Genomic DNA, 60,948 nt, shown 5'->3' with positions numbered 1-60,948 from the left:
GAAAAAGGCACCCCCGGGACTTCTGCAGCACTACTGCGCACGTGCACGGAGAACACGTAATGCCAACGAGGAATCTGCCATGCGAGTGTTTGCCGAGAAGAGGGGGCTGGCTGAAAAGCTGGCATGCAGCTTCAGTAAGTTTGAGGCCAATGTCGTCGTCGTGCTAGGCCGCCGCGGCATCAAATGAAAATAAAATTTTTGTCGGGCGATGTGAACAAATACTGCATGTTTTTTTCCCCTTTCATCGCAGTCTCTCTGAGTTCCGTTTTCGACAGGTAAGTGGGCGATCTCACGCTATTTCAGTTAAACAGTACTACCGTTTAGTACATACTTTTTCCGAGCTCCGGCCAACTACGGTTTAACGAGGTTTCACTGTACTACAGAAAGCAGATTGTGCCCCATGTTAGGTGGGGTATCAAGTCGTAAGAAAGGAAAAAAAAAAAAAAAAACATGGGGTCAAAGGTGTGCGGGAAGATTCCCTACTACATGCATGAAAATGAAGACACACACACACACTGAACTAAACCACTTGCTGCTGTTCAGAAAGCAGCTGTTGCATTGAATACTGAATCAAAACTTACGCACTATGCATTTCTGCCCCACAGTACTATCAGTGAGGCAAGCTCATATCAATGCTATGTTGCAATGGGCTAAGTTCTGCTTAGATAAAAATAAAAGTTTATTTAACTGCACAGCAAACAGCATTTAATGTAAAGAGGGTAAAAACACCAGGACAGCAGTGTTAGAACATGTACAAACGGCAATACACTGCTAGAGCATGGAATGTGACTGGATCACTGGGATGCAAACATATTAAAAATGGACGGATGCAATGGAATGTCACGCACATGGCCACATGGCACTTCATAATACGGCGGTGTATGTCCACAGTCGAGCCTTGCTCCAGCATCACATGCTATATACTGAATATTGCTCGAAGTGGTGTAGCATCACAACACACAGCCACATGCAAGAGTTATTTCCACTAAGAATGCCAAAAGTTTATTAAGACATTGTAGTACCGATCAATTTGCAAGAACTTTTTTGTGTTGCGTTATCTAAGGCAGTGGATGGCTTTTCTGTGTTTTTTTAGTTCGTTTCTGGCTGTCTAAGACTGCTGCTTCTCTCGATGTACTGCTTCTCTGTCAATGCTTATAGCGTTCTAGAGACTGAATAACAATACTCCTACGCTTCTTTCTAATGTCACATTTCTGTGTGAATTGTGTATGCACTGTCGCATGCTCATGTTACAGACCCCATCGCATTTCTCAAATCACAATAGAGCATCACTTGATGGAAAAATCGCCATTAATTCTTGTTTAGGGCATTTGTCACATACTTGAAACAGTGACATTTTTGGTATAGTTGATGCATAAAATTTAAACCAGATAGCGGGAGGAGGAAGGGTCCATTACCTTTGCTCACGAGCATACTTCATTGAATATAGTGAGATTTTGCTTTGGCGTTACCCTCTCATATTTCCACCTCAATTCCAGCTTGCTATTTTCATGTTCCCATCTCTTCTTTGCTATACCTTCTTTCCATTCAGGCAAACAGACATTGTACACCTTCCAAAGACAGTTGCTAGCCAGTCTTCAAATAGTATTTTGTCAATGTTCGCACTAAATAATTATAACCACAGCAACCAGAGTGCATCAGTCAGCAGCCAATAAGTTCATTACCAAACTTTAAGCTTGAGATTCCCTAATTAACAGCTTAATTATTAACCTCAAGGCATGCATTGCAACTGATGAATTGATGACAGATTTTACAGTTATGTGATACATATAGGTGGAACACAGAAGCATCGCTACATATTCCATGGACGGATATTTTTGCACTGTCGCTAGTGCTGTGATTTTTTGTAACTGAATGCGCTTTGAGCATTGGCTCACACTGATTCAACAACTGCAATATGTGCCCAAGGATAAACGAACGGTTCTTCAGCTAAGTTTACAAAATTACTTTCTTTGCAACCATCACATGCTATTTAACGTTCACTGCCCTGAACATAGCACTGTTAAAAAAACTGCCTATCTGGACTTTGTCTACAGAAAATTTAAAGAATCTTTGCAGAAACAACTCATGTCAAGTGAACATTACAAAACTTTCACCTCATGAGCACAGGCAGTTCAAATATGATATACCTTTCATAACACCACCAAAGCTTCTGTATCATACAGTGTACACAATAATCCACCCTTGAACAATGCACTCATATGTGCACAAAAGTAAATATGAGATTCCACTTAAAGTTGGGACTGATCATGGGTTTTGAAAAACACTTCGATCATGCATGGTGAACCAAACATATTGTACACAAGACAAACATACTGTACAGATGTGTAAATACACAAATGCATTAAAAGAAACCTCTATTATATTTAAATTCTAGTAGAAGGTGGAGAAATGCAATGTGGTAACAAAAAAGAAAAATGTAAACAAAGAGAACACATGTACACAATTATTACTATGATCTCAACAGCAAGCAGGGTTAGCAGTTTCAATGCTAACCGGTATGTCACAATCATCAATACTGCAGCCACACATGAAGGTACTATTACAACGTCGATAATAATAATCTGACAGCCATGTTCATGGTCCCAATGATAAGAGACTGCTGCATTCAGCACTACATTTAGACCTCAATATAACAAAGTCAGTATATTCGGTAACTTAAGTTGTTACACCGAACTTCCGTGACATTCAAATTCAATCTTTTATGCAATAAGCAAAGTCGCCGACAGATTTTTCCTTCACCGAAGGGGCAGTAAAATATTTGGAATTATCGGGTAATAGAAAAAAAAAATGAATTTCAATGAGAAAAAACAATTATTTCATTAATTTGAGAGTCAGCGACTAAAGATATGTTTTCATGCCTTGTCGATGATATCTTTGCATAGGCAGTACAAAGCGAAGCCTTCGGGTCAACTCCGCTGTCGCAACTGATAGTGTTGCCCACAGGGGGTTGACAATATCACGAAGAGTGCAGGCAGAGTTGAGCCGATGCCTCATCTGTCTCTTGGTAAAATGCGTCTCCGGAATTTGAGATTAGGTGACTTCCAGCTTTAAATGCACAGGAAGACAGAGCACATTATGACACGCCCATCTTGGCTCGTCCAATCTTTGCACCCACTGCAAATTGTCTCCAACATAAGGTGTGCTGGCCTCCCAGTCTCCCTTAGCAATCGCTTGAATCAAGTTTCCCCCCCTTGCCTTTATCCCGCCATCTGCTTGCACGGGAAGATGGCACGCATCAAGCCACCATCCTTTTCGGTTCGCCCCCGCACCTACAACATACGGCGCATGGGATGCGATAGGATCTTATTGCTCGTGGACTTTATACAGAAGATCGAGCGAGAGGGTCCCACTGCTATGCTGCTCCACTTTGGCAACTGCTCTGTCACGCGGCATACAATTTGAGAGGTGCGTTCACCAGAAGCCGCTTGTAGTTCAACCATTTGAACATCTGTGTCCACAGCAGTTTCCATATATTGCCTCGGTATTCCTTCACAGTGGCACTGAAACCTTATTATATTGAATCAGTGTTTGAACACTTCATTATGCTGAAGTTCAAAATACATGGTGTTCTATGGACAAGAAGCTAAAAATAGTTGAATACTTTGTTATATCAATAATTTTGTTATATTGAGGTTTAACTGTATTAATAACCAGTAGAAGCAGTCATCTAAACACTAAAAAAAGAATTTGAATGTAATATACCATCAGATCAGAAAGAAGTATACAGCATGTGGACAGAATTAAACCCATAAATACTTTGTCACTACTCACATGCCTGATGCAACACCAGCCCTGTAGTGCACTGAAGTTTCCCAGTTATTAGAGCAGACAGTTGGGCTAGCTGATGCTCATTCTAGGAGACATCGCAACTAGTATAATGCGCTTGATCAGGATCAGAGTGAGATGAACGCAGGACAAAATTTGGCGGCACTGCAATGGCTTTGCTAGGATGATGACAGAGAGGCAGAGGAAGCGTCCCGCATTCAAAGAGCAGGCCCAGCTATCCTTTGCCTTTTGCCTGCCTAGCTAGAAAAAGAAGTCTGCATGTCAACATAGAGTGATGGCTTGGTGCCTTGAAATAAAACAAAATGTCACTCTGCATGTTTATTCAGCTTATCCCATGCCTTGCATGTTCTCAGCAAGATAGACAATGATATGAAGTCTATTGCTGTGTCCTGCAAACCTCCCCTTATGGTCCTGCACCTTTGCTTTTTGCGCTGCACTTGATGTCAAGCCAAAATGCCAGTGACAACACAGTAAATAAAAACAACCCCTTAAGCAGCTTGTTTTTGTCAGCATGCTCTTTTGATAGTTGCCGTTTCTGCAATGGCCATTATCACCAGGGCCATTAATTATCTGCTGCAACGGAGGAATACGAAGGAGCTATTACATAGTTCAACAAAACAAGTGTCATGCATTGCCTCTGAGATTTCAAAAAGAAAAGGGAGAGAGAAATAACAAGAACATGTATCAAAAAGACCTGCACTGTAAGCTAGCCACATGATAAAAAACAATGGACGGTGGTGTAAAAAGCCACAAGCATCTCAGTTTCTACATTGTTGCCTTGTTAAGCAACTGGAATGTTTTGTCAATAGATGTAACACTAACACTTGTTCTCACACACCTTGCTTAGTGGAAAACAAGCACCTGTTAGTTCCCCATATCACAAACTGTGGCCAATGGAGAGTTTTGTAAGCAATTATAACAGTGTCAACATATTGCATGTTTGTTTTAGCATTACCCAAACTTAACTTAGTTGTTAGTAATCCTGACACTCAAGTCAGTTTAGTCTGAGGCCCTCTGTATGGAATACTACACAAGAGATTGTTGATTAAAACTTCTTGTGCTGGACTACAACTATATTTGACGTTTTGTAGTCCAGCTATAAGTGCTCAAATGCGAACTCACGTCGCTATGAAGATAACTACTCTTGCAGAGATGGCAAAAAAAATAATAATAAAGATCAAGCTTACTCAACTAGTCCCACTTATTTCACCCCACTGCCACCATGGTACAGGCTGCTCGTAGTCGTAATTTCCGTGGACTGAATGATTTGATTGATGATATTTTGATTGACAATATGATTGATTTATGTGGGTTTATACAACAAGGAAGTACTTGGGCTAGTACATAAACAGCAGCAGTCAGAATTATGTCAACATGAGACTCGATAGTGTACACTAGGTGCCCAGATGCTTTTACTTTCCCTACCAACAAAATGTAGCTGCCCATGGATACATAACAAGCTTATGACTTTATGCTCAGTGGCAGCAGCCGTAGCCAACTGAACGAACGATTTTAATGACAGATTTTTCAGGTTCTCCGTCATAAAGCCGAAACTGGAAAATGGGGGATCCTATCGTAAATGGTTGCAGAGTAAATTTAGACTACTTGAAGTTCTGTAATAACCACCAAGGGCCTGCTACACGGTTGCAGGTTCGTTGGCAATTTCAGGAAATCTATTTCTACTTCTCTTTGAACATTAATGTGCGAGAACGGAGAGGAAGTGACCTCCTTACACTCGTTGACAACCTAAGAATTCAGTGCAAGCCGTGCCCACAGAATCACGCTGCACCTGCTTTCTTTGTCTTCGTGCTCGAAAACTTACTGTATCATGTAAGGCCAGCCCTGGTGTAAGGCCTGCAGCCCCACTTTGGAGTGCTTAAATTTGGAGAAAGAAAGAGTTTGACTAAGCGTCACGCACATACTTATTACTATATAACTACATTTGGAGAAGTGTCTGCTCTTAGCTTCTTTTGTAAATGCAAAATGTCCCTTTGTTATCGCTCATGTTGTTCTGATATGTCAAATGTGCTTTGTGCAAGACATGTGTATCTACTGAAAACCACAGGCATGTCAAGGCATGGCTTCCGGCACGTGCTGGTTATTTCTGCAAACTACTACTAGATGGCACCGGACGCTGTCCTGGTGACGATAGATCGTTATCACCATATCCCTGCTTCAGCGGTACAGTATCAAAAGTATTGGCTCTGTTGGGGCACGCTGTTTGGTAGGCTTAGCTGCAGCATTATGCTTTCGGGCAAACTAAGCGGGCACCATTACCAGAAGTGTGTGCTCCTATTCAAGACTACCGTCCAAAGTTTTGTGGTGACAGAAATCCCAATTATAGTAATGGACAGCACAGAGGACAACCACCTTCAGGAGAGCACCAATGAGGCTAGCTTGTCAAACGAGGACAACAAAAGCGGCGAGGACGAGTGAATAAAATTGATCATAGTTGGCTAATAGTGGCTGCCTTATTCTGCACAGCAGTTTGAGCACAGTTCTAGGCTTCAGTGAGCAGGCCGCCTCGTGTAAGACCTGCAGTCTGTGAAAAATCTGCAAAAAGTGCGGGCCTTGTGTGAGTAAATACGGTAGTTGCCAAGAGATACTGATGTTGAGAAATGCTCAGCTCCAGCGTGACGTCATGCAGATAAGCAAACAAACGTGCCTGATGCAATCATACAATTTCTCCTTGTGTTGGATGGCAATGTATTGACCACTGCATTCTTAGGTTGTCACTGACTATAGACACGTCATAGTTAAGTCCCAAGAACACCGTTTAAATCACATTGTGGCTAGCTTTAAGGCTCAAGGATGCTTTGCACCTAAACAGCACAAGGTGAAAGAAACTAGCTGGCACTGCAGCACTGAGACCATATGCATGCCCTGATACTTTGCGGAGATGAAACATTTAAAACTATCCCAGGTGGTAAACTCAACTCAAACTAAATTTCTACCTCCTCTCAATGCAAGTACAAACAGATCACCTCCAACACGCCAGCCACAGGTGTTTAGGGCCCTTTGCATGTGCACGGGACAGACAACATACTGCATGCACGACATGGACATATCTTACAGTCTTAAGTCTTGAGCCTCTTCAGATCCGCAGCATACAGTCCTTGCTCTATCAGCTGCTTCGCAGTCACAACAAGGAGCGCAAACATACCAGAAGCATAAGGTATACGAACGATATGTGGCTCGTGAGACTAGTTGCCGAGCCCATCAGAATTGCCGCCTGCTCGGCAATCTGCTGATACGGATTGGAGCCGTCATCGAAGTACATCGGACAGTCATCATCTGAAATGGAAAGACAGCAAAATAAGTACACTCGACTCGTGTTAGTTGGCCGAGACTCATACTTAAAGTAAATTTTGACCACCTATAGTTTTTTTTCAACATGTACATAACTGATAAACGAAAACGAACATTTTCGTATTCTTCCCCGACTGCAATGCTGCTAGGAATTGAAACTGCAACCTCATGCTTAGTAACAGGGCACTATAACCATGAAGCCATTGTGGCATTTCAACTGCATCCTACGCGAATGACATGCACCAGTGCCTGCTGCAGTCCCCATAGACCATGTCGCAATCATAACGTCAAAAGCCAAGTACACTGGAAACATGACAGAGGCAGAACTGAAAAAAAAAAAAGGTGAAAGGAATGCTCCAACACTCCCAGCAAAATGCAGAGTTGAGGGCAGTAGAAGGGCCAATCCGCTCACACGTGCCCAGCTTTCAGCAACATGGTTGTCATGTGGCCTTCGACTGCTCAACCGGGCTAAATGGTACACAAATCGCTGGCCGTCATACATTGTGAAAACCACAACACTGATTTCTGTGATGCCTGCAGCTTACATCACACTCGAAGCCAAGCTGTACATGGCGTGAACTCTGAATTGGTTTCAAGATTATGTAGCTAGCAATTTTACATATTCTCGAGGAATTGATGCTTCATGTCTTAGCTGCAGTCAAAAGTTATACCTAATAAAACAAGGAAATAAGACTTTCCAGTAAGTGATCTTTTAAAACACACTGACCCCCAACAAGACAAGGAAGTAATTTGTGCACATCATTTATTCAGGTGCTTCGAGAGACGCTGCATCCAGTGAGAAAACTGCCAAGAGTAACATGTTAGGACCGCAGTCATATACAGCTTGCCGTTAAATTGGGAAGTTCGTAAAATCAAGAAAGGAATTTTTCGGTCCTTCAAAATAAAAAAAAATCGTAACGTAGTGACACGCAAAGGCTACTGCAGCATTGTATTTGCCATTAATCCAGCCATCTGTTGTATAAACCATTAAATAATCAAAGCAACCAGCGCCACTCCTACCGAGGTGGTGTTGAGCTGGCTGTTCCGTGCATGGGTGCGGCGTGCAGCCTTGTCACAATAAACCTAGGGATGTGATCATGGCACGTAGATGTTTTACGTGATAGCTTTAGAGCACATGCTCAAAGAACCCGTCTGTGTCAACATTAGAAAGTAATTGCCACTTTTTCGCTCATTTACTTCAAAAAAGACTTCACTACATCGACTTTGGCCAAGTTTGTTACATTAATTTGAGCTGATGATAACATTGAGCCCTGTGGGCACCTGCTGGGGAACGTAAATTTCTTCGTTAGATTGGGAACTTCATAAAATCGGGTTTCGTTGCATCGAGCTTTAACTGTGTTATAGAAAGTGAAACACAGAGGAGCAGAGTGTCTATAAAGTTACTTACGTTCACGCTCATATTCGACCATGTCCAGGGCGACTTCGGCGCCTTCGGTGTAGTTGTTGGAGGTGACATCTTGCAGGACATGGCAAAAGGCCCCCACAGACTGGGACATGAGGACACGGTTTAGGTCTGCTCGTTGGTACACCTGCAAATCAAAGTTCCAAGGTTACCATTACAGTCCAAGCCAGGCCATCAACTAAAATACGAAACACACTCTAGTGTTAAGATGAATGCATGAGCCAAGCACTCTCACGAGCTTAGCGAGAAGCAGAATAAACTGCTGCTACCATCCAAATGAAATGAAGTGACGGAGCACGCATCCTTGCAATCACCGCTCAGAGAGAAAGGAATCAACAGCAGGGGTGCTTTCTGCTTATCTATTATTGCATTCTGCACCACACATGGCACTGCACCAGACACAAGCCTAGGGAGCTTTGTGGTCACTATTGCTGCAAGAATGAAAGTCCCTGTAATAGTTACAACAGCAGTTGGCTGCTGCAAGCAGTCGTTTTATTCTCATTTAGCACGAGGTGTGCAAACTGACAAATTGCAAAACTATTCGGGGATGAAAAACAATTCTACTGCTGGCATCAAGCTAACCGGATACATAAAAATAGATGATCAGCTACTGGCTAGCTCGCTGGTATGTGCACACGGTAGCGGAAAACACATCCATTTATACAAAGACACACCTGTCCTGCACCACTGCCACATTACAAAGAAGTTACCCAGCCCTCGCTCGGCCTGGCAAGCACTTATCATTGTCATGAGATGACAAAGAGTGCAGTTTCTGCACTGCCTTTGCAAGAAATTGAGATTATGGTAATGCATTCCTTCAGTAAATAAAGGCGTGCTGAAGCAGTAAAGACAATTGGTTTTCTTGGTCCCTCCAATAAACTCAGACATACATTTTTTTACACTTATTCCAGCTTCATGAAACCTGAATCAACAGGATTCGAACATACACACGGGCATCTATTGTGATTTTGGTGCAAATTAAGTTTTGGGAAACCTGTGCAATCAAAATTACTCCACAAATCTTTACTGCCTCCTCTCTCGTAGCCCAGCTGTCAGTTTCAAACACCAAACTACACTAACTTTCTATTCAGGCCTGAAACTTGTGCTCAGACACAAGACAGCACTGCTTCTAGTCACCGTGGCTTCGAAAGTGTACAGAGGAACGGCCACAACAATGTAGACATGGAACTACAAGGCAACCTTACCCAGCACCGATATTTGCTGTAAGCATCCTCCTCGTTGTAGGTGATGAGGTATGACCGTAAGTTTTCTTTCCAGAAGGCAATGCACTTCAGCTCGTAGTCAGGTTCACCTGGGCGGAGGAAATACAGCATCCACATTAATTAACGTGAACTTAGACAGCCTTAACGCTTCTGCTCAAAGTATCCATGAAACTCCTTAATGCGCAACTGTAATTACAAGATCATTTTACAGTTGACTTCCATGAATTTGACCCTCATGGGACTGACGAAACAGACTCAATTATCCAGCAAGTCGAATTAAAGATGGAGGAAAAATGCCAAAATAGAATGTTGATTCGTTTGGCAGTATTTGATAAGTTTCTAACATGCTTCCAAATCAAATGTGTGCCTGCTTTCCATGTGCTCAAAGTAGAAAAGCAATGTAAAAATGACATTAAAACTCGTGAACAATGTACATGCACACCTGATATACAGTCAAGATATAACGAAGTAGGTAAAATTGGCAAATTGCTTCGTTGCATCAAAATTTTGTTCTATTGAAATTCAACCTTTTATGCAAATAAGTAGTCACCAATCAGTTTATCTTGCATGGAAAGGGGATGCAGAAATTTTCAAACTATCGGGCAATCAAACAAAGCAAATTTGAATGAGAAAACAAGTCATTTGATGAATTTGGGAGTCGGCGACGAAAGATACGGTTTCGTGCCATGCCGATGATATCTTCACATCGGCGGTGTGAAGTAAACGAGACGTCAGCCACGCTTTTGCGTGCACTCCGCCCCCGTGGCTGATAGCGTCGCTCGCACTGCAATGACGCTATCATGAAAAGTGCTGGCAGCGGGGAGCAAATGTTTCATCTGCCGCTCGCTCCAACATGTCGCGGAAACTTGAGATTACAGAACCTTCAATACTAAACGTGCAGGAAGGCAGCTTACATGATGCCACACTGTCTCGGTGCGCTCACTCTTTACACATGTGGCAGATTGCCTCTAAAGCAGGATGCGCATCTTTCTTGCCTCACCCTCGCACACTTTCCCTCGCATCTAAAGCACAATGCGCACGGGGTACAATAGGATCTGAGCGCACTTGGACTTCATACAGAAGGTGATGCGGCTCCACTTTGGCAGTTGTTCTTATTTGTGCGCGTTTGCAAGCCGTCACTTGTAATTCAATCATGACCATCTGTGTCCATGGAAGTTCCCATTTATTGTGTCGGCATTCCTTTGCGGCATAAGCGAAATTTCGTTATACTGTATTGAAATTGCATAGAAACACACTTTGTTATATTGAGGTTCTAAATACATGGTGTTCTATAGACAGGAGGTTCTCAAAAGCTAAATACATCATTATATTGAAGTTCCTTAAATCGAAGTTTAACTGTATTGGCAAGAAAAATAGACACCGGTGTCGCACTATGATGACCAGTTTCCTAAAGTCAGCTTCGCTGAAATACATTCATGTTGGGCAGTAGCTGAGGAACGCCATGAAGGTGGTTCTGGTTTCGTATCCGACTGCAATGCCCAGGCAATAATCGGCCAAATTCTCCAGAAAACAAAAAAGTGTACATTAGAATCGGGTGAATACCGTAATCAGGGAATGTGAGCTATAGTATTGCTAGAAAATCTTCCCAGAGCAGGCCGGAAACAGGCGTCTTTAATGGGAGATTACCCAGCAAAGGTCAAGTTTAGGATTGAAATAACGAAAGTTTGAGCTCATAGAAAAGCATAGGCGCTGGCTGGGACTTTCCTTCAGGATCAAATTAATGGAAGTTTACTGTATTGCCAGACATCGAATCATGAAAGGACAGTTCTGAACTTCGCTTACATCAGTGTTAATTCAGAGTCACATATTGTGGCATCAGAATGACATGCTAGATTGTAACTCTGAAAGGATTCCCAGCTCACACACTCATAGGTATAGCTAGTGGACTCACAGCTGTTAAAATAAAGTACGAATTTAGTCCAACTCGCCTTAATTTTACAGGATGCCAGCAGTGAAATCAAAATAAAAATTCATAAAATCTCAGAGGAATTTGCAATAACAGCACTAAATGAAAAAAAAAAGCAGTAATTCATATAATTACATTTCATGCTGACCCAACAAAGTTGTGAAGTAGTGTGCCAACCCTAAGTCAACATTAGTCAAGAAATTTCGAAGCATTGAGTGAAGTTGGAGGGACTTTCTTCACTTCAAGCTCATTACCATTTTTCCACAGCGCTCAACAAGTGAATGGTGCACTTCATGTTACATTACCTCAATGACAATGCCTGAGCAATAAAAGGATGCATTGTTATTTTAAGTGACCTCACTTCCAGAGGATAGTCACCGTGAAATACTCGTGACAACAGATAGGCAGACACATGAAGAACGAGAATTTAAAACAAAGTGCTTATGGCAGGAGGAAAGTGAAAAAAGTCTAATGTACAGGAATATGATCGTCAGAACAAGCCGGACATCAAGATTTTCAGGGTCTAAACATTTTACAATAATTAAGCTTTATAACAAGCTTGTTCTAGTTACACATCACCTTGCTTTACTGGCTGCCGTGTGAAAAATACAAAGCAACTAAATATTAAGCAATATTTTATAGCAAACAGGTACTAAGGGCTCGTTGCTCGGGTTTTAGACAGCCTTCTTAAGCATGGCCAACACCACTACCTTAGGGATCAGCCAATGCCAGTGAGAAAGTAAAGGATGCAAAGATGTTATATTACAGGTGCATATTGTCGGCAAAATTATTTTCCAAATTTCTTGCACTTTAAACCAATTGCGAATGCTGAAAAAAAAAAAAAAACTTCACCAATGGTAGGCAAGCAAATGAAGAGGATACAGTTGTCTTATATTACATAGCATGGTGGAGCATGATGGCTTCAGCTCCTTGCACGAATGCATAAAATTTTGAAAGCTTTTGCAAAATAATGCACGTTCCTGCTGGAGATTTTCCTGCACTGCAACAATCTGAACCAACTGATTCAAACAGCTTTACGAGTGCTTAATGTATGGAACCCTGTTCTAAGACTGTGCCACGCTGTTGCGACATTCCTTCTTGTGCTTCCCAAATGCATTCAAATGAGAAACACAATGCAATACAGCAGGCACAAGATGAAGAACAGGAAAGGAAGAAAATGAACACTCTGTCTGTTTTTCAATTTTTCCTTTCATGCACATTGTGTCACACAGCCCATCTGAATGATAGTCAGGGCATGGTGATGAAAGCACCTTACTATCCATTTGCACCAAGTGCTGCACACGAACAGACAGCCAAAGAAACCGAAGCTAACTTGCTAAATGGTCAAACGCGAAATGATGCCTTCGTAGTAACTCACTGTAGATGTCCACAGGCCGGCCGTAGTAGTCAACAGAAATGCAGTAGTTGGCATCGATGAGGATGATCTTCTGATCCTTGTCACACACGGAGAAATCAGAGATGTTCTCCTTGCAGTATACATTGGGCCGCGGAATCTGGGTGACACCTCCGCGGATTCGCGTCTCGAAAGGTATGTCGCCCGTCTGGTCAAACCGGAACTTTCCTGCCACCGGGCACTTGATGGAGACAGGCTCTCTCGCTGCAAACAGAAGCACCTCGAACATTCAAAAGGTTGCGAGAACTGAATGATTCATTGATTCGTTCATGAAGTGTAACTCCGAAAGCACCAATGGAGGGCTATGGAAGGCACCGAAGTAAAGACCTCCAGACCAATTTTGGTCAACTGGAGGATCTTAGCGTGCACTTAAATCTACCTACATGAGCACTTTTGCATTTCACCCCCATCAAAATGTGGCTGCTGAGGCCCGAAACAGAATCCATCATTAGCAGAAGAATGCCATAGTTACTACAGCAGGTTGTAATGACAGAGGTAGAACAGAATGATGCAGATCAAAAAATCATTCTATGGTCGTCCTAAAGGTTGCTGGAATTTACTCAAATCTAGATAAAGAAATTGGGCTAGCCAAGGGAACAAGGTGTATGCCAAGAATGTCACACTACTTCTCCAAAACGTAGCTCACACTGACCTCGTGAAAGCATGAAAATACATAAACTTTCTTGCAATACCATTATATTAGCAAACGCTATTACCACTCTGATCATCGAGTGCAGTGGCATAGCAACGGGGGGGGGGGGTGGGGGGGGTTGCTTTGGGCCCCGGGTGCAAGGGGCCAGTGGGGGGGGGGGAGGGGGGTGACAGAAGACCTATGCACCCCGGCTGCCAGATGACCTAGCTACGCCACTGATTGAGTGCCAGATTTTTGAAAAACTTCATATATTACTACAGCTGCTTAGTAATAAGTAAGAATTCACTATTATATCCTGAAAATTTGAAACAGTTGTTCTTGAAGGCACACTAAATGTGGCAAGAAAAGCAAAGGCATTTTTAGCCTTCTACTTTGCAACACCAGGAACTGACTCAATCCTTGCATCTGTCACACTGATTATTCACGATCACACGTATTACCAAACTCTCTACAACTGCTTCATATGATTGGCTTTCTGATATCTTACAGTCGTACAGTTTCTTTAACACAATTTTTTCCTCCATAGCTCTAGATATATTTATTATCTTTGCTTGCTGTCTTACGCTGCACAAGCTTCACCTATTCACTCAATGTTAGATTGTCATGCTACATACAGCACAGAAAGTGTTCATGCAGCCCAGATAATGGCACCGTGGTGTAAATACTAGGGGCGTGTGAACATTAAAAAGTTTCAAATAACGAATCAAATAAGCCATATTAGATTTGGTAACTGAATCAAATAATCCCTATATATAAATACAAAGACATTTCGAATAGTTTTCGAATATTTCAAATCGCCAAACATGTGCGGTAAAGCATAATATTGCAGCAAGAATATGCAGTAAATTCATCCTTGTGGCCAATGTAGATATGAAACACAGAAAGTTTTGTAGCAGAGCACGCGAGGTTGCTCAGGAAGCCAGACTTTTCCGGAAAAAGCCCTAAAAAAAAGCATTCATCAATGAGTCCGAACTATGCAAATAAACTCCACAGTTTATCATAATGCTCCATTTATGCTTTTAATAAACAACGCTCCATAATGTGAAATGTGATGACCGAAAATTCAATGTGATGACTCTCACACATCTTTATACTTGCTCTGGCTGTGAATGCTCTGGCCCGAAAATTTCTGGCAACATACGGCACGTATCACAAGGAATAAGCAATTTGGCATCCAGCTGATTAAAGCTTGGAGCTAGAAGAGCAGTTTATTATTAGGAAGTTACTCTATTAGTTGAGCAGTTCATCATGTGAGGGCATGTTAACAACTCAAAGCACATGGACATTGGTTAATGAAATCTGCAGAAATACTGCAGAAGCCCCCAGCACAGAGCAAGAGGTTCATGGAAAGGAAAGGTTTACATCCACCTGAAAGCAGCCCGAAGCTACAATCTATCCTGAGAATTTCCGCATGACTAAATCTAGAGTTGCTGTTCTAGAATCTAGAACACCTGTGTATACTAGAATTACTAGGGGTATGCGAATAATCAAAACTTTCGAATAGTGAATCGAATAGTGTCCTATTCGATTCGATCTTCGAACTGAATAGTCACGGTTCGTAAATGTGAATATTTTTCAAATTGTTTTCTAATATTTCTAAGCATCAACTGCCCCCAAATAAACATAAAACTGGAGTAAATGTACAGTAAATGGTCACCTATGCAGGCATAGTACAGACATAATGCAATGAGAATTTGTGTAATGGAGCAGGCTACGTCACTTCTGTAGCCATACTTTACAGGCTTTAGAGTGATCGTTTGCACTCTCCAAAGAGCCCTGTGAAGAAACTACTTGTTTGCTCCTTATGCTCAGTTTGTTCTTTTAATAAACAATGCATCATACTGCACTATGTAATTAAGAAAACTGAAATGGGAATATTGTTTTATATTAATTTTAATAACGGTTACTCATTATTCAAAAACTATTAGAAAAGTATTTTATATCTGATTTGCTTCTGGCACTATTCGATTCGTATTTGATCCAATCTCAGAAATTACCATTTGCACACCACTAACAGTTACTTAGTAACTTTCCAATTAGAATCTCACTAAGTTAATTAATTGCAAAGAAAGAGCTAACCAGTGATATTTCTTGTTTTCAGTGGAGATTTTGCATGCAAATGCATACATGAAGTGCAACTGAGGTGCCTAGTACCTGCTCAAGAGCTACGAAATCAACTTGAAATTATATGCACACTTTCTGTCACATCCATCCAGCATAAAACCTGGGAATGCACGAAAAGAATGTGTGATTGCGATTTCATGGTCAGAAGGAAAAAAGAAAATGGTGGCTCACAGATTAGGATATCATAGCGCCATTGCTGTTTGTCAGGGAACATGGTCCAAGAGCAGACAGTTGAGAACTCATCTGTGATCATTTCCTTGCCTGTTGTAGTAAACAATGAAGCAAAGTGTTAAGTACTTTGTAAAGTAAGGTGAAGGACAGATGCAAAAAGTATGAGGCGCAGTAAAAGAAAGAAAAAAGAAAGCAAGAACTAAACACAATGTACAATTTCTTGCAACTAAAAAACAACGAAGACCGGAATAGAGGTACTGCGTCACATTTCAATGTCTTACCCCTTGCATTAATTGCACGTACCAACGGTTATATGTGTGAATGCTACGCAAGAAAAAGTATCATAGCTGGCACTCAAGACTGCATTGCTGTGTTCAGTTCATCACCTGTGCAGAATACCACCCTTTCAAGAGCTGATTTATAGAACCGAAATAAATGAAATCACTTCGTGCCAGGTACATTGAAGAAGGCTGATGTAAAGTGCATGCTAAACACCAGCCCTTTATTTCTTTTTAGTGGTCAAATGTAGGAGCTTTCATGCAGTTGCAACATCCTCCTATGTATATACAGTATAACCTCGTTGATATGCTCCCGTTAAGTACGTTTTCCCGGTGCCAACTTTCATAATCGAAAACAAAAAAAATGACCCAATAGAGTCACGCTCATTTTTTACCAGCAAAATTTTTCGGCACCAACATTCAATATGTCGGCAAACTATGATCATATGATACGTTTTCCGGCCGCTAAAGCCCGTGTTAACAAGAAAATGTGCGAGGCGAGAGTGATCGAGAACAGTATATAGCTGCCCACCACAGCAGCTTCACCGCAATACTCGCTGGCCTGTCTCATGTGAAAACGCTGGCACGCACTCAGTTTCTCATTTCAGTACCAGCAAATCTTCTCAGGGTTCATTGTACCTGGCATTCACAGCTACCACAGGCAATCCTATCACAATAAGCATGTTCGCCTATCTGTTTCACAGCACGTGGTGCCGTCGGAAGTGCAGCACATGCTTTAAATAGGTGATAACCGAAATAAGCTGCCGTTCCCTGCTGCAGACTGCGATCCTATACGTTTTTCGGCTACTAGATCCCATGTGAATAAGAAAAATCGTGAGGCGTGAGCGATTGGGAACGGTATATAGCCGCCCGTCTCACGTGAAAATGATGCCGCGCACAGTTTCTTATTCCAGCACTAGCAAATTTCCGCTCGGGTCGTTGTACAGCGCATTCACAGATCGTCGCCAAACTTATTGCGATAGGCATCTTCACCTATCTGTTTTACAGCGCGTAGTGCGTAGTGCCCTTGGTAGTGTACTGCAAGCTTCTAGTAGGCGATAGTCCAAACGAGTCGCCGTTCCCTGCTGCAGGCGGCGCGATGTGGGCACGACATGTCGCTTCGGCGGTATCCGGTGTCGCCAACAAGCTAGATGTCATTTTGCTATCCCATCACCTCCTTAAAACACCACACAATAGGCAAACAACAAAATGGGTCTCGAGCCACCGGAGCACCACCAGCTCAATACACGTCGGCGGCTCTTGCTGCGCTGATTGCTGCGATGCTTCGGATTACGTAGATGTCAACAATATTTGAATCAAATTTTATTTTCTTTGGATCGTACATTTTTCTTGCTTTGAAAACGTATGAACGAGGTTCTATTGTATTGTCGTGTAATCAAACAACAGCCCACCTTTATTCATACTATGCTAGGTTCCATGTTGGGTGATCAAGCAACAATATGCTGCTGTTTCAACCTCAAAATCACATTTTCTAACAGTGCTCCTGCTCAGCACACATATTACAAATGGGCTGCCACTTGATAGCATTATTACACAATATTTCTTATCGGGCAGCAGATAATGATGCTTAATCATGATGGTGGTGATCATTAATGGCATTCCCTTTGAACTATAGTGGCGCAAATAGCGACAATCTATCATCAAGGCTCTGATCTGTCTAAGGCTCAAACATGTCTATTCAAGGCTCTAAGCCCCATCAAAACTAGGCCAGCACATGCAGCTCCTTCTGTTGGAGGGGCGAAAAGTACTTGAAGTCTGTTAGCCTATGTCAGGATTGTGATTTTACGTAGGAAAATTATGGTTACTTTATTACTTTGCCTCATAACCCAATAGAAGCACCTCATAAAGTAACTCAAGCGCAGTTTAAATAGAAAAAATAATGTTATGGAACGAGCTTACGAGGCAAGATCATGTTTCAATGACATACTAAGCTATCCCCTGTGCAGCAGTAATGCGGCTCCTACCACTTAAAGTACTAGGCATGCACACAGAAAGGTAAAGGATGACAGATTTCTGAATATTCCCAGTTCGAGTCTGAACAAAAGAAGGCATTTGTAGCAGGGCGCCGTGACTGAGTAGGAATCCCTGACCTATGAACCTCCGTCTGCCCATTAAATAATACTATGTGCAATGTCCAGAATACAAAGACCAGAGTACCCTACCTTTCCTGTAACGGATGACACTGTGGTGCCGTGGCACAAAGTTGAAGCAAACAAAGTCCCTCTGGCTGAAAAATAATCAAAAGGATCGCTGCATCAACATGTGTTCAACACAAACGAAGTAAGCTCCAATCAAGCTTGACTCCTTGAAGGCCACATAGTCACACGAACACTCACGCATAGTATAAACAAGTCATCATAATCACAAATGCAAGAAAGAAGGTTCCAAGTATAATCACTATTAAATAGAGCCATGCATATATTGAATATAATGGACTTCAAATCGAATATCAAATTGAATCAAGAAATGAAAAGCCAAATATCAAATCCAATATCACAAATTGTAACACGAAGTTTAATGCTTAAAAATTTTATGCAAGAAAACACAGTGCTACACATACTCTAGAGTTTACTACCAGTCAAGCTATCAGTAATTTAGGTACTTAGGAATCAAGACATACAGTATTGCCTACTCTCATTAAAGTTGACAACAAATTACTACTTTTTATTATGCCAGCACTGATCACAGCTCAGTTCTCTATGAAGCTCTTGAAAATATTTTACCAGTAGAACATCTGTTCAAATAACCAGTTGCTTTTCCCCCCTCTGAAGCTGAAAAAGCAGTGAAGTTATGTAGCATATACTGAATATCTTATGAGATATTCAATTTAATAATGGACCTGTGTTTTATGGCAATCTTTTGTTTCATTGACCGTCTTCCTTTCCAGTACCCCTCCGAAATAGAGAAGGGTTTTCCTAGATATATGGGCAGTTAGGTTTTGCGGCTTATCGTCAGCCCAGGAATGTCAATTTGTGCGACAGACGAAAGCGCAGGTCATGCATAACGTGGTTCGATCACCACTTTGCGCGTAGTCATCGCTGGTGCTGTGGGGGTTGACTGCGGTCATGCTGACGGCAAAGTGCACAGGCTTTTTTATTCTCACATTCAGCGTCATTTACTACCTGCCAAGGGTTCTGAAAGTGCCAGGGCCATGGCAAATTCCCGCGAGGCACCGCCCCCCGAGAGTAGACACAACACAGTGCTGCATGTCTAATTAAGCATCCTCAACAAGTCCAACTTTGCATTCTCTCGGAGAACACCCTCAAGAATAGGTTACAAATGAATGTACCTACATGCACAAGTGTCAGGCAAGCCAGTGAGAACTTCAGCTTAAACAGGCAAAACACCACAACCTACGTGCATGTGACATGCAGAGGCTGTGGATTTGGCTCCCTACGATGACCACATTGTATTTTCCTCATACTTTCTCGACCCTTCCCTTCATACCCGAATATGAATTAAGATATAAAATGTAGGGGTCTTTCAAATGTTAAATTTCCTAATCTAATTTAGTTACTTGTTTACTTATTCAATTACCTTCAAGGCCCTTAGGACATTAGAGAGGGGAGTGGGTACAATGTTAATGAATACAATAGAACAGCAGCAACAGCAAAAAATAAATACAATACAGTATTTGAGTACGAATATTGGAGAATTACCACACCAGGAAGACTTTTTTTTTTTCACAACTGAAGAAAAGACTTATCATTTTGCACATGCATGTAGTGCCATTACCAACAGCCAAATTTGGAGCTTGAAAATAGAAATAACCAGTTTCAGTTACCTGGTTCACCATCGCCATTACAATATACAAGAAAAAAAGGAAACAGTGCTTCACCAAATGTATTTGAACACTGTGCTCGTTAAAGGAGACTAGTGTAACAGTACTACAGAACCACACATTATTTTTATGGGTTGCTAACATGGTCGAACAATAAACTGATTTGCCCAAATCGAAACAACAGACCCTGTAAGCTGCCTAAAGCGAGGCATTCTTATTGAATAACTGGAAATTATCGCAGAGTAGTTATCTGCCCTGTGTGTTCCCTCAGGAAGCGGTACCTGTGCAAAGCAAATGTGACTGACCTGTGGCAGAATCCTTCGGCACAGCCCCACTTACACCGGTCTTTCTTCCCCAAGACTAGCGAGTGTTGTTACCCCTTGCTGACAAAAACTAATATTTCACAAATTCGAACAGTGAATTCTCGAATCGAATATGAATTGAACAGCTAAGTGTATTTGATTCACATTTGAAATTACAACTATTCACACAACCCGAATAAAATGACTCCCCTTGCACTCAATGAACTTCGATCAAATCACGGCTTCCGTGGCTAGTGAGTGGCCTCTGTCGTATCCGAATTCATCGTACAAGCCCCTTCTTACCACCTTTAGACTCACCATCTTAAGGCGCTTACAGATAGAAACGCATGCATTACTAAACGACAACAAACATTGGGACTGCATTTGTGCAGACTCACCAGCCATGAATGCCATGACGAGCCATGAGGTATCTGTTCTCCCGTGCTTCAACGCACACATAGATCTGCTCCTTGATTCGACCAGTGTCCGGCTTCCAGGTTTCGACTATGTGCGTTTTGTTAATGATGACCTGTGCATCAAAGTTGGCTGTGTTGAGCCACATGCCGGTGAAGTTGTCGGGCAGTGTGCAGCTTGGCTGCACGATCTCGGTTTTCACTGGAGAAAGTGGGACAAGTCACATGTCAGTGCAAAAAAACGCACAAGCTTTGCATGCAGGTTTGCCAGCTTTTGCACTCTGGCTCATTTACATAGAAGTACAATGCCTACTCCAGCCAAGGTAAACAAGCATGTATATAAGGGTACTTTCTGAGACCTAGATGGTACTTTTTCCAGGCATAACACGAGGTTAATTGTGCAGCAATGGTTTCCTCCAACTGTGGTCTTTTTGTTGCCGCTTTTGCTATTTCGCATGCGACAAATGGTACGAACGTTCATAATTTTTGGTAACTTCTGTCCCATGCGTTTACATTTACCAATGTGCTTTGAGAGAACTCTGATTTGTGAAAGAGCAATAGCCTTCTTTCAGACAGTGCTTTGCTAGAGAAGCAGAAGTAGCTTCAAGTTGTCCCCCCGCATATGTGTTGCAGGAATCTCTTGACAATGTCCTCCTCAGCAGTGTAGTACCGGAACACTCGAACCTCGTTATAACAAAGTTGAACAGGAAGCTGTAATTACTTCACTAATCCGTTACATTGTTACACGGTTAAACCCCGATACACGAACTTCAATATAACGAAATTCTCGATATAACAAAGTATTTAACTTTTCACAACCTCTTGTCATAGAACACCATGTATTTAGAACCTCAATATAACGTAGAGTGTTCGTATGCAATTTCAATATAACGAAATTTCGCTTCCAAATGCACTCCATGGACAGTGCCGAGCACATCATCTTGACACAGTCCCAGGAGTGCTGTTACCTACAGCTGCCGATGCATCCGGTGCTCTCTCATGCGCAGTCTTGGGAAAGTGACTGTACCCCCAAAAATAACAGCTCAAGAATACCACTCCAGTAATTGTTCAACGGTTTAGAAAGGTCTAACCTTTATTTACCAAAAAAAAAAAAGAAGTAAGAGTTGAGAACTTAATGTCAGTGCTTCTTTAACACCACAGTTAAGATGTGGCAGTAGAATATGAAATAAAGTTTGTGGTGCTTCAATCACCAGTGCCTGCTCTGCAAGCACTACTTAGGAATAACCACTGGCCTTACCTTGTTCCATGCGGTAGCGCTCAGGCGACTCCTGAGGTGTTTTGAGAGATGAACACTCAGGTTCAATAGAGACACCGAGGTAGATGTCATCATCTCTGTTTGCGAGCTGCGAGAGATCCGAGACAACATATTGGAGTCAAACTAGTGTCAGATTAGAAGCATGCGCATATTATATGCAACCATCACCTGTAACTATTAATTTTGAGATGACTTTAGCAAGGCATATTTTATGGCATTATGACCATACATAGCAGAAATCATTCACTAACATTCGTTGAGTGATAGATGATGTTCTTTGTTCCAAAGCTAGACCTTAGCTTTAAGGAAGGCTACAGCAAAATAAACCCAATTAATTTTTGACTACATAGGGATCTTAAATATGTCCATTGGTATTTCACACTAATGCATACTTTGCTTTCTACTCTGAGACTTCATGCTTGGCAGCAGAAAACTGCGCCCCAAAAAGCACTTCTCTATAGTTAGTTTCTCTGAACGCTTTTCTGACCTGTTGTACGGTTCTAAAAGCATCGAGTCAATGCTTCTAAAGGATGTTATTTGGTGTCACAGGTTAGGGCTTAGCAGATAAAGTAGGGGACCCAAACTCCATTTCCAAGATTATATGCACAATCCCAAGATTTCAAAGCTTTCACAAAAACACATCATTTCGCCATCCAATTACATGATAGTACATTGAATAGCTGTTCCAGTTAACACATTTCTGTACAGCACCTTTTCACGGTGTCAAGAAGTGTTCATTGTAGTATCAGCGTATTTCACGGCACAACTTATGTACATATGTCTCGGAAATGACGCTAGGCAGAGCATTTCAAACAAATGGCCATGCTCATGAAAACATCATGTCAATTAAAAATTGAGCTCCATTAGTAACCACCACCGAGATCTTATGTTCACAACCACTAATCCCGAGTGATGCTCTGCTGAAAACATCAACTAATCTTTGCTACACTGTGTTTACTAGTCATGAAGCATTGGCAACATCATGGTATTATATGACTTGTAAAGAGGAAATGCTTCTGTAAATTCGCTTGCCTTCTATGGCTTGTATGATAGACACAATATACAGAGGAGTAATAAAGTTTAGAGAACTTACAAAGCAGCGATACTTTGCGTCAATACGACTCTCACGAGTGTTCATGACAGCGAAGTAGTGGTTCTTCCCAACGTACCAGTCCCCGAGGCACTTGTACTGAACCTCTGAAAAGTAGTTGCACATGCCCAGTTACTTTGCTGCCAGACCAAACAATGTTAAAAAGCGCAAGCTCAAGAGCTCTTGGGAGAGAAGTGACACCAGTTTAACACTGACAAGACAAACTCCACATTCTTGTCTGAAGGTCAGACATATTCATCTTTACAGTGACAGCCCATCGCATCATCAGGAGCAAAAGCAGAGTGACGCAACCAAGTAGCTGAGGTGTTTAGTCATTCTCACTGTCAAAACTATTACTGAAATTGGGCTGAAGAGGTAAGCTTCCAGCACATAAATACAAAGGAACAGGACAACAATGCCGCAGTTACCATATAATAGAAAAAGAAAGGGCTCCATCTATTAATTCATATGCCAAGGTATGTCAAAACTTTTGAGGCCTTTCCAACAGTGGGCTGGCATGAAATCTAAAATACCCACCTATACCTGCCAACCTGTGAAGTTTAATGTTTGTAGCAATCCCGCAGTCACAACAACACGTGGTGGGGGGGGGGAGGGGGGAGGCAGGGGTAGCAGGTGAATGGCACTCGTTTTTCTTTAAATGTGACATACATGTACAGTCGCCGACTGATTTTTCAGACTCCAAAAATTCGGACATGCTCGATTATTCGGTCTGCTTCGCGGCACTGCCATTCTCCCCATAGACCATAATGTATAACAACTGCCAAAAGTTCGGACACCTTGCAACCTCTCGTCTGATTTTTCGGACACTCTTTGAGCTAACTCGATTGAGAGCATCATGCACCGACGCTGACCGGTGCATGGTTCGACTCGCTGAACGCCATTTTTGTTTTTAACGGAGCCTCCTTGCTGCCCCACGAAGTGGCGCTACTGCAAATCCCCGCCCATCATCACCAGTTCTGCCTGGTTCATAGCTACAGCAGTTCCGGTCTCAGCTTAGTAAGCCATGTCAAGACAATTCAGCAGCTGATTTGTTTCTTTCTTCAGGGGCAACGCTGTGACTAGGCCACGTTTTTCGTTTGTGCGACTGGTGTCGGCGTGACGGCGTGGTGATGTTTGCGTTGTGTGTTGTGTTGAGGTTGCGGTGATGCAACGCGGCATACGGAAACATCGCGTTGAGTCTCTAATGGCGCCAACAGTGCCTGCGCAGACTGCTCTGGGGAATGCCGGCAGGCGGGTGCCGGGAGGCCTAGGATTTGTCGCCTTCCTATGTGCTCCCTACTGACGCCGAAAATGTTCCGCCGAGACCTGCACAGTGGTTGCATCGCGGTTCCGGACACCGTCTCATTTGACAGTTTCACAGGTGCTGATACTGCTGTACTGACATGCGCAGAACTCGACGACGGCGAGATCATTCGTCAGGCTTCTGCTGTGCCGCCGGACCATGACTCCGAGTCGGAAGATAATGCACCATGTGCTACGCTGCCGTCGCATGAGGAGCGTCCACAAGCAGTGACTGTGCTTTCAACTGCCTATAGTGACCGTATGACCCTCTCCGAGATTCAGGCTTATCTGATTGCGTGTAAATGGAACAGCGTGAAATGGTGCACTCACAATTTTTTCAAGCGTACTGCCGAGCCCGAATAAGTGCGTGGAAATAAAGGATTTCTTTTCTTTTTTTCTTAATCTGCTTTTTCGGACATCTGTTTATTCGGACCTTTCCGCAGTCCCCGTGAGGTCCGAATAGATGGTCGGCGACTGTATATGTATCCCACAGATATTTTATGGGATACATACCCACTTTACTAACAATGATTTATCTTTACACACAGCCCACAAGCAGTAGCGAACATGGAACAGCAAGGACTGACAAGCAACATTGCTTTTATTTTCTAATCGTCAACTGTGCATGATCAAACATCAAATTGAAGCAAAAATACAATAAATTTCATCCCTGATGCCATAGTAGGCGAAAGATGCTGTGGAGTTGGCTACGTCACTTCAGTAGCCAGACGTTACTGTTTAAACAGCAATCATCTGCACTCTTCGAGAAGTCCTGTGTATGTGAACAAACTGCTTCATGATTAAATTTGGGTATAAGTAGGTCTGAGTGTACTTCTTTCTGTATAATTAAAATGTTTTGATCCTTGTTCTCTCTGTATTTTTTTGGCAATCTGGTCAAAACAACGAAATATTCTTGGCACTTGAATGTTGCTACAAGTGACTTTAACAGTATACGTGGGTGCAACATGCTGGCACAACGCAGCATACAAAGCAACTGCTGCGACGCAGCAGAGGCAGCGCTTTGGCAGCTACCACAATGCCGGCTTGATTGGGAGCGCCGCCAGCCTCGCAACTGGATGGTGCCCAAGTAGAGACCGAAAGAATACTGCCGGCATGTGTCAGCGCCCAATGGAAGGACTAGATAGCCTGACGGTCACTTCTCGTTCCACTCGGGCCAGTGCATGCACGCAGCTGCTCAGCAGGAGTGCTAGTATGCAAGAGCAAACACTCATGGGAGCAGAAGAAGACAGAATGCTGCCCTGGCTCAGTTGCCAAGCTGATTGAGCCAAGTGTGAAGGTGCTTCTACTTGGCATGACCATTTCTGCAGTGAAACACCCTATGCATTTGTCCCACCTCTGAAAGTCTTCAAACACTCCTTGCGCAGATCATGCATGCACCGTCGACAGCGTGACGGCGGTGTGAGCGCGTCATGCCCTGTACAACTGAGCGCCTGTACAACTGAGCGCCTGTACAACTGTTATTGCAACAAGGGTCAAGTAAAGCAAGGCCTACCTCCCTCCTCGGTCTCCAGCATGCCCTCGCACTGCTTGTAGTTGATGGTGAACTGCTGGTTGACGACGAAGAACTGGGTGCCCGGCATCTGACAGGCTGTTATGTTGGCATCTGGATGCTTACACTCGCCCGTGAACTTGTACGTGTTTTGGTATGCAAACTTCCACACGCCTTCCAGGCTTGAACGGCAGTTCTTTGCCGTTGGGTTGGTTGCTGGACATTCCAAGGGTGTATAGGAGGACAGTGGAATGAATGACAGAATGAGCAGAAGATTACGTTTGTGGCTTCAATCATATAAAAGAAGTGGAGTTTGGCAATAGACATTACACGTGGCTGGTAACTAAAACCCAAACCGTGACTAAGTCAACGGAACAAGATGGAAAGTCTTGAGACCCAAATATAATGTGAGAAAGAAAATATGTGTGTTAAAATTTTGAAAAAGAAAGACAAACCATTATTTATTAGTTTTTGCAGAATAGGTGTTAGTACAATACGTAAGGGTAACAGAAAGCCCAGCAAGGAATATGAAATGATGTAGAAAAAGATTGGATAAATTGACAATGTCACAGTGTTCATAGCTATAGGCAGGGCATGGTCTGCACTTTTGTGAGAGGTGTGTAAGCTACCCCAATTTTCGCCCAGATGTGGATTTTGTTTTACTGACAATAATAACAATGATGATCGTCGACGAGTCAATGAAAGAGGTGTCACTAGGCCACGAAACAGGTAATCAAACAAATCCTGAACAACTGGGGAAAGGGCATTTTCATCGATAGGGGGGCATAATATAAAATTTCATGGCAGGCATAAAAAAATGCCACACTTTTAAATGTGGTGCATCTTTGTGAGGTCATGCAGTGCTCACAGAAAAGGGTGATCCTCTCCTGCTTGACATCAAGGGAGCGGCACACAGTCTTGACGTCAGGCGTTTCACCATCATTCAGGTTGACACATCCAGCTATATGGAGAGAGAAAGTGGCTTTAACCAAGTTGATAAACACAAGCACAGTGACAAACAACTGCACATCCTGCATAAACTTTAACATCTGAAAGCGAAGAAAGCATTGGCGCTATCTTAACCTGACCGAAGCCTTTTGTGTACTCAGTGCAAGAGGAATCACCATTTCATTCTATGAACTGCCCCTTGCAGCAGTGCCTGCATAGCAGTTGCAAGAACACTAGCATTAGAATTTGCTGCATCCTTTTAAACAGTTGCTGAATGTCTGCCTGTCTAGACTTAATGCCCACCTACGAAAACTGCAAGGCAAACCTACTTTCGATACCCTTGCCTCATTTATTAGGCAATTATGGTTCAGTATCATCATGCCTTTTGCACCTTTAGTTTTGCACCAGTAATATTAGTGGCAATTAATTACACACCAACTAGTACAGCAAAAAGTGTGAGATACAAAACCTTGCTCAAAGCTCGGCAACCTCCTGATATGACAACGTTGACACTTAGCATGAAAGGGTTTAGCAATGTTGTGTCCGGTGTTATGACAACTATTTTATTTATTCATTTATTTTCGCATACTGCTGCCCCTGGTGGAGCTATAGCAAGAGTGGATAATACAATACACTACAAAACAAAATACAACAAGCAACAAAGAAATATAGCAACAAGAGTTAAGTGCAATGCTGAGGAAGCAAAGACAAAAATTTCTTTAATGGGAGAGAATGGTTGGTGCCTGGCAGTGAAATCCAACTTTCAATTGTTTGAGGGAAAAAGCTATATTTGAAAGTATAAGTGCGAGCATAAAAGGCTGTAATGTTAAGTGCATGATGTCTCCTATTAGTAGAGCATTTAGTAAAGGTGATATATATGTTACTGGAGAGGCGACAGGACGAATGAATAATGCTGTGAAAATTTTTTGAAGAATCGAGTTGCCGAACAAGAGACGTCAGATTAAGTGAGGGCATGACTGACGACGGTGAGAACTGGTGGTCATAATAATGGTAGATAAATCTGATGCCTTTCCATTGGACAGCCTCAACTCGGTCTATTTTATACTGCTTGTAGGGATTCCAAACAACACTACCATACTCAAGTATAGGGCGGGCAATAGTTTTTATATAGACATAAATAGTCAAAAGTTTTTAGAGCTTTAGTCGTAATGGAATCAAAGTGCTTTGACCAGGGCAGGCTAGCGGTGAAAGTGAGACCAAGATATTTATATTCGTAAATGTGTTGAATGGAATTATTATTCCACTTGTAGCTGAAGAACAGGCAAGTTTTATTAGAGAAGGACATGAAGACAGTCTTACGGAAGTTAATATTCATTTGCCATGTTTCATACCACTTGGAAAGTCTGACAAATGATCCATTAAGGCGAACATGATCAGGGGGAAATGAAATTATGTCACATAACACACAGTCATCAGCACACATTCAGATTTTAGATAATATCTCATGCGGTAAATCATAATATATCGTAAGAAGAGGACCAAGGATCGATCCTTGAGGGATGCCTGATGACACATCCGCCATCGAGAAATTGATTGAGTTAAAACTTACAGATTGAGAGCGCTGAGACAAAAACCTCTCTATCCGGTTCGCTAAATGAGGGTTGTTAAGAATGGTATTTAATTTAGACAGTAGTTTTGAATGAAGTACGGTATCGAAAGCTTTGGAAAACTCTGTGAATATAGCGTCAATTTGAAATCCCTTATCCAGGTTAGAAGCCATGTCATACAAGAACTCATGGGGGAAAAAAATTTGAGAGCATGAAAATGCCCATGCCAGCAAGCTGTGACATGCAGAAGCCAAGAACTGCTAGAAGTCTAAGTAAGATAACTCACTTTCTATCTTTTCCAGAACATTCAGGGTCCGTACAAACATGCGAACACAGTAGAAGCAGGCACTAGAAAGAACAGAATGGTTCATATAAAAAATTTAGCACAGCTTACAGAAGAAAACTAACAAAAGGGCATATTCTAACCTGCTACCTTGAGGGCGCTTGCCTCTTCATTCCCACTTGTGTAGTCTTTTGCACTATTAAGGCAATCATGCGTATTTACAACCTCACCTTAATTTCAGTCCTTACAAGAAAAGGACACGTTGACATGGGTGCAGGTTGACCCATACCCGAACAATGTAAAGCGTGGGGGTATGTATGCATATTGCTCGAATGGCAAAACCTCCTTCATTATTTTTTCGGAGCATTGAAAGATAGTGAATAGCATTCTGGACAAAGCTTGCAGCTCATACTGAACGCGACAGTACATTCACAGTAAGGAGTACTGTCGAGACAAGTATTTTGCACATGCTAGGTGATGCCAGACTCTCTTGGACAGACATCCGAAAAGACATACAGCTTTTTACGGGCATGGGTAGAAACTCGGAAGTCCTATCATTTCCAGGTGGTAACCGCTTTCAACAATCTGTCAACTTTCGTTGTAGTACATGCCGTAAGACATGCACGTCCTACGGCATGTCTTACATGCTGTAAGAGCACGTCCTACATGCCATAGGACGTGCTCTTCAAGCTGCAGTAATCGTGTCTCAATAAGATCGATAGTTGGGCGAGTTGGTCGGGTAACATAATTCTGTTGCAGCACGAAAGGCTGAATATGTAGATGAAATAAGCTTGTCCTGTGTGTCTCGTCAACGTCTCCGTTCTTTCAGGCTGCAACAAAATTATGCAATCGTGTCTCATTTTTGGCAGCACATACTAAACGTAAAACTTAACGTTGAAAGTGTTGGGCAACACCATACCTGATAGCAGCAACTGCTACAAAGCTGCCAATAAAAAATGCACTAAATGAAACGTGACTGAATTGCAGGGAAGTTCACTGATAAACCTGCTGCAAAAAATGACATTTAACAAGTCCCTTTGCATTACATTTGGTGTTACCTGTATTCAAATATGATGGTAAAGATGTCGTTAGATTGTTTGACGAGGTGAAGGCAGTCGCCCCGGTTCGACATGCGGTTGTTGTCGATGGTCGTATAGGTGTCATCGCCGCGCTCCTTGGAGTACCACTCTCCCTGTAGGGTTTGAGGTATTGAGCACCTTTCACGAGGCCCCTGGTAGTAGCCGTGTGCTGAAATAAGGATATAGAACAATAATGGCTTGATCACTCAGAAACATGACCACAATAAACATTTGGGCAGAAACAATTGACAATGACTGTCAATGTAAGTGAATAGCCAAATGCTTCAAGAAAGTTATTTGCTTTGTTAAGAGAATGGTAGGTCAGATGAGCTATTTTTGTTGCAGTAGGAATATTTACGCAGCATTTGTTGTTTCATTTTGAAATTCCATAGAGAACAGAGCCATTAACCAGCACATCTCTAGCAGTGATATAGGTGGACGGCACATGTTCCTCTATGAACGCTCTTGTTCAACAATGAGCGTACCCTGCAATCTGAGCAGGTGCACCCTCTCTTTGTTCCAACCTTTGACGCCAACAAAAACTAACCACGAAAACAGGCGGAAAAGCCAAAGAAAGCTATTAGCTATAAAAAGCTGCATGTGTAAAGATGCCCCAAGAAACATATCACACTTTCTGAATAAATAGAATCGTAAGCGGATAAATTGCAAGGCTATAGGTTGGCTTCAGCAAGTTGTGTGTGGGCAGATGCAGGGCCATGTTTTGCAGAGGCCTGATTACAGGAAGCTTTACGCTGGGAGCTCACATAGATGCAGTGGAATGGAGATTTTCTGCATTCAAAGGAAACAGTTAAAATCTACCAAATGACTGAAGTCGACTTTTGTTTAAGGCCATTTTTTTTAAACAAAAATACCCAAAATATGAAAATAAAGGAAATTAAGGGGTACTATACAAAACTGTTTCAACATGGTAAGAAAACATTTGTGATCTCACATAATGGATGTCTTGCTCTTTCCTGCAGGCCCCCTCCCTTTTTGCCATTGTCAATGACATCATAGACAGCGTTAGAGCATAGACACCAGTCCCGGGGTATTGTTCATGGCAAATGGATTATCATGGAGCAGAAGCTCACGCACTCATGCAAACCCCTACAACCTTCTTGCAAACCCGGTCACCATTAACTTGTCTATCTTTGACACCTTAGCCAAATACCAACTTTAAAGGGTTACAATAATATCCCCACAGAAAGAAGGAAAAGTAAGAAAGGAGTAATAGGCAGCAGATTGCTATTGACACCATCCCAGGTGAAAGAAAACGTTGCACAGAAAGGGGATGGGCAAAGTAAACATTGTGCTGTTTATACGTCCGTCCTTATTAGGTCTTTCTGAAAAATTTCTTTACAAATAATATTCACTGAAAGACAGCGCAGTTATTCCAGTGTGTTTCTTGGGATGGAAGAAAAAGTGCTGTGGGACCCATTCGAGTGCAGAGGCTAAACCACGTATAAAAGAGGCAAGTACTGCATGCAGACATGATTCTAAACGTGTCAAACAAAACTGTAAAATGCTAGCTTGGAATCTCTGGCAGAATCTAAGCAGCAGTTCAGCGAAGAGAACCATTTGACATGGCATTCCCGAAGAACTTAGCATTCAGCGCATTTGTACGAAGGTGTGCAGCTTTGTTTCTAAGCACAAACAGCTGAGAAATGGTTGGACTGCACATTGGTGGCCAGTGACACTTTGTAACACAGAAGTTCACAACCCTATTTGCCCAGTCCACGCGTGAAAATGTGTCATCACAGCGATGCCAATGCGCAGCTTGTTGTACGAGATTGACAGAATGGCCTACTGCATGCAACTGTTTGATTGGATATCAATAGCGAAGGAACTAATTGCAACCTTTGGCACTGCAACTATCTGGACTGTGCATGATACAGTGCACTTAAAAACCACAATGTAGACTTAAGTGTGATATGCACAAGAGGTGCACAACCTCTTGTGCATATCACACTTCAATTAATATTAAAATATTAATTAGGGTCTTAACATGTCAGAAGCACAATCTGATTACGAGGCACGCGGTAGTGGCACAATCCGAATTAATTTCTGACCATTTGGGGTGCTTTAACGTGCACCCAACGCGCGGCACAGGAATTATTATTAGGATGCGGCTGCCGCGGCGGGGATCGAACCCACGACATCGTGCATAGCAGCGCAAGGCCCTAGCCATCGAGCTACCACGGTGATTTCTACCACGGCGGGTTCTACGTGTGTTTACAGGAATGAGTACAACCCGCCAACAGGTATGTAGTGGCTCGCAAATGTAGCTAGCTGCACAAACCACTAAGGTTCTACCAAGCACTGTGACCCGAGCTACCGGAAGGCATGGTAGTATGCAGGTCAACGCACTACTCGATGCACACACACGGAAACCTTGACATAGCATTCGTGGTTCGGGGCTGAGTCACACGTTGACGCAGAAAACGCAGCGGGCATGCTGCCAAAAACGCTTTGGCGCACCGAGAAATATGAAAACACTCCAAAGTGTCAAAGGGAGTAAAATGCCAGTCGCAAAGATGTCAAAACACGATGAACATGTGTCGCGCAAACTAAAGCGCATCATTAGGGAGCAAGCGACTGCGATAAGTAATTAAGCGGCAGTTTATAAACAGTACGCGTATTTCTTTGAACTATGAATAGCGCCGGCGACACCGGGAACGGCCTCATTTGCGCAGTGCATTATTCTAGGTTAGCAGGCAAGAATATGACTATGCCTGAAAGCAACTAAATAATTCCTCAGACATAAATACTCTGACATGAGCATAAAACAGAATAAACATACGGCACAAGTATAAAATTTCCCCGTGGCTCGTCGTAAAAGACAGCCATCACCCAGTTTTACGGTCTATTATACTCTAATACTTCACATTTTAAAGAGAGGGATTGACTGATGACGGCGAAGCAAACAGGAATAACGGCTCAGCAAAAGTGTCAACGGTTAAACGGTTGACTACTCCGGACAACGCCTATCTTTCAAGCGATCACCGCACGGACGTCTTTCCGTGGCCGAAGTGAAAGAACCCTAACGTTGCAATAAACTCTGAAATAGATAGGTTATGCGGTACTCACCAGTAGATAAGAGTGAAGATAAGAATAAAATTTTAAGAAAGTTTGTACAGTAGCCACCTCCCAAAGGAAGACATTCCGAGGGAGGCGCCATGTTTACTAGTCTACAGCGATGTTGTTGCCAACGTCTCACTTTCCGGTAGCTCGCTGAAAGCGGCAGTGCTGAACTTCGACGGCGTACCTGGCCATACCATTGCTTTGCTAGGAAAATCTGCGTTTGAGGCATAATTGCGTGGTTGTTTTGTTGGCGCCCATGCAATGCTTCCATCAAAGTTAGAGTAATCAAAATTCCGCGCGTGCAACATTTTCGCATGGCCTCTAAGATTCAAACGAACAAGCGTCAAAATCTTGAAGGCCATGTTTCTGGCGTACAGTGTTACCTCTAGCTCATCTAAGGACAAGCGGAACGACTGCGGATGAGCTGGAATGCACAGATAATGCCAAGTACCTTTCTGATGCAACGTATTTAGATCGTCAGAGGCCTGGATGATCAATAACCAATGCAGGTCGGGCCATTTCAACAGTCGTGTTCCCCGTGATTTCCCTCGTGTGCCTCGTATTCCCAGTGATTTATCTGTCCCTTGTATGTATGTATTGTATTAGGACTTGAAAAAGACGAGTCCGCGTGTAGAAATGTAGGCTCTGGCTTTCACCTTGTTCTCGTTTTGCTCATCGTCTTAAATTTCCGTCTCCCGCCTGGCAGGTGCCCTTGCGCGCGGGTTTTCACCTTTCTGCACGGCCTCCTTCGCCGTCCTCAGTTATTCTGTTAGACGCCAATAAATGTTATGGAGCTTTCGAGTTTGCGTACCCAAAGTCAGGGGACGCAAGCCGCCCAGGTTACAGGAGAACTCGAGACGTTACACAATATTTATTTTACTTATTTATTTATACAATACTGCGGACAAGAAGTCCAAGCAGGGTGAGCAAAATTCAAAGATGATATACACAGAAGAACAAGATGAAACAAGTGTGTAACACGTTTTTCACACAAATTGTTTGGTCGTAATGTAGACGATTAAGAAAAATTTTAACTTGATTACAATACAACTATAATTAATACACAGAATAAGATTATTTACACAAATGATATACAGCTCACGGGCGCTGGGGGTATGCTTCAGTTAGTTTATTCCAGTCATCTATTGTTTGTGGAAAAAAAGAGTACCGAAAAGTGTCAGTCCTTGCGAAAATAGGTGTTAGAGAATGAGCCTGGATAGTGGTGCAGAGTGGGTCTGCTTATCAACGGGGATACGTATTTTGCGGTGTCTAAGGATATCCTATGATTAATGAAGTTTGAAAGAAACTCTACAGTCGACTTTTCTGTCTTCGCATTTGTAATAGTTCAATGCCGTTATCGGTTAGTAATGCAGTGGGGGAGTCAGCAGCCTTAAATTTACTGTAAATAAATCGTACCGCTTTTCTCTGAATTCTTTCTAGGTTCTTAATGTTAATTTTTGTGTGAGGGTCCCAAACTATGGAAGCAGACTCAAGTTTTGGCCTAATTAATAGAACCCTGAGGCTCTACAAGAGCACGTAAGCAGGGGCGCAGCGCTCTCTATTGTTATTATTATTGATACACACACGGAGGCAGAGCTCAAGGTTGACGCGACCCAGGGTTTCATGCTGAAGGTCAGGAAATGGACGCAACCACCCTCAGTGACGAAATTCAATTTTAGCGCGAATCTCTGGGGAGGAATCTCTGCAGAGGCCGAAATTGACGCGGCCGGCGAACCTACAGCATATATGGAAGAATCAAAGAGAATAAATAATCTTTTATTTAGCGCAAAACGTTCATAGCTTAGTAATTTGGGCATTTATACGGCAAAAGGGAATTCGAGGAAGAGGCGAAAATTCCTGCGGCGGTTGAAAGCTGAACGTGGTCTGCATAAAACTAGGACACAGGCCGTGATCATCTTAATTGCTATATTTTTCGAGCTTGTATGCCCGTTGACTGCTATTACTATACATTCGAATGCTTTTGTTAATCTCAGCGCACTTAAAAAGGTCTTACGCACGGCTTTATATAATCAGCAAGGGGATAATGAAGAAGCAAATGCCATATAATTATTGTATGTTTTGAAAGCATTTGTAAACAAACCTTATAATTAACTGTGCGCACCACTGAAAAATGCACCTTCTGACCTTTAGTGAAACACAGAGGGATCACGTGATTACAGGATAACAAGAACTGTGGTGCGAAAACTACTTTTCTGCCAGTTTTTTTTTTTTTTTTTTTTGTAATTCGATCGAGAGACTATAAGTTTGCGGCTGCAACATTGAAAAGAACAGTTGCAAATGCGAAAGGCACCTTCGACTGCCGGCATATCGACCTTATTCCAAAGGCCCCCCAACAGAAAAGCCCTCTTTCGATTCCTGAGAAATAAAAAAATAATTCCGGCGCAAATGAGCGTCGACTCTGTGGTTCCAACTGCCTGAGAATTGGCTAAATTACTGCAATATATCGCTGAAGGCCTAGAAGGTCGCTTTAAGCCTATTTTGCCCTATCACGCTATGCCACCTACTCATGGTGAAGACTTTGAAGAAGTTAACAATTTCAGAGCTGACAAATGTAGCAAGCCAGCTGCCCAATTCAGCGCCGTGAATTGATGGCATTACTAGGTCAATGATAAAAACATTAAGATATTGCCTCACTCATTGCTTACCACGGTAAAACATTCTATTAAATATTCGTAGATTACTGCCGAATGGAGACTAAACAATTTCATTATTAGTAATTCCATTATTAAATAAGCAATGTGCTGGTTACGACTTAAATAACATTAGGCCAAAATATCTCTCTTACATCCAACCTAGTAAAACTCATCGAAATCACCTTACACGGCCGCATGGATAATTGGCCGATATAGAACATGATTTTGAGCCCATGCCAAATTGGCTTCAGATGCGTGTTCGCCATTTGGTGTGGCCATGTTGTCTTAGAAAGTCGAATTCAGCGTGCTCAATGCAAGAAAAAAAAATTGCTACCTTAGTCACTTTGGACTACAAAAGTTTATGACAGTGTATAGCACTTAAGTCTAATAAACGCAGTTCAGAATGCAGGTCTGCCAAATCATTTTGCCACGTGGGTTTATGTATGTTTAAACAGCAGAGAATTTTGCTGCTATTTACAGGTCTCCACCAAGGATCTGTCCTACCGACATTGCTGTTTAATGTATTGCTAAGTAGTGGCTCTCTGTAACAGCATGTGCATGTATACGTATACGCCGATGACATCGCATATTTTGCTGCATCGGTAGATGCATGCATACATTGTACCAAACGCTACAGTCCTAAAGAGTAGCCTCGAATTGTGGCTTGATGACATTAAACTCTCTCACAATATCAGAAAAAGCGCCATCCTATAGTGTTCCCTTAAAGCGTTCCTGTGCAAATTTCCATCTCGACAAGACAGTAGCCCACGGGTGAATTCGCACAAATATTCAGGCGTGCTATACACACCGAAAATCTTAAATGGAGTCCGCATATTAAGCACATTACATACAAGGGAGCACGCGCAGTAGGAATGCTGCATATATAGACACAGCCAAGAGCCGATCAGGATTTCGTCGCCATATGCCCTAATTATGATCTATTGCATGTATGTGCACCCGATAAAAGAGTTCGGCTGCGTTTTGTTTTCTGGCGGACCTGCTATACAATATTCAGCCTCTTGTTCCGCTAGAACGGGAGGCATTACGTTTACCTTTTGGGCCTCCCAAATTTGTCGCGAACGATATATGGCATATAAGAAGTAAGTCTGCCTTCTCATGCGGTTTCCTATCCTAACAGCACAAACTTTCCTAAGGATCTTTGTATATCCACAGAGGAGGTCACAATATGTTCTCCTTATTGAGTCGACCTCATTTTTTAACCGTCAGTGCTCTCGCTTACGCTGCTCTCGAGTTGTTTTCGTACAAAACGTGTAGGACCCTTAAATGCTCACCCAAATGCGAGGTGGTCTTACCAAACTCCTCTGTTCTAGTCGTATAAATTGAATTTGATATTTTTCCAAGCGATGCCACTCGTTTGCGCTATCAACACCTGAATGGTAATTTGGAAGGCCACCTTACACACCTAGATACAAAAACCATGATAGCTACTGATGCTTCCGTTTGTGAAGAGGAGGCAGGCGTGGGCATTGTATCACGGGCCATACGTAAATTGTTCTTTTTCCATTCAACTACCTGACTTCACGCCTATATTTCAGACTGAATCATTGGCAACATTATTTATCTCCACGCAAATTACCATCATGTCTGCTATCAGCCGTAATATATTGACCGATTGTTGAGTCTAATCACTTCTACAAGTGCCTATGTGGGAATTTCTTATTACATGTTTCTTAACATGACAGATGAAACCTGAAACTTCCTCTTAAATAGAACATACTTGCTGACGCTCACTACGCATAGCACAGTGACCTTATAAGACGTCGACGGAAAGACAGTGAACGGCCACACGATGCATGAAATAGTTTTGAAATTGAGAGCAGCTTGGCGATGTGCTTTTAGGCTGCCAAATTGTGACTCTTTTTAATTGCAATCGCAATTATGTGGACACTCCAAACACATTTCTGCCGTCGTCGTCGGCGTGCTGTTCTGTATAAAGTACAAGGGCAATCGCATCGTCGCCACGCGCCGTATGCTGCATGTGCGAGTGAAAGCGTGAGAAGGTGATCCGACGATTGTAGCTCAAACTCGCACGCGCAAGGGAGGAAAGCGGGTAGTAAGCGCGCCGTCTTTCACCGCGCGCAAGGAACCCGCGAACTAAGCGGCTAGAAGAGAGCGCACACAAATCTGTTAGCCTTCGGTGCACCTATGGACTGTGTACTCATCGCAGATCGCGTTCAAGGTGGGGTTCGGGCGGCCGCCGCTGGAGTAGAGCGCCCCCCTCCGGGCGAGAGGCAGCACGAAGGCCTATTAGCTCGTTGCTGCTGCCGTGCTTTCACAAATTTCCAGCGTTTTGACAGCGAGTGTGCGCGGTCATCGAGTGAGGTGTGCTTATGTTTGTGTGTGCGCACGTGACACCGTGCTTGTTAATTTAGTCAGTAAGCGAATGTTCACTATTTTATACGGCTGATAAAATTAATGTACTTTGCATAGCTGTCTACTAATTTGCTATTGCAATCGATGCTTCGCCTTTCGGGCGAAACTCCGAGTTTTCTCATTAAATTTACTTAGAAATGATGCGTGCCTTATAGCAGTTAGAACTCGGAGTCTTGCCTGCTCTATTAAAGGCGATGGGACATATACTACTATAGAGTTTGGCGCGCAGAGCTTTGTCCTGCTGCACAGCGCGTTTAGTAAAACCGCGTGCTTTGGAGATAAGTGCGTTTGTGCGTTTACCGCCGGGAAGCTTTGCAGCCGTTTCCTGCTTTCCGAATTCCTTTGCAAACGGAACACATCGAACTGTATATGCAGGAACACGCGAGTTCTAAACTCAAGCAGGACGACAGCAAGTTGGACAGATAAGGGACTAAAACGTTCACGACAGCTGGCTCACTTACATTTTATGACACGCAAGAAAGAGAGGGAGAGAGAGAGAGATAACTCTCTTTCAAGCATCCTTCCCAAGAAACGTTTGTGTTTGAATCAATCCTCGAATGCATGCTGGCAGCCGAAAAGCGCGGACGCCATTTTTTCTGTTCGGCTCGCTCACCTGCCAAACATCTTTACGACAGCCACAACTCAGAACGCTGCTCCTGCTGCGAGATACGACACGATGTATTAGAGTTAGATGTAGCGGGCTCGGCGTGGCTTCGGAGAAAGAAGGCAGTTCTGTGAACTTCCCCGTAAGTGTTTTTTTTTTTTTTCTTCCTCGAGTGTCGCACCGGGACATCTTATAGCCGTCTTCATCTTTCAGTGCACTATCGGCGCCTTTGCAGCCGAGCGAGCCTACGATTCACAAACTGAAACCACACTGGAAGAAGGTGGATAAAATGTACGAGCAGCTATCGTAAGCATTTTATGTATACGCGCGGAAGAAATGTGCCTCCGCAGGCGTTAACGATAAAGAAGAGCGCACTTTTGATACTCGTTTAAAAACCGTCTCGGAAGCGCTGTCGCACTTATCGTGTATGTTGACGTGCCGACTTCGGTTAAAGCTGAGAAAATTTGTTTTGAAAAACCGTCGATACACCAGGGGTCCGTGCTTGTTCACTGTTCGTCGTAAGGGAAGTCAAGAGCTTTGCCGCTGAATGCATCTCTCCGCGATAAGTGGTGCGCTCAGGCATATTGCCGCGGTTTCTTAATGGCAACAAGGAATAGAAAACGTCTTCTGAGTTCTTTACAACTTGGATACGCTGCCGTTCTCTTGAGACGTACGACTAACGCACTCTGTACATGTGCCTGAAGCTTATAGTTTGAACTGAAATGCCCACGCATGGAAGGAATGAGTTAAAAAGTAAAACCTTCATTGAGAAACGGGACTGACAACAAGGGACGGAAAAAAAAATCACGCAGTTCCAACGCATTGCGGAGATGTATGTTAAGTGATGGCATATATGAATGATGGCGTTTCAAATTGCAACCAGAATAAATAACAGCACCGGTAACTCTCTAAGTATGCTATCGTATACACAGAGAGTTAGGGGTGCTAAGTTTTGGCTCAGTGTTTTACTTAGGCTAACTGATCACAGAGGACAAACTGCCCACGAGAAGGGAATTTCCGGGCGTACTAAAAGGGGATAGGAACCCCTATAACAGGAACTCTCAGAGCATGACTGGTAGCTTACTGATACCTTGTAAAGGAAAGTATACGTATAATCTGTGCAATTATGAGTACTGACTTATGGGGAGGAAACTGAAAGGATAACAAGAAGCTTGGTCATAGCTAAGGAACGCTTCATAAGGGATCAAACAAAAAATAGTACACGTTTAGAACTAAAAGACAATAAACTGGCATGATGTATGAATCAGAAGGGAAACAAATGTAACTATAGCTGAGGTTATAAGGAAGGAGCAGAGTACCGGGGAAGGTCATGTAACGAGTATACTAGAGGAGGTTACCGGTGGTCTATAGTAACATGATGTATGCTATGCTATGGGGAAGTAAACATTGGGGAAGGTACGGTAGACGTGGGTGGTGTGATGAAGTTTGGAAGTGCGTATGCATAAGATGGAGTCGGCTTACGCAAGACAGTGGTAACCGATTACCAACGAAGGCGCCAAACAACACAACGTACGAAGGAAGGAGGCACAGGACAACCATGTATGCTGGTTATCCCGTGCCGCCTTCCTTCGTCCGTGGTGTTATTTGGCGCCTTCGTTGTAATCAATTATAACCAACTCTTCCATCAACACGTGCTCAGTGGTAACCGGATGTCTCTGGTAGAGAATTTTTTCCTGCAGGCAGTGAATGTGAAAAAAAAAGCGGGTTATTGACAGCCTCATATGAGGCATTTTCATCTGTGACGAAACTGTCGCAGACCATTCCCGTGTCCTGCCGCGTTAAAGCTCGGAGAGGTAAGTGCTAGGCAACGCGGCCGACAGACCACACAGCTACTCCTAACGCTCCCGAGGGAAAGACTTTCGCATCTGCGTTGCTCGCTGCGGGCGACCTGTTGCGATGTGGCTGTCAGGGCATCGTCAAGTCGAGTTCGTGCTGTTCGACTGACGTGGAACGTCCCAAGCAGCTATTGCAAAGTAGAGTATACTCGATTACGATATTCACAATATCAACATCAATAAGGAACTTGATAAGGAACTTTCGATAAGGAATAATTTCTGAAGGCACAGGTTCACACAACTTTGGTTTGCGGCTTAGTTTTCTTCACAGACTAACGTTATACCTGATCCTGCCAAGAAGAAGCCTACTGAGAACTCACTCCTTCTTGATTCGTTTTTTTTTCTCTACTTCGAGGACTTCAGACCGAGTGCCTAATTCCCTAAGGCAGATCCTTGGACAGCCAAGACGTGCCTTCTGAAATCAGTAAGTCGCTCGGCTCACTTGATCGGATTAAGCGCAGCGAAGGAAATCACGCATTCAATGCAACGATCGCAGTCCAATCTGGTTAACGACGCTTTCGCTCACGTTAATGAGAGAATTCAATATAGAGTTCCATATGTGCACACCCTATTACTGTCGGCTGCCAGGTGGTGAGCTGATTCTTGCGACGAGATTACGTCGGAACGTAACGAAAGGCGATATCGTTCGAGAACCTTGAGACTCCTTCAGTTCCCAGTCTATATCCCGCCCCTTCTCCATCCCCATTCTTCTTATGCGACCCTTTAGTTTAATTATTTCTTTTCTGATCATATATATATATATATATATATATATATATATATATATATATATATATACATATATATATATACACATATATATACATATATATATATATATATATATATATATATATATATATATATATATATATATATATATATATATATATATATATATATATATATATATATATACGTGCGTAGGAGCAAAGATTCGGCAGCACGGTATGTTCTCATGAGCGCAAAACGACATTAAAGGCTGCCTGAACCATTCTGAGATCGGATAGGTTGGCGGGCGATTTCTCCCTCGCGTTTGCTACTCTTCCCATGGGCGCACTCTCTTCCTCATCGACGTGCACTTGTTTAGCAGGCAGACAGGCTTTATGTCAGCGACTAACGTCACGTTGACAGTCAGGTTGCTTGAAAACACCATTAACTTAACAGGACTTCGCGCTTCTCGGCTCTAGACGTTGTTGCTGCTACACGCGCACTGCACAACACCCTGCACGACGTGAAATCAATAATTTGTGAACGAACGGCATGCCAGTGAGACGACGAAGAGGAGCGGGAAACGACTGCACGGCAAAGGCGTTCCAGCAGGCGAATCAAACCTGACGTCCTTCGCACATGCTAGACCAATCGGTAGCTTTTTACCGTGGTGACATCACATCCAGTTGACGTCATAACATGTGACGAAGTGACAGGAAAAACCCAGAGAGGAGAATGCGATTGTTTTTGAATTATCAAAGGTGGTTTAGAGGCTATTTTAATGTTTTAAGGGCTCACCATGCGCCCCCAGTAAGAGAAAACCACATCGGACCAACTTAAGCACTCGTATGATTGTAAAGTGTTCATCACCGATCCGTGAACGTTCACGGAGGGCATTACTCACGTCAGACAAGCATAGAGGTTGAACCTTGTTTGTACGATATGTTGTAACCATCAACATATCAGGGCCTATACTTTAATGGGAACGTGAAATGCGGAGTTTTGCGTTACAACAGTGAAAGAAACAGCACTCAGTGCTCGCGCTGTGGTCTATGCGCGACTGATCTGTCGCGTGCATCGCTAGAGTAAGGAAAGACATGTTATCATTGACGTTGAGGGTGTTTTCAGAATTGCCCGTACATAAGAAGTATTCTCGTTTTCTTGTTTGCAAATTTACTAATTTCCGTGATGATATGGAGCCGCATTAAGTGAATCTCGGGAAAAGATGTAAAAGCTGAGGCAATAGCAAATTGAGTTATAGTTCTGGGTTTGTTGCGGATGCTGGTGGCGAGGGAGAGCGCTGTGTGCCAGATATACCGAAGTCGGATAGATGCTATCAGAAAGCTAAATAATTTTTTTAACATTGTGCCTCTGGTTAAACGAGTTAGTTACCCAAACACAATAGCCGCGAAACACTCACACTTTTATGAAAGTCGCCAACAGAAACAGAACGAATAAGCGTTTTGTTCAATGATTGCATGTCGAACTGCTTGGTTCTCCACGTGGTCAGTTTCCTTGCGTTATATCCTAGGCTAGTCATGAGTATCTCTTTGATCCAACTGAATCTCCGCAAAACCGTAGTGCGTGCTTTATGTTATGTAACTATTCTGGCCTTTCAAGTGTGTCGTCAACGAAAGCATTCTTACACCTCCCTAATATTCTGTTACGCAAAAAAAAAAGTCACCCGTTTATCGTTGTTTCGTATACTCTTAAGAAAGTTTGCACCCTTTGGGTCGCATCTTGCCCCACAACGATAATCGTCATCCGTCTTGCTTGCGTTTCCGTTATTGAAAACTCTGCGCTCGCTACTTCCCTGTCGAGAATGCTATACCACGCTGAAAACGCGCATGTCGTTCGTAACCTGGAAGTACCGGGTTCGCAGCGTTAAAGAAAGGAAATGCGGATAATATAGATGACGATTATCACGGTGGGACGAGATACGCACCAAAGGGTTCAAACTTTTTTAAGAGTGTAAAACCATTCATAATGCAGGCCTGAGAGACGATCTACTAGGTGAGCCATGGTAACTCAGTTCCGCGGAAGCCCGCAACGTGAAAGTAAGTACATGAAAGGAAAAAAAAAATTGTCATCCACCATCCAGCGCGAAGTTACAAAGGAAACCCATACTCGTTTCTCAGGAAGAAAGCCTCTTCTAGTCTTTCCAGAAATAAAGCCCATCTAGTCCGGGATTCCGGACCAGATACCGGGCCAGGACATATTTTACTTCAACTGTGAGGCTTTCCTTTTGAAGAAACCCATGTGTATTTCCTTTGTAGCTACGTGCTACAATTTAGGTGGATGACAATTTTACCCTTTCATAAGTGAGCCATCATATGTTTCGTCAGGTGCAGATCACAGCAAGAAAGCAGCTAGGCTTTTCTTTTTGTAAAGCTAAATTGCGTTTTCACTCGTTCGTCCCGAAGACAGTAACCGATCGGAACCACTAGGGTTGGTAATATCGATGAAGGATTAATCGATGAATCGTACAAAAGTATTCCTCAAAACGATTAACTTTCATCGATCTCCACTTTTCGTTTGATCGACTTAATCGGTTAGACATGTTCGATCAATCGTTTTCGAGAATTTGACAGGAATGGCGCGAAAATTTTGAAATCGTGCTAGAATGGCGGACCACGAGCCACGACTGCGCGGCTGTGGTAGAGCGACTCCCGACTGTTCCAGAGCGCCGCTTCTGCAGGCGCTCGTTGCTGCGGCGAGCGGAGGCGTAACCGAGCGAATGAGCACAGCGGAGGATAGAGCGAACGCGGTAGGCAGCGGGGGAGAAAATACGCGGGGAGGAAAGTGGAGGAGGAGGGTTCAGCAGAACCATCAAACGGAAAGCGGAGGGAGGAGGGTATGACGAAAGCGCGAGAAGAAAAGCGCAGTGGGGCGACGACGACAACGAGACGGCAGCAGAGTAGCGCGCGTCTTCTGGGAGGTCTGTCTGCGGCGGCTGCTCTGAATCGCGCCCACGGGTCACCCACGCGCTGCCTCTCGCGACCTCCGGATTAGCGAGGCAGTCGCGCCAGACTTCACTCCGCTTGCAATGTGTCGCACGAGACAGATTGTCGGAGCCAGCCAATATACCGCGAAATGAAAACACGCATAGAGCTGCGCTCGAATTTCACATTAGGGAGTATCGTAATCGTCGGTGAATTTATTTTTTCAGAGTCCCGATTGATGCCGCAGGCCGTGCGTTTATCCTCTGTTCCCTTTCACCACACGCTCCACAATGTTACCGAATCCGGAGGCTCGAAATGCCCTCGCAGCTCAAGGCATACTAGAGCAACCCAGTCGTTGATCGTCGTGTCAGTCCCAGTCCACTAAAGATGTAACCCAGCATACGCGCCGAGTTGGAGCATGTACTTGACACAGCGATGGAGTTCACATCGATTCCAGCAGATCTATAGCTTCCGAGCATCTATTCTCGCATGCTGGTTCTGTGACCGTTCAAAGAAGGTGTCGGCTTCACCCAAACATCCCAGCCAATTGACATTCCTTCGCTCTGTAGAAATGAGCGTGTGTCTTGAAATCCTAAACCAGTAATTTTCATTTCTCCTTTGCATACTGCAGTTTCTTGCACGTTATAGTTTAACTTCATTCTTCCCTTCTCCCATTATTTCTATTTCCTGTTTGACTGTATTGTATAGGGATTTACTAGTGCCACGTATGGGCGTTTAATGTTGCTCTAAGTGCCATTTTATGACATATAGTGTTTATCTTTTCAAAGGCCACTAGTGCCAGATTTATTTAGTCTTTACGAAATGAGATATTGTTCTTCATGAAACTTTATATATACACTCCTATTTCTAACTTCGTTCGACCACCAGAACATTAAAATAGGATCATACAAAAGTAGATAACTGTCTTTCAACCTTTTTGAAATGCCCGACAAGAATTCTGATTAATCAGTTAATCGATGAAAAACCCTGCATCGAAAGCTATTAATCGATTAAAAGCTAAAATGATGAATGATTAATCGTTACTCGAATAAACAAAATTAATTGACTATCCCTAGAAATCGCCTGCCCAGCTCCATCGTCAAAGCCGTCAATAATTCTGTATTTAAAGCTGCCATCGATGACTACTGTACGCTGTAACTACTTCACCATCTTACTATGTATTTTTGATATTCAGCCACCACTATACCTTCTGTAACGTCGTCGGGCATTGCAGATATTGGAACAAATAAAAAATCCGCAGTTTCGCCCGAGAGGCGAAGCATCGACTGCGATAGCAAATTAGTGGAAAGCTATGCTAAGTAAGGATAGTAGTTCTATCGGTCGTATATACTTGTAAACATAGGCATACTAACTAAATTAACAAGCACGGTGTCCCGAGCGCACGAGCAAAAATGAACACATCTCACTCGATGACCGCGGAAACTCGCTGACAAAACGCTGCAGTGAGGAAACGCGGCAGCAGCAGCGAGCTAGCGAATTCCCTTCGCGCAGCGGCTCGCATAAACGCAACCTAAGTCGCGAAAACACAGCGCAGCGCGGGCTCTGTACCCGTGGCAGATGGCTTTCGAAATACAGCGTCCCGGCCGGGCGCGCACGGCTGCCCGGGACGCCCGGAGTAGAACGCGCCCCCCCCACCTCCCTCCCCTCGGAGCCTCGCACGCGACAGAAGATGGCGCGCTTCCTCCCCGCTTTCCTCCGTTGAGTGCGTGAGATTCAGTAGCCATCGCCAGCTCACCCTCGTATGCTTTCATTCGCACCGCACATACAGCACATAGTGCGCGGTGACGATTTTATCGCCCTCGGATGTTATGCGGAACCTCACGGCGACGCCGACGGCAGAAATGCACCTGGAGTGCCCATATAATTGCTGTAGCAATAAAGAAAAGACACTGGTTTAATAAAATGGAGAATACGATTAGAAAGAAGCGGGAGCCGTAACTATGGCGCTGGTTCCGAAGTTATCGAATTCACTGGTCGGTAAATGTTGTCGGGCCCAACTTGCCAGCGGCAAACGGCGCCTTTCGTAAAAGCGCCTTTCTCGCTTGCCCGAATGCGTGAGATGCTTATTCATCACGCGACGGTAACATATCCGTTATAGCTTTACGACGTACGTGAAAATAAATTCCGGAACGATGCTTCCTAATCTGAACTGCGGTAATGGTGAGGGGAGAGTCGGTATCAGGAATGGCTAAAGATACCTATTTGTCAACAGAGTGTCTATCGTTCATGTGCGGCTTCCCGGAACGAAATCTCACCTACGATAAATGAAAGTGCGCTCTCTTGAACCGTGAAAGAAGATGTGCCTAGAGGACTTTGCTGCCAACCGCTCCGTTGTTTATTTTATGCCGGAAAGCTATTTGTACGCCTCCGTGCCTCCACTTCCAACTTTTTCACATCGCGGTTGCTTACGTGGAACTTCCGATTTTCCCGCCGGCTTCGACGTTTATCGCTACGGTTTATCGCTAGCTCTGCAGTAAGCAATCTTTTTGGCACTAACATAAGAAGAACAAGATGGAGAATATGAACTGAAAAAAAATAAACTGACGCTCTATTTGCGAGCGCGTTAAATGGACCGTGAATTCCCGCGGCGCCACATTCGATTTCACGGGGGAATCTTCTGAATATAGTTTCTAGCTACTGCAGCCAACTGTAGAACTGCACTTCACTTTCCTGCTCCGTTCCAGCAGGTGCGCAATGTTCGATAGGTGCTAAGAGGTGGCACAATCTACTCCGCGGGAGCGATTATTGAAGAGTTACGACTCCTTAACTTGACAAGTTGCTTGCGAAATACGGACTTCTTTCCACGTCTTGATCGTTATTATCAGGAGCGGCTGAGAGAAGAGAGCGCTTGGATGTCAGAGAGGTTAACGATCCAAGTGATTGGATGTTTTCCCTGTCATTCTACTAAATGATCCAAACACACCTCGCAAACTTCCAGATCACTGCAGGGAACTGCAAGTGGGGTTCGCCGAATTACTCGAAAGCGCTATCCGGAAAGTGTGAAGCCTACGCCTCCTGGAAGCTTTACTTCGGCGGGTACCATGGCGTTTAGGTCTTTCGACCATGCTCGGACAGGAACACGCCACTCCCGCAGAAACTATCATTTCACACTTGCGAAGATATTACGGGTGATATAGTGCTGCCGTGAGCCATTGGTGTCGAGCTCTCTTCGATTGTTCTTCTGGAAAGGGAACTACAAAACACTTTCAAAGCGCATGGTTATCTCGGTTAGGGGAAGGCAGACGAGGAGTCTCGCCTTCTAAGATCTGTAACCGGAGTCCGTTTGGCCCCGCTGCTTTTCTTTTTGGAAGCACCGTACTGAAGCTTCGGAACAAGTTAATCCTGACATTTCATCAACTGTATTATAATAAAACATATCTGCCCTTCATGAGCGCGGAGCCTAATAAGGAAAGCCTTTTCTTTACTTTCAAAATATACATAATATGAGTGAATGCTTTGCAGGTCAGGCGGTAAAGACAGTTCCGGCGTTTTGCAGTGTAGTTTCAAAAACCATGTAAAGAACAAAATAACGAAATTCATACCTCTTTTGAGCGAGAGAAAGATAGTGAGAGAGAGAGAAGGAAGGGCAGAGAGTTTAGCTATGGTCAGGCAAGTTGGATATACCCTATACGTGGTGAGGGGGAGCTCGAAAACGAACACTCACGAAAAGAGTTTGCACCCTTCGGGGCTCATTTTGTCCCCAAACAATATTCGTCGTATATCTTGCGCGCCTTTCCTTTCTTTAACGCTGCGCGTCCAGCACTTCCAGGTCGCGAACGGCATGCACGTTATCAGCGTGACATAGCATTTCTTGACAGGAAAGTAGTGAGAGCATAGTTTTCAAAAAAAAAAAAAACTAAGCGCAAGCAACACTGATGACGATTATTGTTTGGGGGCAAAGTACGCCCCTAATGGTATACTTTTTTTTTCACAGTGTAAGGTATACGATGGGAAGTGTCACTGCACATACACATGCAGCTGAATGTTCACTTACACGTATCTGCAAACATAAGCGCTCCTTGCCTTGGTCGTAGGGCATTAGTGTTTTGATGGCGTTGTGCATATATAGTACAAAGTACAAAGCGTCCAACTCAAGACATAAGATAGAATCCGCGGAACTGCCAAAAGTGATCAACAAAGCGAAAATAAGTGATATTAGAAATTATACCGTGAGAAAGTCTGAAGAAGCCGTAAAAAATGAACGCAGCCTGAAATCAGTGAGAAGGAAACTTGGCATAGGACAAACCAAGATGTATGCACTGAAGTATAAGCAGAGTAGTATCATCAGCAATCTCGAAGGTACAATAAACGCAGCGGAAAAATTCTATACTGACCTGTACAGTACCCAGTGGACTCAGGCGTACTCTATTGGAAACAATAAGGAACAGTATACAGAAACTCCTCCTATAAGTAGAGATGAGATCAGAAGGACCTTGCAAGGCATGAAACGGGGAAAAGCGGCAGGAGAGGATGAAATAACAGTCGATTTAATCAAAGATGGAGGAGACATAATGCTAGGAAAACAGGCGGCTTTCTATACGAAGGGTCTATCGACTGCAAGGGAGTCCCAGAAAACTGGAAGAATGCAAACATTATACTAATCCACAACAAGGGAGACGTTAAAGAACTGAAAATTTATAGGCCCATTAGCTTACTCCCAGTATTATATAAACTATTTACCAAAATAATCTCCAATAGAATAAGGGCAACCAAGGGAACAGGCTGGCTTCAGGGAGGGATACTCTACAATGGATCACGTCCATGTCATTAATCAGGTTATCGAGAAATCCGCAGAGTACAATAAGCCTCTCTATATGGTTTTCATAGATTACGAAAAAGCATTTGATCCAGTAGAGATACCAGCAGTCATAGAGCCACTGCGTAATCAAGGAGTACAGAATGCTTACGTAAATACATTGGAAAATATCTATAGAGGTTCTACAGCTACCTTAATTCTACCCAAGAAAAGCAGGAAGATACATATAAAGAAAGGGGTCAGACAGGGAGACACAATCTTGCCAATGCTATTCACTGCGTGCTTAGAAGAAGTATTCAAGCTATTAAACTGGGAAGGTTTAGGAGTAAGGATCGACGGCGAATACCTCAGCAACTTTCGGTTTGCCGATGATATTCTTCTATTCAGCAACACTGTGGACGAGTTACAACAAATGATTGAGGATCTTAGCAGGGAGAGTGTAAGAGTGGGGCTGAAGATTAATATGCAGAAGACAAAGATCAAGGTAAATAACCGGGCAAGGGAACAAGAATTCAAGATCGCAAGTCAGCCTCTAGAGTCTGTGAGAGAGTACGTTTACCTAGGTCAACTAATCATAGGGAACCCTGACCATGAGAAGGAAATCCACCGAAGAATAAAAATGGGTTGGATCGCATACGGCAGACATCGTGAGCTCCTGACTGGGAGCTTACCATTATCATTTAAAAGGAAAGTATACAATCAGTGCACTTTACCGGTGCTGACATAGGGGGCAGAGACTTGGAGACTGACAAATAAGCTTTAGAACAAGTTAAAGACCGCGCAACGAGCGATGGAACGAAGAATGCTAAGCATAACTTTAATAGACAAAGAGAGAGAGAGCGGTTTGGATCAGAGAGCAAACGGGTACAGACGATTTTCTAATAGACATTAAGAGAAAGAAATGGCGCTGGGCAGGTCATGTAATGCGCAAATTAAATAAGCGTTGGACCATTAGGGTGACAGAATGGGTACCAAGAGAAGGAAAACGCAATCGAGGACGGCAGAAGACTAGGTGGAGCGACGAAATTAGGAAATTTGTGGGTGCTAGTTGGTATCGGTTGGCGCAGGACAGGGGTTATTGGAGATCGCAGGGAGAGGCCTACATGAAATAGGATGATGATTATGATGATGATGATGCTGTTGTTGTTGTTGTTGTTATACCAAGTTCTTATTATGTTTACTTCCGAGAATGGTCTGCTCTCTAAGCGGCTGAGACTAGTAAGTAGTAAGCAGAGCGTGTTGTTGACAGTAGAAGGGTGCACATAGTGGCATTGAATGTGCTCTACAGGTTCCTCATAGCTAAAAAAAAAAAGCAGCGCGAAATAAAACAGGGACAAAAAAGATGGTACAAGGCGAGCGCTGATCCCGTGTCGTCCCACCCGCAAGGATAGAATGCGGCGCTGTACACCATTCCGATGATAAAGGAACAACCATGCGCAAATGTTTACGACCCAACCACAGACGGCGCACTAATAATGTTGTTGCACCACGGGATAGTTCGGGCGGCCGGTTAAGTTGCAAGGACCACGGATCTTGTCACATCCAGTGAAGAGAATCGTTCGTTTTTCGAAATTCGGCGAATTCATTCGTCGAAGCGCCATTCAACGGTCACATGAGTAAAGTCATCGCGCTGGATCGGTTCTCTCTACAGCGGGATATGCACGTGCTGATGTCGTTGCTGAGTCGAACGCGCAGCTTCTTCTGCACTGTCGTTGCCGACCACTGCTCGAGGGCTCGGCGCCCACTGAACTGCGAGTATAATGTGACGTCCGTTATTGAAGGTAGTGAGTGTGCCTAATTTCATTACTAGCTGTTCGTAGAAGCCAAGATGCAGGGCAATCTGCAGTGTTTGTAAGGCAGCCTCAGAGTAGCAAAAAAAGAAAGGCCCATCGATTAGGCAGTTGTTGAATATCGTAACAGACGGCACCTTGAAGAGCCGCAAGCTCTGCTGCTGTCGACGTCGTAACATGCGAAAGCTTGAGCTGTAATAAAGAGCGATACTTGGTCTAGTTTGTCGAAACGCATATCACATGAAATGCGCGGCATTGCTTCGTGGTCCTTCTTCTCTTCCTCGCGTGTGTGCTTTGCGCTCCCGCTTTAAAGGAGTTTGAGGTGTATAGAGACAGACCTCGATGGTACAGTCACAACTCCAGTAGACCTTCGGGAACTGGTAAAATCATATGCGTAAATATGCAAGCTGTCAAAATAAGTTTAATGGGGAGAGATAGAGAGATATGGAAAAGACAGCTGCTTCAGGGCAAGCGGTGACAAATTTGCATTCTTGAAGATCCCACCTGATCCGCCGTGGTTGCTCAGTGGCTATGGTGTTGGGCTGCTGAGCACGAGGTCACGGGATCGAATCCCGGCCACGGTCGCTGCATTTCGATGGGGGCGAAATGCGAAAACACCCGTGTACTTAGATTTAGGTGCACGTTAAAGAACCCCAGGTGGTCGAAATTTCCAGAGTCCTCCACCACGGCGTGTACCATAATCAGAAAGTGGTTTTGGCACGTAAAACCCATAATTTTAAAGATGCCACCTGTTCGAAAGCTTAACTGTTAGTGGCAGAAGAAAGCAGGAGAGTCAAATATCGACCATTTAATCGAGCCACTTGTGGGGCTTAAAAGAACTCTCTGCAACCAGATAATAAACAATAGGCCTCCATTATTATGATTAATTACGTTGCATCCCTTTGCGAACTGATCCGATCAGTAAAAATTCTTTTACAAAAATGGAAATGCTCAATTATGCACGTTGACCTGACAGGGGCGAACTTTGCCGGTACGCTCTGATAGCAGCAATGGCAAAAATTGTTGACAAGGTATCCAACGTTTATCGACTCTGAGTAATGGAATCTCAATTACGAAACAGCGACATATATTCGCGAGCCCCTCAAAGGAGAAGCAGGGACGACGCTTCACAACCCTTCCGGCGTTTTTCTCAAAGTTCTTTGCATGCTTCCACGCCTCCGCTTCCGACGCTTCAGAGTTCGCTTAGACCGCGGAAGTGCATATTTACGCAGCGGCGTCCCCAAACTGCGTTATTTTTGGTCGGATGAGCCGTAAATGCCCGTGCTAAAAAAAAAAAACAAGAACAAAGTGAGCAAAAAAAGAAAGGAAAAAAGCATTAGTTCGAAACTGATTCGCTTCAGGCCGTTGCGTTAGCTAGGTCATGAATTCTGGTTACACCGCATTCGGTTTCTCGGGGACGCCTACTGAATATCGTCCTTCGGTTTTGCACCCCTCTCTACGACGCCACTACCGTGCAGTAGGATGGAATGCGGCGAGCTGGCAGAACACGGCACCGTGCGAAGGAGTAGTCCCGATGTAAGCTTACTGGAAGCTTACAATGGCAAATCTCATATGAAAGTTATCTAAAGTGCGTCCATTCACGTTAAACAACGTGGCCAAGCGAGAGGTAATGACGTAACGCAGACGTGGGAATGACTAAGGGCCGGAACGATACCTAATCATGTTTAAGCGTTGGTCTAGCCGCCCAACTTCAAGGTCCCAGAGAATTGCACGCAACTGACAGGGCTTGCGGAGCTTCTCGTGGAAGAACCCCGAGTGTCGTTAGGATATATCCCTTCCTGAGGTCTTACGCTACAAAACCTCTTTCGCATAGATGACCACACACGAACTTCACTTTGGACGGTACTATTACCGAGAGCAATTTCCGTTTCCAAGTGTCATGGTGGAGATAGATTTCTGTGCCACGCATCAGTTCAAATTGGTGTGTCTCTCTTGAAATCGGAATATTGAGGCGCGCCCTTTTTACCGAGACCTTAAAAACATAACTCGGGAGAAGCCTTTATGTTTATATTTAATGCTAAAGCATCAAATAGTCCAGTCAGCGAGAAAGCCGGTGTCTATCGTCTGGACATGCGAGAAAATGTGGAGGACGCTTAAGTTTTGCCTTCGAGAGTGGAACGCGATAGCATTCAAAGATATCTGACTGCTTCTGAAGCTTCCTGGCAACTACAGCTCATGTAACCGTCCCGTTTCCCGGGAAACGCTGGCGGCGAACGCTACGCACGAAGGCGAGCTTTCTGGTAGAAAGGCGGCCTCTTGCGTGGGTCGCGGATGCGTGGAGGCGAGCGCCATCTGGATGGTGTTGCAAGGAACCGGGCGCGCCTCTCTATGAATGGTAGAAACGCTGGAAAAGAGGTTCATGTTTGAGTTTCCGCGCAACAGAATTACGTTTTCTTCTCAAACTACAGTCCGACGCTATCATGTCTGTAGGTTGTGTGCAAGTCGTACGTTACAATTTCTTTGACGCATTTTACTTTGAGGGATTCAATTAGTTCGGTAACGCTTTCACGCTATACGAAGGGCCTGCGTGGTTCGGTATGCGTGGTTCGGAAATATTTTTCGCTCACAAGACGGTCGGCGCCGGACGCCGACACCAGACTGTCTGTGACACGGGGCCTTTAACGCTATCGCGGTAAAACGGCGCCTAAATTTCTATGGGCTGCGACGCCACGTCACGAACGCGGCTCGCCGGAGCAAAGCGGGCGAAAAGCAGCACTTGCCGGCTGAAGTAGCGCGCCGAGCGTTGCGTGAGGGGAGAGGGAATCGCCGCGATGCCACGTCACCGTCATTATCGGAAGCCTGTGTTATGCGCACGTTACTCGTCCGCTCAAGCTCTCGCCTGCGTTCTAGCTACGTCTCGGTAAGGCTAAATCAAAACGTAGCAAACAAATCACCGCGGAGCGTCCCCATAAGATTATACGGCAGTCGGGCAAGGTAGTGTGACGTCACGGATCGAAATGGACCGGCCTTGCGCTATCTAGGAGGCGTTGGCCAAGTGTCTCAATGCGCTCGCTTGCCCGCGAGGAGTTCATAGCTGGAAGGACTGCTTAGCGGTGTTCAATAATGCTTTCGCGTTCACAATTCATAAGACGCGCTTAGGTGTCCTCGTAATTTTTTTTTTCATTATCGATTTGGATTTGCTTGGCGGAAAAATGTGGGTTATTAAAGGAGAAGATGAAGGTGGTGGAGGTGGTTGTATAAACTGTGTTTTTATTTTCCTTCAAATATTGACCTCAATGCTTGCTCTCGTCTCCATCTCCTACAACGTATAGAATTGAAGCCAGATTCCATGACGTAAGAGAGATGCAAGTTACGCTGACAGCTGCTCACCAATGCTGGGAGGCTATCCGGATCTCTATAGGCGAGACGTGCGGTCTTCTGGTGCATACAGTTTCAGGGCGCTTCCGGAGAAGATGAGCTGCCTTGACAAGTTCTTCTGCGTCATGGCCCTTTGGACAGAGAAGCCTATCTACGGGTTCTTCTGCGTCTCAACGAGGTCACCGACGCCACTTTTCCACGACGTCAGGCGTGAGCACGACGTGAAATCGAAGGCACCCGCAGTGTCAGTTTGCAGGTTTAACAAGCGTGCACCACAGGCGGCACAAAAGAAGGTAGACGGTGTGTCACTGACACACCTATAATGTTTCGCAAGGACAAAGAAAAGCTTCTAGAAACGATGCCGTGATTTGGTTGATCTTGTGCGCTGCAAGATAACCACAGTGTTTCTTGCCACCTGTGCGCGGTGCGGAGGAGTTGTTCGCGAAGAAAGGTACCCTCGTATTTAGCATTCGAAATGGCTCCCTCTACACACAAGTACGGCTATTTAAGACTGGGCGATATACTTCCCCGCGTTGCGCCTTACGTGGTGAGATCGGAGGTACGGAACACTTCAGACGAAAGAAAAACGCGTTGCCTCGCAACCTATAGGAGAGAACACTTGCACACGATGCGACGTTTTGAGGAGCGTTCTCTGAGACACATGGCGTTGTTCCTCGAGACACGGAGTCGAGCGAACAACGTACGAGCTGCTCAGACGGGAACCATTGCAGGTCAAGCATGCCAGGCTAACCCCGCCCCCTCCTCATCCTGCTGTTGTTGCTGTCCTACTATCACAACAACCGTCAGTGGCTATGACGTTTTGCTGCTGTGCACGAGGTCGTGTGTTCGATACCCGGACGCAGTGGCCGCGTTTGGACAGCAAAAAAAGTGCCAAAGTGCTCGTGCACCTCAGCGCTTGCAGGTGAGTGCGTGCAGGCTGTCGAAGCTCAGGTGGTCAAGATTAATCCGAAGCCCTCCCAATTCGGCATTGATTTTTGGGAGTTCAACTCGGTCATTAGTTCAATCTGTAAATTTTTGGTCATAATTGCTTTCTTTTCTTCTCGTTCCGATTGTGCGCTTATACGCGCTGCTGACGGAGTTGTCATTGTTACTCTCAAACACAGAACTGCTCATGATTTGCGAAGTTTTCAAAGGCATTATCACTTTTTTCTGCGTTCTAGGAGGGAGTGCTTTCCAGCCATCACCAGGTCGACCAAGAAGGTCTGATTCGGCGAGCACAACTGGCAGCAGCAACCAGCGGAGCCCTGGACAAAGGGCAACCGACCGTTGTGCTAGAAGATGGACGAAGCCACCTGAAGGTCGCAGAAGACCAGCGAATCTAGAGCTGACAAAGTTTTTCACTCACTCACACACTCTAAAGTCCGCGAAACTGCGTCAGCTGAGAGCACGCTCGACGAAAAAAAAAATTATGGCCCAAATCTATATGATCGTCAGCCTAATTATTTTCCAGCGAGCGAAGTAGACGGGGCAAAGGTTTCGTTGAATACAAACGGCGTTTACGACTTTCCTTTTCACGCGGTTTCGTCAAGCACCTTTGGGAGGCCATTCAAAACCAAGGCGAACTCCAAACACTAGAGGAGCGGGCACGTGGGGAGAAACATAATCGGCGACAGTCTAAATCACTTCGTTTACGTCGCACGAAACTTCGAGATAACGCATCGTGTGCCCATACGGGCGCGTGTATTTTCTTTGCACTGTGCCCGAATTCGTCGATTGCCAAATCAGAACATCAATTCACGCTCTACTTCCCACTATCTGCGCTGACGCGCAATGAAGAATCGAGACGTCGGCGCAATTTGTTCCGGCTTGTTTACAGCTCTTGCGAATAAACATCGTTTCGCGATCTTTGCGGATTTATGCGAATGTCTGCTCTGCGGCCGTGCCCAAATGTTTTTTTGTCTCTCCGTCATTCTCCGCTATTTACACAGCGTATGATAGCCGCCGAACCAATGACGCTTGTATTGTAGGATCAGGCTTCCATAGCAACATGTCTACGTTAATGCATACTGCAGCGCAAGCTTTTGTGCTTTGTCAAGAAGTACGGGAAGCTTAATTCCTGCGTCGTCGACTTGAGAACGACGTCCACTTCAGCCCGATGCGCAGTTAGCAGCCCAACGAGCCTCATTTTCCGCTTGCCTTGCCCGGCACGCAAGTCTTCATTTCCATGTTCTTTGAGCAACCGATATGCATACGAAACACAGCTGCGTGAAAAGGGCAGAGAGCGCAGTGATATCGATTAGCGCAGGTGACACTGCCTCTCTATTCGACAACGCCAGTCGGATATCATTCGAAATTTGCCGTGAGTCTGGGCGTGTCGACGTCGTGTTGCTTACATGAGCCGACTGATTCTTATGCTCCAACGCGTTCACGAACACTGTATAGCGCAACGCGGAACCGGAGCGGCTCGATTTGTTGTGGCGCTTGCATCTGTAGTAGCGCGGAATTATTGCGCTGCTAACTGCGCTGACTGCACATAGGGCTGAATTGGACGTCGTTCTCAGTCGATGATGCAGGAATTAAGCTTCCCGCACTTCTTGACAAAGCACAATAGCTTGCGCTGCAGTCATAGGCATGTTGCTATGGGAGCCGGATCCTACAACACAAGCATCATTGGTTCGGCGGCTATCATATATAGCTGTGCAAATATCAGAGAATGACGGAGACAAAACAAAAGCATTTGCGCACGGCCGCAGAGCAGACGTTCGCATAAATCCGCAACCATCGCGAGACGAGGTCTATTCGTAAGGGCTGTAAACATGCCGGAACAAAGTGCGCCGACGACTCGATTCTTCATTGCGCGTCAGCGCAGATACTGGGAAATAGAGCGTGAATTGATGTTCTGATTTGGCAATTGATGAAATGGGCAATGCGCAAAGAAAATACCAGCACCCTTCTGCGCACACCAACGAACACACGCACACACGCACGTACGCACGCACGGACACACGCACGCGTAGTACTTTTGTCTGTGTGTGCGCATATGAGAGTTTAGTGGTCGTATTCGCTGTTGCCCCCGAAAGTTTCAGGGAAGTTATTCGACTGTTTTACTACCGCTCTCGCGCGTGTAGGGTTCCAAAACGATGCTTAAGAGAGCGCTGTCATTGACTGTCAGAAAAACGTTATCTGTTGCATGGAATGCTTTAGATAAAGATGCTTAGATGCAAATAGATACAAACCCAGGGAAGCTAATTACTTTTCGAAGTGAGATGAGGATGCATTAAAACACGCACTTATAAAGCGAGATACAACAAGGAAGAAAAAGCATGTGCTTATTGCTGCAGAGCTAGGGAAACGACGGGGCACGCTTTATTAATATGTCAAGATACCTGTCCAGTGGTCAATTTAGGCACCTCTGGCCACCTTGAAACCCTTGGGTTCAGCGAAGAGGGGGAAAGCAAACATGACCGCAATAGATATTAGTAAGCGGCAACAAGGAAGATTTGTTGAAGAAAATAGGGAAACGACAAACAACGGATGCGTAGAAAAACAAGGTTCCCAATAGGGATTCCGAAAGTTTGGTGATGGGAATTCTTCGTATTTTCTTTTGCTTTTCTTCTTTTTTCTTTTTTTCAACATACGTAGGACATTAGGCAATATAATAGCAACAGCTTGGTGGCGCCACCCACCGCCCCGTTCCAAAGGGGACGCTCATAGCGTCCGTCTATCCATCCACTGTTGCGTTTCGCCTGCGACACGTGGTTTTGCCGGCGCGACTGCGGCGGGGCGGCAGACATTTTGGCCCGATCGTCGTCGCCGCAACACTCATCGCCAGGTGTTTCCAGGCGCGACTGCGGCGATGCGACCGCCTAGGGATCATCCTCGCATTCCAGTCATTGTGCCCGAAACAGGCGATGCCAAAGCAGGGATCTCATTCCAGTCATTGTGCCCGAAACAGGCGATGCCAAAGCAGGGATCTCGTTCCAGTCATTGTGCCCGAAACAGGCGATGCCAAAGCAGGGACCATCCTCTCATTACAGTCATTGTGTCCGACCGGCAGCGCCACGACAGGGTGCTACGAGATCGTGCTCGACATGGTGCTACGGCATCGCTACGACAGTGTGCGTCACCATTAGCCCATTGTACATTCACGTGCTCGTCTTTTGAGGGGTTCCTTCTTGCCCTCAACTGCGAGAGTATAAAAACAGCTGCCCCCGGACGCCAAAAGGAGGGCTCCGATTTCTTCTGCTGAGTGAAGTGCTCTCCCGTCTCTCTACTTCGGTCAACCTGACCGCCAACTCTTTGCGATGTTAAAATAAACAAGTTGTTTTGTTGTTACCAGTCGACTCTTGCTTTGCCGGGACCTTCGGATGCTTCCAGTTGTACCCCAGGCCGCCAGGCCAACGCTACCCTTGGGGCTTGCGACCCAGGTACAACCACGGGCGTCAGCGCCGAGTTCCCATCAGATCGTACCAGCAGTCCGATCCCAAACACCACCCTCGCGCGCTGAGCACGCTCCTCCGTACTTTTCTCGGCGCTCGATTCTCTCCACCACCTCCAGGCACCTTCCTCCTCCGGCGCTCGCTTGCCTCGCGGCGACACACATAACCTCGCCGTACTGTACTGCAGGCTGGTACCAAATGTCATTACTCAACCTCAGTAGCACCTGGGTGCCGCCACACTGTTAGTCAGCCACATTGTAAACACTCAGATGTCTGCATGCGCATGTTGTTCCATCCGGCACCTCGTGAATGGATACACGACGAGTCTGCACGAATGCGCAGCTCAATTTCGTCACCGCTGCTTTGCTTGTGCGTCTATGTGAAGATGAAACCTGGTTAGTGCCCTTTGCTCGTATTGCAAAGAACGCAGGGACTAAGCGCTTCGTCTCCCCGGAAATAAAGTAGCCTCAGTCACATTGTTTGCTGGCTAAGCTTTGTCCTGACTTATCGTGACCAGGCAATCTGAAGTAGAACTCTTAAACACAATAATAAAATGTCTTATGTTTGGGAAACAATACTACAGAATGGTTTTAAAATGTATCAATTGCGTTTCAAAAATAATCTGCAGAAACCATCTGACGATGACTGTGGACGGGAATATGTTTAGCATTGAATAAATATGGCGCATTGCCGCAATCGAAACGAGTTATGTGTGAGGCCTGTACTGCGGCGGTACTCCTCTTTCGCGTTTCCTTTAGAACACCTGGCGCCATCTGATGCCGCTGCCGCGAAGCCTGCGTGCGGCCTCTGAAATTCGTGGCGCGCAGCTGGCTGCGAACGCTGAGAATCGCATCACGCGGCAGGCCCTGGGCTCCTCTCTCGCGCTTCTTTCTGGACACACTGCGCTATCTAGTGGCGCCACAGAGAAGTTCGCGAGTGGCCTTGAAGACGAGTGGTGTGGCGCCCCGGTGCCTGTGAACGCTGAGAATGGTTTTCTCGCTTGCCGCACGTACTCATTGGCCCAAGTTGGCGAGAGGTTCATTGAATATCGGCGCACACCCATTGCATTCATAGCCCAGCTCACAAGATCGCTGGCGTGAAAGATGTTCACGGAAAAATGCGGCACGTACCGAGTGCATTTGTGGCACAACCTGATAAAGCGTCCGGTTGCTGTCCTTGAGGAAACGTGTGATGTGAGATCGATTCCGTTCAGCATAGGATATTTTAGAGGGAGCCCTTTCATCACTGTAGAGCGGTACATCCCCAGCTGTACATGCCAAGTTACCAAAGATGGCGTCAAAGAGGTTCATTAAAGAGCATCACACACCTACTGGCACACATCCAGAGACCCAAGTTGACATCGAAGAGGTTCATCGAGGACCACCAGCACAGACCGAGTGGCGCGTACCGAGAACTCCCAGTCGGCATCAAAGAGCTTCACTGAAGAGCGGTACCTGCCCAGTCCGGCATCTACAGTGATCCGTGTCGGCGTGAAAGAGGTTCGTTGAAGAGCGGCACATATGTACACATTGCCGCGAACCTAGCGACGGTGGTTTTCGAACCATGTTCATTTTCAATAAAGAGCTTTCTCTCTCTCTCTCTTTCTCGAACCATGTTCCCTCACAACAGCAGCCCGATGCGCTACCCATTCAACTATGGACTATGCAGTGACCGAGGTAGGCGGGAAAACGCGTGTTAGGAACATAATAGATAAACGCATAGAAAGTTAGCCCCCCTGGAAGTGCGTGTAGCACCTTAAGATGGCTAATGAATTAAAACTTCCTACCTATCCTCTTTTATTTTAGTCGCATCCTTTTTTTCTGAAATGTTCGCAATTGACATTGTGACCAAGTGACATTAATTTCTCGTGTGTAGCACAGCAATGGGTCCAATGGCATTAGTTGTAGCGAATGTTATTCGAATCTCATTAAATTCAATCATGCAGTGTGACGGGGGTATTACTTGTCGGAAACACATTTCAAGCTTTCTTACACTTTGGCTACTTCTCGCATTTTGCGCCTGAAGTTTGAAACGCGGCAAATTTACTCGAGCTGAAAGCTACTGAAAATCATGTTTTTGAAAGGGGTGCGTACTTTCACGTTCGAGCGAGCACGCAATTATACAAGCATTTATTATTGTAACTAACTTTGCATAGCTAATTAAGTATAGCAGAAAAAATCTACAATTGCATCGACACGACAGATAACGAAAGAGCCTCGGTCACATCCTCGTATGTCATAGCCCTTTTTCTTTAAAATAGCTTCCCCCTTGTTGGCTGGGACACTCCGTATACTGCTGTACGCAACGTACGGTGTATCGCAAAACATGAGAATGACATGGGCAAACCGTACGAAAAGAAGTCTTGAGATCTGAGAAACTTCGGCACCTTCTCGGCCCTCAGTACCATAAACCATTAGTCACGTATTTTTGTTTCTCACGGCACGTGGCTGACCCATATTTTTGCCATCGCGTGTCATATATCTTATGAGCAAAGCGGCA

General features: G+C 44.4%; 1 protein-coding gene across 1 annotated transcript; it reads right to left on the bottom strand.

The window, feature by feature from the left end:
- Positions 1-655: 655 nt before the first annotated feature.
- udt (protein undicht) lies at positions 656-33,113 on the bottom strand. The gene is made up of 14 exons (XM_075672631.1): positions 32,989-33,113; positions 29,881-30,070; positions 28,826-28,887; positions 26,892-26,984; positions 26,027-26,239; positions 23,215-23,318; positions 22,104-22,209; positions 20,831-21,047; positions 18,512-18,576; positions 16,051-16,140; positions 13,068-13,307; positions 9,745-9,851; positions 8,525-8,666; positions 656-7,101 (listed from the first exon to the last, which is right to left on the bottom strand). The coding sequence occupies exons 1-14, from the start codon at positions 33,077-33,079 to the stop codon at positions 6,947-6,949; spliced, it is 1,875 nt and encodes a 624-aa protein (XP_075528746.1). The 5' UTR covers positions 33,080-33,113; the 3' UTR covers positions 656-6,946.
- Between the last annotated feature and the right edge of the window lie 27,835 nt (positions 33,114-60,948).

This window comes from Dermacentor variabilis, chromosome 10 (genome assembly GCF_050947875.1).
Source record: "Dermacentor variabilis isolate Ectoservices chromosome 10, ASM5094787v1, whole genome shotgun sequence".
NCBI lineage: Eukaryota > Metazoa > Arthropoda > Arachnida > Ixodida > Ixodidae > Dermacentor > Dermacentor variabilis.
The sequence above is the reverse complement of the archived record's forward strand: the minus strand, read 5'-3'. Positions and strand labels throughout refer to the sequence as shown.

Bases quoted from the DNA above. Each gene is read 5' to 3' on its own strand.
- udt (XM_075672631.1), bottom strand. From the start codon at position 33,079: ATGGCGCCTCCCTCGGAATGTCTTCCTTTGGGAGGTGGCTACTGTACA. The intron at 30,071-32,988 runs GTGAGTACCGCA...TCCTTATTTCAG, and splicing joins ATCTTCACTCTTATCTACTG to CACACGGCTACTACCAGGGG. The intron at 8,667-9,744 runs GTAAGGTTGCCT...TTTGATTTGCAG, and splicing joins ACAGCAAATATCGGTGCTGG to GTGTACCAACGAGCAGACCT.